This window comes from Ylistrum balloti, unplaced genomic scaffold (genome assembly GCF_031769215.1).
Source record: "Ylistrum balloti isolate Yb309-2 unplaced genomic scaffold, AGI_CSIRO_Ybal_v1 Utg369606, whole genome shotgun sequence".
Taxonomy (NCBI): Eukaryota; Metazoa; Mollusca; class Bivalvia; order Pectinida; family Pectinidae; genus Ylistrum; species Ylistrum balloti.
In genome coordinates, this window is record NW_026781884.1 from 783,166 (window position 1) to 855,254 (window position 72,089).

The 72,089-nt window shown below is 34.5% G+C and overlaps 4 protein-coding genes across 5 annotated transcripts in view; 2 read left to right on the plus strand and 2 right to left on the minus strand.

Moving 5' to 3' along the window:
* The window catches only part of LOC132546636 (uncharacterized), an 18,508-nt gene extending 16,263 nt beyond the window's left edge, over positions 1-2,245 (plus strand). For both annotated transcript variants that reach the window (XM_060210368.1, XM_060210361.1), the window contains exon 3: positions 1,872-2,245. In XM_060210368.1, the coding sequence (XP_060066351.1) occupies positions 1,872-2,023 (152 nt within the window). In that variant the 3' untranslated portion in view covers positions 2,024-2,245. The remainder of the gene's footprint in view (positions 1-1,871) is intronic.
* An 8,275-nt stretch (positions 2,246-10,520) lies between these two features.
* Positions 10,521-15,306, minus strand: LOC132546487 (uncharacterized). Its single transcript, XM_060210208.1, has 3 exons — positions 15,090-15,306; positions 11,212-11,358; positions 10,521-10,675 (listed from the first exon to the last, which is right to left on the minus strand). The coding sequence occupies exons 1-3, from the start codon at positions 15,304-15,306 to the stop codon at positions 10,521-10,523; spliced, it is 519 nt and encodes a 172-aa protein (XP_060066191.1).
* Positions 15,307-35,145: 19,839 nt separating this feature from the next.
* On the plus strand, positions 35,146-54,738 carry LOC132546652 (uncharacterized). The gene is made up of 4 exons (XM_060210377.1): positions 35,146-35,343; positions 52,172-52,834; positions 53,497-53,709; positions 53,913-54,738. The coding sequence occupies exons 1-4, from the start codon at positions 35,266-35,268 to the stop codon at positions 54,531-54,533; spliced, it is 1,575 nt and encodes a 524-aa protein (XP_060066360.1). The 5' UTR covers positions 35,146-35,265; the 3' UTR covers positions 54,534-54,738.
* Positions 54,739-60,575: 5,837 nt separating this feature from the next.
* Positions 60,576-68,690, minus strand: LOC132546550 (uncharacterized). The gene is made up of 6 exons (XM_060210271.1): positions 68,532-68,690; positions 66,847-66,909; positions 64,823-64,928; positions 63,741-63,774; positions 62,106-62,176; positions 60,576-60,967 (listed from the first exon to the last, which is right to left on the minus strand). The coding sequence occupies exons 1-6, from the start codon at positions 68,688-68,690 to the stop codon at positions 60,576-60,578; spliced, it is 825 nt and encodes a 274-aa protein (XP_060066254.1).
* Between the last annotated feature and the right edge of the window lie 3,399 nt (positions 68,691-72,089).

Here is a 72,089-nt window from a genome sequence, read left to right on the forward strand (position 1 = left end):
GCGTGTCAATACTAGATTGAAATGTAACAATCACGGGGATTAAACAACACAACTCCATGATATATTAGTGCATGGATCCTGGTTTTATTTAGCGTGTCAAACGAACCCAGGTGTGGATTTAAAACACATAATTGTCAACATATTGGCGTGACCAGTAAGCAGCGTTCAAACCAGGAACAATTTAATATTATAATTTTATTCTCAAGGACATCAACGTTTCTAGATAAACCTGTGATAACCAACAAATCAGGATGTGACAGCGAGTCCTTAAGTCCTACTTTGTGTACATTAAGTAGTTTGATAAAACAAGATCTCAGCGAAAAATTAGTTTGTTTCAGTGATAAATTCATACTTCTGTTACTTCATCATTAAACAAGCTAATCAATTATATTTTGTCTATGAAATTCATTTGTTTATTTGTTTTTTTCATTTTCAAAGCGACAGTGAATAGCAGTAGCTTTCTACATATCGTACAAGATGCTCTAGGGCGCACTATATATAGAAACTGCTATCCATTGCCGCTATGAAAATGAAAAAAAAATCCATTAAATCCCTCAATGAGTAAAGATTTGATCTAAAATTTCAATGTGAGAGTCATTTTTTAAAATGTCATTGAAGTCAAATGCAAAGACTTCGGTATAAATTAAGTACAATTTTCGCAATTTTCAATGAATTCATATTTTATTTAATTTCTTTTTTATGTGTTGAATCTTAAAACTGTTTTATTCTTTTACGTAACCAAGCAATTTAGTTATGATGTTTAAATATTTACGTTCGTCACGATAAATTTTAATTGGGTATGAAATGTCTTGATTGTGTTATAACACATTCCATCCTCATAGCAAGCTGTAGTGCATGTTCTCGAATGTAAACTTCATCGTTTATTCATATTTCGGCCGTTCATCAACAAATTATCTAACATTCAACAAAAATAAATAAATAAAAAAAATAATCGTTTTTGCAATAAAAAAACTTCACGAATTATTTCGTACCTTATCAATGAATATGAATCCAACGAAAGTGTGTTAAGCTGACTATACCTTGATGTCATGGGTCATATAATATTGCCCGAAGGCTTTGTTTCATAATGTCAACGCCAGCATATTTATATAGTAATGAGTCTAAAAACCACACAGCAAGGTTTTGGCTTATATATCATAATAAAACAGGTTTGTACAAATGACATACAAGTAAAAGGTATTTCTCAATAAAAAAAAAAAAAAAAAATAGCCAAATAACACAGGAAACTGTATCATTGAGCTGTTTCGTCATTTATATCAAAAAGTCGAAAATCAAACTTGGCGGACAAAATCAAACTTGGCTGTAAAGCACTTACCATCTATTGATTAAATCAAACTTGGCGGACATGTATCCTCATATCTGTAGATGGAGGAAGCTTTCTTCTCCAGTATCTGTAAAGCACTTACCATCTATTGAGAAAATCAAACTTGGCGGAAATATATCCTCATGGAAAAACAATATAGGTAACTTATAACTAAGAAAAGTTTTATTTTAGTAAGTTGAGGTCTCAACTCAAAAATTTTGTTGCGTCATTTTCAATTCAATAAGCAAAGTCATTGTCCATATTTATGACGTCACAATCACTTTCTGACTGGGGCATCAAATAAAAAACGCCTAATGGTATATAAACCTAGTAACATATGCCAGAATTTTTTAAAAGGACAAAGTCACTGGTGAATTATTTGATACTTAAAGAATGATTAAAAAATTGTATCCGTTTTATCTGTTGCGAGTGATTTTAATGTTTGCTATGCTGGGCCAATATGCAAAACATCAACATGCTTTGATTAACATATTGTATGCTTTACCATCTTGTCTCCTAAATTAGTATCCTGTTCTGTCTTTTCCAGCCGGATGTATTTTCCTCGCCGTGGTCATTTTTGGTTCTAAGATCACTACTGGATTATCGTGGTCATTTGGTTTATCGATCGTGGGAATGATATTTCACGGCGTCGCAGGAGTACTGATGGGTGTCAACAGGTTCCAGAACAAACCCCAATAAAGAACAGAAGGACGTTTAATCTGCTTATATATAATTTTATATAACATTGCAGTTTCAGCTTTAAAAAACATAAAAAACTAAAAAAGCAAAATATTGTCGCTGTCTACTTGTCCGTCTGAATTTGCATTTCAAAATATATATATCCTAATACCGTTTCTACCATTTGGAGAGCTACGTTCTGAAATTTCCACAAATTCATTGTGATTGGATGTTATTTATAAATTAAGTGAGTACTTGTTTGTCAACATGGCAAACATTCCTTCATATATAGCAACATCCTAAAAAATTATGCAAATTATTTTATGGTACGTGTCTTACAGAGATACTAATTCGGTGATAGTAGCAAAGGGTTAATATGAAAATTTACCTTTCCTGTTGGAAAATAGGTTAAATACTAGTATTTCTGCTTCAATGACACAAGGAACAGACATACCTAACAGGATTTTGAGTTCGAGGATGATTTCAGAATGTTTGTTTTCCCTGTAATGTGTTTATGATACATATATTATCATAAACAATTGTGTAGTCGATATATAGACATCAGTATAGTTACGGTTAGGTGTTGTCACCATTCACTTTGCATGTTTGTATACAAAATATTACTACAGAGTAAGGGCTAAAGTAGAATTTTCGTTCTTGTTTTCGCTTATTCTGAATAATCGCTTCCTAACCTTAACCATTATATTTTAACATATTTTATACATAAGCTTTACAATCGTTTTTGACATCCCATGATATGTAAGTGTGTATCTGTCTGTTACTTCCGTGTTTGGTAGTTAGTAGTCATTGAAGTGTTTGATAAAGTGATGTCGCGATCTGACACCAGAAAATTCCTGAGCACAGAGTGCTCCCTCCTTCGGGAGTCCCCCAAATAAACAAATAAATTGTTTAAGAATTGTCTTTGGTATTGTATCCCAGTAAAATTTAGTTACTACCTATCTTACATTACCTACCAGAGGTTCGAAAACTTGCTACACAGCTTCTAATGAGATATCAACTGAGAAAACAACTTTGGAGATAAACATTTAAGAATCGCTGTTTATATTTCTTAATACAAACTACTAGACTAGTAACATTGTCAAAGAAATATATCCACATGTCAATATAAGATTCATGCAAACTCCAATTCGATGAAACTATGGGAAAATATGAACAAGATAAATACTTAAAAGGGGTCTCCTGCAAAAGTACAACGATAATAAAATGTTCAAGAAGGGTAAGCGTCTTCTGCTTCATCGGCAACCACCGCCATGTATGTAAATCATGGTCAATACAAGTAAGTGATGTCACGTATCAAAAATGTTAAGAACAATGGTTCTACCAAAAAAAGTCACGAGCACCAAACACTTCATATCGCAAAAAAGGAAATGGAATATATCCCAGTGATATCACTATGACCATATAACTTCCCCATAATCTTAATTAAGCGGCATCGCTCGAAACCCTGTACTCCGAAATTGTCAGTTCTCGACAGCATTTACGACCATGTTATTGAATGGATATAGTTTTTCAATATGACCACAATAGCATCATTGAAAAAAAAATCCATGAAAAAGTCCATGAAATAGATATAGAAGTATTATACAGCTTACCTTCGGTCAAAATTATATCGTATTTGATAGTGACTCTGTTGTCTCTTCAAGAGTCTTCAAGGTTCAGGGCACATTTTTCTACCGTAATGGCAGCTAAGTTATTCATCTTTTCTTTTCCTTTCCTTTTTAAGCGAAGGAGAATTGAAAAAAAATAGGGGAACCATATGGCGTCTCATAAGAAGATTTCATTGATGTACAAACTGAGGTAGAAAGGATCAATTTTATGCTTGGAATATATCTATAATACAAACATATTTGTCAGCTTTTTCTGAAAATGGTGTCAATTGCTAGAAGTATTGGCAGTGAGAACAAATTTTACCCGATTATCACTTCATGAATTACTTGTTCATTCTGTGTACATTGGATCGTGTGATATTTTGATTGTATGTCTGTGTTTTCCCCTATTTTTCGTTATGTAAATTGTATATTTGCATGAAAGCAAGAAAAGCTGTTTTAGAATTGTTTTTCTCAAAAGTTAAAAACATTTATAATAGGCAATTAATGTTTTTGCAAATGATTTTAGCTTTACATTGTAGAACACGGATTTAACAGTAGATTTCCTCCCTCAATATTAACGAAAAAGGCATCTTTAGCATTTCTACTTCATACACCAGGTCATTCATGTTTTAGTAATGTTTGTACTGAAGAAATGAAGAAATAAACTAAAATAAAAAAGTAGAATTGTTCACTGTCTTTTTCGTTTTGTTTTTTTCCCCACCAAGCTGAATGATAATAGTGATGATTTGAATTTCCCTATTGTTAATTTTCCATTTCTGAATAGCAACATCCCTGCATCACCAATCTACGGTGTTAATATGTCACAGCTGATTCGATATTCAAGATCTTGTTCCCTTTGTCACGTTTTCGAGAAGTCTTCACCTGGCGAACCAACCCATACCAAAATGCTTCGAAATATACAGGTTGATGAAAATGATGGGAAAGATTAACGGTCGTCATAGTGACCTCAATGAGAAAAAAAATCTATTTCTTTGTGCAATATCAAGTTGAACGTGTTGTCTTCGTGTAATAGTACAGCAAACTGGTATATGGTACCAAAAACAAGACACCCAGCCGGGTCAAATCAAAGTAACGGGAAAACCAGACACCATGGCAATGCCAAGAATTAGGCAAGGAGATGTAACTACAATTCTACAGTATTTATGTATTGGTCAGGGGACAGAACCCAAAACCTGCCTCACGGTGTGGAATATGTTATGTATCGGTCAGGGGACATAACCCAAAACCTGCCTCACAGTATGGAATATGTTATGTATTGGTCAGGGGACACAACCCAAAACCTGCATCACAGTGTGGAATATGTTATGTATCGGTCAGGAGACATAACCCAAATTCTGCCTCACAGTATGGAATATGTTATGTATTGGTCAGGGGACAGAACCCAAAACCTGCCACAAAGTCTGGAATATGTTATGAATCAATTTAGCAACCATGGGTAGAGTTGAATGATGCACAAATGTATATTCCCTTCCACAATTCGTATGAAAAGCCGTCCCCGTCTTTTATGATAATTTTATGATACTGTGAATTAATCGATACTTTTCCTTTTCTTTAATTTCCGATTTCTCTCTTTTGTTTTGAATTTTATATTTTAGGCAATTATTTGCCTCATCAAAGGATGTATATTCTGTATTGTTTGTTACGATTCTTCTTTAATTTGTTTATTATTGTTATAATTGTTGATATCGTACAATGTCAGTGCATTGTTTGTGATATCAGATTAGGTTTAAACTTACCGGTCTAATATATTAGATTGTCGCGCTGATATGGAACGCTATATGGTCTTTACCATGTTTTATTCTGTGAAGCATATATATTTCATTACTAGAAGCTCGGTTCAATACAATGTGAATTAAGTAAAGCACAATATCGGTAAAAAATGTAATATATATTCTCACATGCCGTTTCTATGTATATATAGTAAATCATTATTTTATGCCGATAAATGATTTATGTTAGCCCTAGAGTTTCAAATTAGCGCGCCTTTTCTTACCCGTCGAGCTGCACGGGGCGTACGTGCGCAGGTGCGACAGGTGAGAATAATACAGGTAAATAAGCACGCTTAGCGGGTGGTAAGACGTGGCTCACTACGACGCCTAAAATACAGATTGGGGTGAGTATTTTTAATGTGATTCATCCAAATATCACCTTATAACCTTATCACTAGTATTTGGATAGGTTTTTGTCTGTTTGAATGAGATTTTGAGTTTGAAAGGGTCGTTAAATGCCACCGCTATTGTTATGGGTGACCGGGTACTACTGGCGCTCGTGCAGTTCTTTGTTTATTAAAAGCGTGTATGTTAACGAATTTCACTAGAGTTGTATATGTATTTAATGTGTGGTTGGTAATAATAAGTAATATTAAAATAGTTTATTATACAATAAGGGTAAATTACAATTCCTATATTGTTGTAGCTTGTTGGGCCAACACCGTAGCGATAGCTGACACTGAAAACCCACTCGTTGTGTGTATGGAAGCCCTGAGGCGGGGTCAAGTATTGGTCAGTACCAAATACCCAGCGTATATGTGCCTTGAACTTCACCCTTAGTAATATGGAAGGGTTGGATATACTGTATGGTATATGATGTATCCATTTGTCTCGTGATATGAATCGACGACGTCAATTATTTGTATAGAGATGTATGGCGTCAGCGTCCTGGGAACATCATCGCCGACGTGGGAACACAGTTCCACATGATGTCTTCTCTGGGGTCGATTGTGATGATCTGTTGATACCTGTTACTTGGCTTTGGATGTGTGGCCTATGTTCTTACGACCAGGTGTACTCAAGGATTCTGGGAATATTGCTTGGCTGTGACAGTTACTTATATCTGGAACAATTGGTTGACGTCGGACGACAGCGACGTTGTGGAGTACTCTACGGTGGCCTGACAGTGACTTTTAGGTTACTTAGTGTTGTTGTAGTTTGGTAGTCATTTATGAGTATGTAATTATGTATGCATGAGAGTGAAATGCGTATGTGGTGATATGACTAACAATGTGAGGATCATGTTTGTAAATAAATGTCCGGAAATATTATTGTAGGAAAACTGTAAATAAATCTTGTGAATATTGTAGTCTGTCTTCTCGTGTGAATGTCAACAATCCCGCTCAGAGTTACGTTACATATATAACAACAGCAATAACTATTCTTTATGCTTCCCGTGTTACGCGGCAACAACTTCTCTCTGGTAATCCAATCCAATTTTAATTAAATATTCATGAAAACAATCGACAAAAAGACATCAAGTTCTTCAATCTGTCTTATTACATTTCTAGACTTAATCCAAGATGAAAATGCTACTCAGATTTTCTCATTATCTTTTAAATTGCTTCATCTTTTCTGCAAAATGGCGAGAAAATAGCTCGTCCGATTCATCAGTGACATCAATCTGCATTTCCTGCTCTGATGGCCAACTCTGCCTGACATACTGATTGCCTCCATCGTAAACAAAGCAGTGATCGTCAGCTCTAGTTTGCATCTTCGCAACAGCAGCGAGGAGTTCCGAAAATTGTGATATAGATTTCTGACTACCGGTCTGATATGGAACATGCGAGCTTTAACAGTATGACTGGTGGCGAAAATATTAGATTAAGTGTTACATGTACATATATGAAAAATATGTATTTTTATGACTGGGGTATCTTGCATCCTCTATTTAATTCTGCATCCCAAGCCTATGGTATTTACGTGGCACTGGTGATTCGATATTCAATGGCCTGTTTCCATTATCACGATTTTCGTACGAGAAGTTATCTACCAACGGACAACCTCGTAACACAGGGATTCAAAAATGCATGTTGATGAAAATGATGGAAAAGTTTTACGGATGTCATCAAAGTGATTTCATTAAGAAATATTCTATTTGTATGTATAACACGAAAGTGGATTTGTTTAATGCCCCTTAGTTTGCCTGTTGGTTCCGTTGTTATATACCTTGTTCTCATTTGAAAACGTGACATTACTTGCATAGATTCATCAATGTGTACGTGGCAGGTGTTGTCGATGAAGCAGAATGCGCCCACTCTTTTTATATTGCCTAACGCTGTATTTCAAAATGTCATCGCTTGCATATCTGTTTTTTTCATTAAACTAAAAACTAAATAGATTGGTTTTGGTTGTAATATCATCTCATATCGTATAGAAATTTTAAAAGCGACATTCAAATAATAGTAGTTTTCAATGAAAAATTCATTAATACGATAAAGACAATACAGTCAACGGTATAATATTATCTTTCCTCATTCAATGTCGTCATTGATGTCAGGACATAAATCTACGAGGCGAAAATAAAAATTATCCATAACTTATGTCAAAAGATAAACGGCGAAAAAATTCCTTTGCTCCATTTTCTGTGAAACTGACGTAAATGTAAATGTAACGCATATTTTTATTGATCTGTAGTTTTGTTAGAAATTCTGGCCTTCCGGAACACCTGGTCTTTTATTCTTTGTACTTTTTATAAAGGTCGCTTCAAAATATGTTTTTTTCTGTTTTAGCCTCGTTTCTTCGCTTTTGAGGTTGAATTAGCAGGTTGTCATGTTTGATAATAATCTGTTGTAACTTAGTGTGATGATGATGTCGATTTATTACCACTAAAAGTTAATAGTGTTATCTACCTAGAAAGTCTTAAAGCCCCAATATACGTAACATTCACCAAAAGTTTAGTGTAGAATCACACATAATTATTGAGATATTCTCTAAGATGTAGTTAAAATTAAGTTATTCAAACAATAGTTACCATGACTTTGTGCATAAAGTATTGATATATGAGCAGTTGAAACTCGCTCTTTGTAAACACACCCCCATTTTAAACACGCCGCCATCGAAATTACGATTTTTTGCCGAACCACGTCGGAAAGTTCATGACCTGATCTCGCGAGAGTTGAGGTTTCTACTTATTGAGGAAGCACATGCAAATATGTCTACGGTAAGTTTTTGTTTACAAACATTGTTTGCGAAGACTTGCGGTATTCCTGTGATAAACATTCAGTTTTTGGGAAATTATTAGAAGGAATAATTAGTTTAGAAACGATACGACGCACAATTATAACGTAAGAATTCAGAATTGGCCTGATGTATGATTGGAAAAAAAGGAAGCGACTGGTGAACGTCTGTACTGTGTCTGCCATGTTTACACACGCAGAATATGCGCATGCGCAATGTCATCGCTACGAGCGGTAATGTATCAATTATTGTGGGTCCCACATTGTTTATTTTCCGATTTTTTCCATTTTTATTTAAATTGAAAACAGTCAGTTTTATTTTCTTTAATTAAAGGAAAGTATTTGTTTTGTTACATATATTACGGGGAAAATAAGATAAAGTTTGTTTTTTATAGTGATTTTTACGTATATTGGGGCTTTAAATAGAAATCATTTAAAAGAATTGCAAAATCTCGCACCATGTAATAACACAGTTTAATACAGATAGCATTAGATATAGTATACACAAAGAATGAACTTTATCCATATCATTCCTAGACCACAAAAATATAATCACTTCGTTTCTTTTTCTTTTTATTCTATGACAGTAACCATATGTGTCGAACTGGAGAAACTTTAACGGAGAGGCAGGACAACAATGTGTCAAATGCAGATCTCTAATGATATCGTCAAATATCGTTCCGTGGGTGATTAAAGCAATCTCATAAATAAACACGTGTTGCAGTTAATATCACAATGCTCTAATCTCCCTTTATTTGTCTACATCATTTTTTGCGAATTTGTATTCCTTACGTTTCCTCTGAGTTCCTGTACTTTGGCACAATGTATTACAACTAGCATATTATGTTTTCATAAATGTCTATGACTGTCCGAAAGGAACCTAATTTGACGTCAGCGTTGATGACGTCACATTGTACATATCTAATTCTTATTAATAGTAATTACACAGTGGCGTTTTTAATGATACTCCACAATACAAATTGAAAGAAAAATGTTCTATTCACGAATAATCAAAATTATTACAATAATTGGAATTACATACATCAAATTCAATATCATATTTCGTAGAAAAAGATAAATCCCCTTTTAGCAGTTTGGAATGCGTCATTGTGTCTCTTTCTATCCGTTGCAGATTGTTTTTGAGTTATATTGCTTGTTACCAAGTGTGCATTCTACAGAAATTAAGCTTGTGTTCAGCATATGTAACCATTGAAAAAGGACATAAAAGATTTCAGCGAGTTCCATGATGAATTTAAGAATCTTGCTCAATGAATGTTCACTTTTTAAAAGACGCCATGGAAAATGTGCGTATCACATAGACAATTTTCAAGATTTGTGTATAAATATGAAGCCAAGATTAAAATGGAATAATAAAATGAAGATCCGCTCAACAACAACAAATCAGGACAAGGCACCCTTATTGCCAAACATGTATAATTGATTACTTTCAGTTCGTTGCAGCAAGAGTGTGACTCTACATGTTCACTATGTAACAACAAAGAAAATATCGATGTGCTAAAACAGAAAATGAATTCAGTTTCCATATCAATGGAACAAGAGCAAAACTGAATGGTTTGATGATTTACAGAGGCACAAATATATCAACGAGAGGCCAGAGATCATCGATAAAAACACCAGGATTGAACAGTCATACGTCGACAGTAGTCAGTAAGGACATCATACATTTTGTAAACTTTTACAACAGTTCATGACATGTCGGCACCTTTTTGAAATGACACGTCTGCGACGTCACACTGTTTAGAGAAAAGAAAGACACGTAACACTCATCTGAAGCTTTGACGTCATAACATATGTAAATACATCTCCATTGTAAGTTGCATTCTGAAAAAAATCTACCTGATGACAAATTGAAAAAGATTATAACGTCGACACTCTAAAGGTAAAGTAAATCAGCAAACATGGTACGGCAGTGACGTCATCACGGTAAACAGCAGTTGATTATGCACAGGATGCCTGCAGTTAGTGCTAGGGCAGCGGCAGCAACGTCTAATCCAAAAGACCAGGACATCAAGGAGTTAACTACGGAACTGAAACTGATCCCGTACACAATCAGCCCCGCTATAATGGAACAGCCTGTTGAGATAAGACAGAATAAGATTTTTATGTTTCTCAGAAGTCATGCCTGCAACATACCCAAACTTAATTCTTTGCTTCATTGTTATATGGCCAATACACGTATATTATTGCTAAAGACGAAAGTTGTTGTTCTAATCTATACAGGAGATTATGGGAGATTACATGTGTAGATACTTCGGTAAGATAAGTAACGGAACTCGGTTATTAAATGAATTAACATGTCCAATTCTAAAAATAAAATATATATTATCCAAAATTTGTACAAATGTGTTAATAAAAGACATTAAAGCTTACACCAACAGTAAACAGGGCAAGATATGAAAAGAAGTACAAGGAGAATAAGATAAGATGTCCCAGAAGGATTTAAGAATTCAAGTAGGTCATGTTGACAAATAAAAGCAAGTTTAACCACAATGGCACAACCAGCTATACTAGCACAGAATACAATACACTTTAAATCGTAAAGGAGTATTTCCCAATATGATCATCGCGACGACCATATAACTACATCTTGAAACTGGCGAACATCTTACCTGCCAAGATACTGGTGATGGCGGCGATCACTCCGATGGCTTTGAAGGTACAACAACAGTAGAGGAAAAGAAGGACCATAGAGACAATAATGAGAAGGAAACCAAACATTTGGAGGGACAAGTTGACCAGGAAGTCGTCATATTGATCTATCAAATGGAAATAACACAAAATAATACAGATACGTAAATAAAGTCGGAAATCAATAGATCAAACGACGACGAAATCGGTTTAAAAGAACTATAACGACAAGGGAGAGGAAAGGGCGGAGAAGATATGTGTTCTTTGAAGGGCAGCCGCCTTCATCTTTATCATTACATATTTACATTTACCGTTGAGTATGTGAACATATGGAACATTATCGAGAAAATTACAAATAAGGTTTTAAAATAAAATATCGCAAGCAATTTAGCATAACATTCGGTGTTAAGAACAGTAATCCGAATATATTTGATATAACTGAAATGTGCCTTTAATTCGCTTTCAATGCTGGTAGTATATCTCTCCTGTTTGTAACATGTTTTTATCTGTCTTTCTAAATCAAATAGAATAAAAGGAGAAAAGTGAATATTTTCGGGCACGGACGAACTACAAGCGTCAAACGGCGTTCAACGTTTTTATTAAAATCGTATATGAAGCTACATATTAAGACTACTTGTTGACTAATTTTACAGTAGAGAGATTCAGACTAATTTGAGTCATTTTAAGGAAGACACACATTAGTCTCTGTTGATATGTGACATACTAAGATTGATTTTTTTTTTACTTTTTGACACTTGTTTATGGTGTTATTTATTAAAACTTAATCTTATTGTAGTGTCATGACATAGGGGTTATTGAACTAATCATAGGATATAATCAAAGTACTGAAAGTACTGAGAGGCTAAACGTTTTGAAAAGTGTTCACAAATAACCGCTAAGCTATATTACTTTCCCCATACTCCTACACTTTGGAATGCAAAAATTACTAAAATAAGAGTACCAGAGGCCATTTTTCCTTAATTTTAAGCGATTTTATATCTTCTTTAAATCTTATCTCAAATTTGACGACAATAATGTGAACAAATCAAAATAGGTCAAAACAATAACAAAATACACACAACCATATATTTATCGCCAACAAGCCAAAAGATAAATAGCTCTATGATGAAGTTGACTAAAAAGAAATTTTGAAATACCCAAGATGTTGCAATTACTATCCTATCAATATGAGGATTTAGACAAATCGGAAGGACTTTATGCCTACTTCTTTATTTTGAATGTATTGCAAAATTATAGTCCTTACTTATTATAATTATATTTGTAGTTGAGGAAAGTAAATAAGGTGTACACAGCATTTCAGATAGATTAAATTGTAAGTGTTTACATTAAATGTATTTACATGCCTATCTTCCTTGAAGTATCATGGTTAGACTTTTCTTCCAGTAATTATGTCTATAAAGACATAGTTCTTTGCGATTAAACCAGACTTCCATATATATATATAATTTACAATATTTTCACTATAGCTACTACTATTTCTGATCTCCAATGCATTAGATAATGTCACCATGACACGCTAAATGAATAAATATGTTATGGAAATATTTCGTTCTAGTTAATTGATAATTATAAACATGAATATTTTGGGGTTTTTTTATACGCGCTTTGTTTGAAGGAATATTTTTATTTCAAGGAACTTTGATACACATTAACAAACCTTGAGAAATCACCACAAACAACCTTCATCAAATAAAACTAAAAGAAAATAAATATAAGTTATAACAGTCAACATCATGATCAGTACAGTATTGAAAATATGTTATTCATAAATCATGAGCACCAAATGTAACTTGCCTACGAAGCTCTAACTTTTTGTCTTCAAAAACTTGAAAAAGTGTCATGGCGGTGGGTGTGAAAAACCTGAAAAAGTGTCATATCGGCGGGTGTGCGCGTGGGACGAACAGTCCAATTCGGTGACGTCTAATGAGGTAAAGTGATGTTATATATTAAGACGATCTTGCCACAGCGACAAGGATTAAAACAAAATTGATGTTCTTTTTGTAAGTTTTGTTTGTTTATCAGTGTTGTTAGTTGATAATTCAAACTAAGCCCCCAGGCTAGCTTCTTATCAACTCGCACGTACAGTGTTCTGTACGCTTACGTCATGTCGAGAATTCCGTAAAATATGTTGTTAAAAATTTATCAATAGTTCAACCACACTGTGCTTCTTTTTGAAATATATAGTAATCGTATTGTTATTAAAAAATAAACTAATTTTGGATGCTTTTAGAATAGCGATTTGAAAGATCGCGGCATTATTTACGCAAAAAATTGCCACTAGAGGGTTTTAACTCTTTCCGATATTTCAGCCAATGAAAAGGCCAGGATCGGTAAATTTTGTCTGAAAGGCCGTCGCAATAGGGTATGGTACTGAGTACGTTTAGCCTAAAAAGAAAATGATTTGAACCTATTAGCAAAATAGTTTCGTATATATCGATCCTGATTGGTGCCTTTACATACAAACTGTAAATATAACGATATATCTATATAATGTACATTTGTACGAGTAAATTTTAGTTGAAGTTGATAAAGCATAGTATATATAGAATTGTACTATATACAATTCCCAGGTAATATTTTAGCATTACCCTTTTCACTGTTTAACTGTATTGATGTGTACATGTGAAAAAGCATTTCTCCGTACATTTTAACAAATTGAATCAGATTTGGATCATAATATTGACATGTTGCTATGGCGGAAAGTCATGATTTTCGGTGAAGCATTTATTTGATTCAACACCTTAATTGAGTGACCGAAGCGTGCTACATTTTTGGGATTTTATTTATCACCTCTCTCGTTGGATTAATTGAAATGAGTTATAGATGACACGTTTAGAAAATTGGCATTCTCTTCTACATAAATGCAACCTTATAAAATCATATATTAATATTAAGATTAATATTAAGATGAATTTAGAATGAATCCAACTAGATGTCTCTATCATGAACTTACTTCAATTGCTTTCCTAGTATTGGAATCAAATAATTTATATATACATGTATAAATATATTATTAAAATATACATGTAATACATATATTACTTTACACCTTTGTTACTATGATTTCTCAACCTTTCTGTGTAATTGTTCTATAAAGTGTGATATCCATATCTGTGCTACGTATGCTTTGAAACGAACGTAAGATACCTCAAGTGGTCTATACAAAGAGTAATGTAAAATATTTTCTTTGTTATTTTTGGTTACTAATTTACTTGCAACTTTTTTATATAAAGAGCTTTCGTAAGTCATTTTCGTTATGCTATTTGTGGTTATGACTTTGAATCAAAAATGTTTAATACGGAACCAATACTTGATTGACATGAAGAAGAAATTTAAATTTTGAATAAAAGGAAACATTTATAAACGTAAAAATATTTTATAGCACAAAGGGTGGTACACATTTGTTTTTGGCAAATGTTGCAGTTATGGTGGTATAAAAATATACTTATTTGCTTGTCTTTTGTACGTATATGTCATGTACCCTAACGTATATGTATCGATACATAAACATTAATTTGAATTTGTTTGCCTAGTTTATCGCCCCGGCAACAGCTGGGGATCTGTTTATAGAGGCTGTTGGCTACCTCAGTCAACATACGGAAAGCCCGTTGCATAGCATCTGTAGCAATCAAAGTTTCTTGTTCGGGGAAACAGTGCCTCGCACCCTAACCTGATGATTTGTACGCCAACGTTCTTACAGATTAAACTCTCGCGGACTCCGATTAATGATTAGTGATCAACAAAGCGTCATTAAAGAGAAATAGTATAGAAATACTTTTTTATTGATATCACAAGATGACAGATTTCGTACATAAAACTACAAGTATCTCCGACATACCTGTGCCCTGATAAGCGCTGAGAATGTTGTCGATAGTGAAACACTCGCTCAGGCTGTTTTGACAGGTAGTCAACAAACCGGAGTAGGTGATGACGCCGTTGCTTTCCTGTTCCTGCCAGAATGGTGTGAAGATGGCCACGCACGCGCACACGAAACTGAGAATGATGACAATTAGTGCTACGCATGCTAATTTAGAGGAATCCCCAATGCAACCCATCCTTGTGATTGGCGCTGTCCAATCCTTTTCTATCAAGTTCCAGAATTATCACCAACTGTTGCTTTTGACGTTTTGGAAGCTCACGTTAGAACGTAAACAATTAGCTAATAAAAATTTCCTCAATAAATGCCCACAACATCTGCATGAGTGGCTGATAAATTTGTAGTCGCTTAAACTTATGAAAACTCACAATTGTCTATTTGTAGATGAAATGCACTATTGATACATGATATGCAAAATATTATGAAATTCGACATTGCACTTTTCTACGTTTATAGTAGAAACGTTCCGTTTGTATAAAACGATAGCCGAAGCAGATGTTGTAAAGAATTCTACCGAAGTGAATTGACATTTAACTACCGTGGACTTATACACGGATATACTGATATGTATATATACATATAAAACACCACGCTTCAGCTGAAAGACGCGTATATACACAGATTTTTCTCGCTTATAGGTAAAATACATGTATACCTGGATTAAGCTTTGAATACATACATTTAAATGAAACCTACTAAATATACCTGCATCTGTCGTGACAGATACAGCAATATGGCTGGCGTATGTTTTGTACTTTAAAAGGTACATTCATTAATACAGGATGAGATTTTATAACAGATCGTGAGTTTTATGAGATATTAATTCATTTACCCTCTGGTGAATTTATATGACATGGATGAACACATTCTACCTAAATCTGACGTTATAAAAATCTATAAATAAAAACACATATGACGAAGTTTATTTTTACATTGTAATTAAATAGTTAATCACTAAGCATTGAACAAATTCAATGATATATCATTACATGAAATCATTAAAAATATTTAAATGGATATAGCCTGTAGATTTCTTTCAAAGTTTTTTATGTTAGGTAAGAAATGAGATACGAAAATACGTATAATGGAGTTTAAATTATATTTGCTGGGAAAAAAATCGAATAATACTTAAAAAAAATCTAATTCAATATCTGTTTACAAATATACATGAAGTTGTATGACATCGGATATTCTGAAAATAGTTTACAAGGTCAACAATGTTTCCTTCCAGCTGTCGAGATAATACCGAGAATCGTAATGTTTGTTAATCTGAACGCATTGGTCTGTTCTTACAGCTTAGTAATTTAGGGTTGTTGAGTGAGTATATCAGGTTGTTCAAAGACGTTTTAGGAACAATTAATCGTCACTTGCAAGATATTTGCTACCTCAGCAAGTTCCAGTGAGGAAATGTGAAAATCATGCCTTTTGGTACGCACATCCTTTTATGGATACATGCTAGAACGCTTCGAAAGTTTAAACCTCTAGTTAATTTTCAATGAAAAGAGCGTTTCAATGTGATCTTTTGTCTAGGTTACCATCGTTTGCTACTTATTTTCCACAGAAACAACAACGATACCACGTATTTACACCACTAAACCAATATTTTGCTAGTTATGTTTCTGAATTTTCAGTTTTGGATGTTAATTAGCGGCATTGTTCTTAAGGTCAAATCATAACGCCCATCATATCATGACGTAAACAAAACACATGGGGGTATAGAACAGGTAAAATTGAACTTCGTAATAGTAATTTTTATTGTGGTAGAATCAGGTCGCACAAACTCACGGCATATGGTATTTCTTTTACTCTCGGTAGTTATTTTTCAAAATATACCAGTGCACTCGTTAAAAGTTAAGCTTTAATAAAATTTAAGAAACCAACTTACTGGATTGACAGAAAAACCGTATAACACTCAATGTGTAACCACAGTGTATATATCCTCCAGCTATCTGTCCGGGGTTTGATTTCATAAACTGTCCTTGAAGTATATGGTTGTTAACAGGCCTATCACTTAGGATTTTCTCTGATACGCCGGTTTCCTACCACATCCCTGGTGTGAGTCAATACAGGCCAACAAGAGTGATAAAAATAAGCTTAAAATATTCCAAAAATATTTCACCAGTGTTGTCAAAAAGTAAGTTTATGAATTAATGTGCACTGGGTCGAATAGTTCTACTCTTTTGTTCAATATTAATCAATATTAGTAATATATACACGATTACAAAAAAGTTTTATATTGTTTTGGAGAAACAATACACTTTTTCACATAACACAACAAATACAACGAAGTATTGAACCACTGTGGGTCAGCTTAATAATCAGGGCTAGGTGTTCATTTGTTTTTTCTTATTCAATTTTCTCTCCGATTGGTAATCCAATTATGTATTTGTGAGTTAAAGGGTCAAAGAATGTAATACAAATCAAAATTGTTATTCCTTGCAGTATTGTAAGAAAGTGGTGAAAGCTAAATGTGCGTAATCGTTTGTCTCCGAAAATCAAAAGGCTCTCCGTTTGATGTAATCCGTAAATGGTTCTCCACCGAGGATACTACGGATGGCGGCCATTGATATGATCAGTCTACAAAATAAATAAATGAAAGTTATCACATTGTATCAAAAGACAACTGATTAAACAAATCACGTGACAGAATATCATGTACATAGCACTTCACCAATAGTCGCGTAGTAATCGTATTGATAACATTTCATTGAGGATGCACTCAAATGACTATTTCCTTTTATTAGATTGTTGAACATCTTGGATCCTATCTGGTAGGTTTCTGATTGTCTGAACGATAATAAAAAGAAAGGACCTAACCTCTTGATCATGAAACGATCCTAAGTCTAAAATTATCTTCAGATTTTACATAACCAATCACAGATAACGTTATGAAAAGTGACGTCGTATGCGATTGGCTACGCCAAAACATTTCTTTAAGATGTTTCATGATTCCGGGGCTTGAACATACAATTAAAGGCTTAATGGTTCATTTCTTAGAGCGCTCTTACGAAATACGTGTTTATTTAAACAAACAAAAAAGAACAATAATATCTAGTCACATTCACGGTCACAGCAGTCAAATTTGATTTCTTAAATTATCCTAAAGCATTTTCTAATATTTTGTTATGCAATGAACATATCATAATCATGAAATGTTGCGGCCTTAAAGATTGTACGAGTGATTAACACCTCAATCTGACAGTTACCTACGTCTGTGCAATTCAATTGCATTGTGATAATGATACGATTTCGCAATTGCAGCACTTTTAGTTAATATATGTACCCGTGCTTCATGACAGTATATTTAGATTTCAGGAAGGTGACGAATCCTTTTACACTCCAGCCAGGACCAAATTCCTTCTTGTTTTTGCTTTGTTTCTGCCTTTCCAACGCAAATTGTAACCTGTAAATTTCGTTCTTGCTGAATTCTTTCAATAGTTCACCTTCCGGATCTGTCAGTAAATGAAAAAGCCAAATAAATACATTAAAATGTTCAACTTCAATATTCCTAAATATCAATTGAATTTCGCACAAACTACGATTATATATATTACAAGTTTATAATAATATTTAAATTAAGATACATCTGGATTGCTGAACCGAAATTCTATACCTGATCATCCTATCAGCAAACTCATATTATATAATTTGATAAAATCCCGGTAATGAGACAGGATATGTAGGATGAAGAACGAAGAATATACCTGCATGTCAAAAGAATTAACAAGGAGCAACTAACAAAGTTTTGCATCGAAACATCCTCTCATTTTAAACTTCCAATCTTAAAAGTCTAAACATATGGAGGTTAGCAAATATTTTATCTTTATTTGTGATTAAAATTTCAAGAAAGCTGAAGAACTGAAACCGACAAACCTTCACCATTCCTCTTCGCTTCCAAAGCTGCTTTATATTTATGCATCCTAGTCTCATTCTTTGACACGGTCTGTTTAGAAATCGTGAAATAGGAAGGGGATGGAGAAATTGTATGTACGACGTATCTCTCTCTTGGCAACAGCTGCAATAACAAATGACATTCTTTATAGCTGGTAATTATTCGCGGGAAAATTTGAATCAGCAATGTTCAATGTTAATAAAGATGGTGCATGATTTAAACGACATTTTTCTGTGGGATGGGGTGGGGTGGGAGTGGGGGGTGGGGGTGGGGGGTGAATACGACGAAGACATATATACATGTACGGAGCGCATCACTGCCGTGCGACATGGCAATGGGTTCTTGCTTGAGTTAAACGTTACCATAACGAATCAAAATACATATCGAGATAAATGCAATCAACTTTCATCTTTTCAAATCCATCTCACTTTTCAACAGACAAGTTAACAGTGTACATGGAATTATCGAAAAATAGGCCACTATGCAGCTCAGAGCAGACCAGGCTTTTGGATTCGATGTAATGTTATTGTGGAGTAAATATAAATCATAAATTAAGTTCTCAACACATGACATTGTTACCTTGACATTTTTTCCAGCAGTCAGGGTGATATTTTCTGCATCTGCAACGTCCTCGAGTATCACGGTGCCTTTCAATACTTCCAATGTGATGTTTAATGTGTCATTATGTATTGGAAATGACACTTGAAAACCTGGAAAAAATAATTATTTCTTAATGTTTCGTTAAACCTGCATTGTAATCAAGCAATTTGTCTACGTTTCCTGTTACACCTATGCAGTGTAAACATTAAAACACAACCACTTATAGGCATATTTGATTAAATCAAACATTTTAATATTCTCTCTTGGTACCAAAATATATCTTATATTTCGTTCTCAATTGTTTTCACTGTTGATTCTTTTTTCAATTTTCTACTTTTTCAGGCGGTTGTCGTAGTGTTTCCTTTTTACAAAAACGCCTCATCGTATCATTATAATACTTTTGCAACTTTTATATTAAAAACTTTCTTTATTCTTGGGTCTGGTTCTATTCAAAATTCTAGTTCCCCTGTACAAGTTTTTTAACAGATCGTTATTCTGTTACAATAAGTTGTAACAAATATTTACAAAAGGTGAATTGAGTAGATGCGTAATTATATTTAGACAAGGTATCGTTTCTAAAGCACCAATATACGGCAACATCACATACACATTAGTTTAAAAAAATTCTCCATCTTATGAGTAATAATCCTGATGTTCTCTTCAAATTAAAAACTATTCCCTGTATTATTGTTTATTTTGCGGTGTTTACAAAAGATTAAATCGGAATTTTAAATCGAGTATTTTTCGAAGACGTAATGATTATTTTCTCAATCATTTGTATGTATATATCATCATCACATTTACTTAAGCAAAAAACAATTGATCATATTACTTGGAATATTAGAAAAATCAAATTTACCCGGAAAATCGGCTCTGTTGTATTTTATCGCCGAGTTGGTTTTTTCATTCATTATGCGTTTTTTCATTTCTCTCATTTCCCAAAATCCTTCTGAAGCTGGCAAAAACCAGTCCGGTTTTGAAAATATGCTCCATCTCGCCGTCCGCATATCCCTGTTTGGATCAACAGTTCTAACGAGAAAACGAGATAGATATCAATTGTTATATTGAACAAATTTTGTGCAAAACAATGTTGACTTTCAGTCCGAAGATTTGAACAAAAGACACAAGTTATAGCACCTGTATGTACAAATTAAATAAGGTGTAGCAAAACTATTATTTGGACTGTAACAGATGTTTCTTTCGGCCTTTTAACGCTTGTAAGAGCTACTAGTTGTCTAATGTTTTGAGACTTAGTTCACTATATGATGTACGTATCTTTTTGTAAGCTTCAATATTGCCAGCTATATTTAGAAACTGAAAAAATGAGTTATCGAACCTACCTAAAACGAAAGAATAATAAAGAAATATGTATCAATTCCAAATCTTTTGGTTTTTTTTGTAAATCCGTATATTGCCAGTAGACTTAAGGGGTGCCTGAATAATATTATAGAAGATATTTGGCAAGAAATATATATGCATCAAATACTGCTTGCAAACATATTTTTATCGCTACATATCTCACAAAAACAGAAGCAGTCGCGGTTCAGCCACTCAAAATTTCACATGTTTTAAACCTCAGATAAAACTTTTATCTATCTTGAAAGTAACATAATGATTCATACATCACATAAATAACACAAAAGTTCACACATTCCATTTAATTATCTTTAAAAATTCAAAAAGCACGTAAATAGATCCATAACCCAAATACAATAAAGCTAGGGTCAGATATGTACTAAAGAAAGAATTACGCGGAAATACCTGGCAAAGTATATGTATAACATAAGCAACATAAAGGACTACACACAACTGCGCATACCTCGCACATATTTACACTAGTCGCACAAAAATTAACAGGTTACACTTATTCATCTTATCAGATACACAAATGTTCACATAGATGATACAAAGGTTCATGCGTTACGCTGGTAACACAAAGGTTTACACTCTGCGCTTAAATATATGAAAAATAATAACACAAAGTTTCCGTGTCTCTTTCGTACCTTTGAAAAAATCGGTGATTTATAGAAACCCACAAATCGTAGTTGATTGCAAAATTCTCTTGTCCTTGGTTTTCCAGTTTTTTTGATAGACAGTCTGTAAATTGTGTTAACATGAATGGTGTGTAGGCCCATCTGTTTCCCACAGTTACCTTTGACATCTGGAAATATGATAAAAAGTGGCAATAATAAAGCCTTTCAAAAATAATTGTGTAATAACGTTTTCCATTGTCAAATAGAAATATTCACACGTAGTGCAAATGTGTATTCTAGGGTAAGTTTTGTGACCTTGTGTTATTAGCAGTTTGCAACTGAAGGTTATGACATGTTTACAGGCCCAGTATGCCTTGCATATCAATATTATGATTCAAAGCCATATTTTCGTCTCTTTTTTATTTCTTTTTTCTTTTTCACCACAAACTTTCATATCATCTACCAGATATTGTTTTTACTTTGATCCTTCCACGAAAAATGGCAACAACAGAATCCATTTTACCCTTTCCGTTATATCGATTTTTTCGCCTGTTTGAAGGTCCTTTATATAGATGTATGTCTCGGTTGCATACTTCTGTATCATCATATTCCAGCTGTAACCGTACAGATCTCCAGTCCAGTTCGTCAGGCCCTAAAAATACGGATGTAAAAACGATCAGCTACTATAATAGTTAACGATAAGATTTTTTCTATTCCAAGATAAGTGTATCAAGTTTTCTTGAGTCTAAATTTAAATGTATATTTCAATTCCTCCTCAGAGTGCAACGTTCATTTCTCGAGGAAAGATTCTCGACATGTGAAAAAACGAGGCTTGCAAGTGCGTGACTACCTAAAAGTATCGACTGAGTTAAAAAATGCCCTTGTCCTCTTTCAAACAAAATGTATTTCAATCATATATCAAAAATAATACTTGTTTAGCTTAGAGATATTTTGGTAAAACCTGAACAAGGAAATGCATGCAAATAAAAACGATTAAACCAATGATATCCGTGGGATAACATTATGTTTTATCGTATTTTATAAGATCAGGTATTTGAAACAAATATGAGTTATACCATCAAACGGAAGTTTTTTTTTATCGACTTGGATTTGCTAAGAAGGTATGGCACTTGTGTCCATTGAATTAGAAATGGGATTCCCACACCAGGAAAGATGTTGATAAAAAACATTTATAGTAAGAGAATATTGTAATGTTCCATTCGCAAGAAGAAGAAATAAAGTAAACAAAACTCAAGTATCGAAGTTTATTGTATTGTTTGATCGGGATGAGATTTTTTTGCCAAAGACATGATCCCTAAGCTTTGAATATTCCATTTCTCAGCTTCACGAGAAAAACAAATCGCCACGGCTGGAGAGCATTGATTCTCGCACCCAAGATCACCTCAGGTTGCGTAAACTAACATTTGGTTAAATAAGACGTCGAATTCCTATATATCCTGTTTATGTATTATGTATCATAATATATAAATTCACATACTGTAAATCACTTTATTTTAGCGATTGTTAAATTTCCCGAAAGATGAGGAAATGTCTTATTCGCGAATACATGATTTTGCGGTTACCACACTACAAAAGTAATTTATTTAACGACAACATCAGCAAAAGTATATTCGCGAATAAACGCGAAATATAATCCCTCGCGAAAACGAAGTGATTTACAGTAGAAGCATATTTTTTATGAGATGTAAACGTCGATTACATTATAATTTGCATGTTGATATTAATTATTAGTATGGATGCTTCACTTGCCTTGAAAATCATAGATGAAGCGAAAGGCAGGAAAAGTTGTTCAGCTATATACAATAGAACAAATAATGAACACACGACATGGTAGGTCTTCGGGTGTGATGAACTTTTTGATTGCTTCAAATCAGCGTATTTTAGTCCGTTTACTTCCTTATTTTTTGTTCCATTTTCCTGAGAAAAAACACGGAAATGCTTAAAATGTTTAAAAGGAATGTAAAATATCTTTTCTAAAAATATATTTCTTTAACTTCATAGATTCTACTTGAATAAGCAAGCAAACTAGCAAACATAAATACTTTACAATCTTTTTGTTTGAATTATTTTTGCTGTTGAATTATTTTTGTGCACTCTTACATGTCCAAGAAAGTTTCTAAAAGCAGATTTGTCAAATGTTATTTAAATACGAATTAAAAGGACGCAGTACACAGTTTCTCGGTGTTTTCATGGGCAGCATTACTGTTCGTTAGATTACCTTGTATAAAGCAGCACGGTGTCGCCATTGGCGATAATTTTGTTCGTTAGATTACTAGTAAAGTCAAGCTGAAATGTTTATATTTCATAGTTTCATCATGATATCTTTGCGTTGTGTTGGATCACTATTTGGACAGTCTCAAATCTGTGTACACACCAAAATCTAGCTTTACGGGAAGTGAAATTTCCTTAATGTCAACACTTATTCATGTTGTGAAGCCGTTCCTAGTTGGAATTTGCTGAAACGCGAGTACTTCTTTTTCATTTCTCTACTGCAACTACAGTTGTTATATACACGAAAGAGTTACCGTTCATAATTAATCAGCTATAAATGTGTATCTCAAAAATGTCCGATAAAGTCAGGAAAACTCGAATTAACCTGCTACTTAAGAGTAATACAATGTTCATACCCGACGTGTAGCCCCATTTGTCTGTCCATCATTGTCAATATAGAGACAATGAGAATTGCGTTTGAGGTATGTAGGTCTCGGGGTTCTCCAAAATAAGATTCGGTCGAACATCTTTCGAGGCCAGTCAGGGTAACAAAATACAGAAAGGGTAGCACTCCCCATATATGGAAACATTCCTGAAGTACACAAGTTAATTCACATTATTCAACGACGGAAAACGCTCGAACATCAAATATTGTTGTTATGACATGTAATAACTCCAAGCAGAGCTAAAATTGATTGATTGGTCAGATTGTTTGTATTGTGAGGTCATAGCGTCATGACGTCAAATGTACTGAAACGTCACATAGGATGAAAAACTGAGTGAGAACGTTATATCTGTCTACTGAAACACTGTTTTCCCGATCGCTTGCGATAAACGCAATCTTAAATTCTGTCAAAAATTGATATGAACATCCCTGCAATCCAAACGTATTTTTTAGTTAAATGAATATTTGTTTTGATTGCATTGAGTATCTAAAATTATGTTTATCTACTTTCGAAGTAATTAAAAGAATTAGCAAACTCAGTATTCAATGCTAATACAAAGTAAGTGATCGGTTTTGGTGCCATGCCCCTGGGTATAAACACGCAGTGTGATGACATTATAAAGCATACCGCCTTTATAGGACTTTAGCAGTTTGGTGGAAATGAGATCACAAACAAACAATCTTTCTGTGTTTCCATTTATCTGACAATTTGCGTGCGCGTTAACCAGTGAGAATGTGGAATAATCTCAAACCGGAAAAGTTATAAATCAGCAAAACCCAAACTGACCCATAAAGCAATTAAAATTACTATATTTGGTCATTCATTACTGTACTTACCAATAGAGAAGAGTTGGGAATTCATTGCATGAAATGACAACGCCATCAATAAACCAAATTTTCTAGATTTGTCAAAGAAAAGTATAAAACCTAATGTCAGATCGAGAAGGAACCCAACTCCATGTACAATATATAGGTCTATCGTTTCGTTGGTTAGAAAAGGTCTGAAAACAAAAATGTTTTAATATTAGATCTATTGGTGTTATATATTGAATTGTAATGTCTTCACGTTTCAAATGATATAAGACATATATTGATATCAAATGTCGAGTTGGCTAGTTCAATGTCTGGAAACGGACATTCATAAGACCGACTTGAGATGTGATGCGTGACTTGGTTTATTTATTTTCATGATACGATAATTACTCAAAAGTTGACAAACCTAAATATATCAAATACCCAGTGTTTTGCAAGCCCCGTTTGCGAGTGGCCGTACAACCATTCTGGATCCATCTTTTTAAGCCCAGCATAAAAGTAAAGCAGGAATACCTGTTAAAGTAAAAATATACACAGTTTTGTAGAACAAAATCTTGTGCGAAAACAACAAAATATCCTCATGTCAACAGAATCTAAATTCAAGCTAAAAATAATTTAAATTAGAGCAAAGCAACTTCTTAACAAAGTAGAGCTTCAAAAGTTGTAACATTGTAAGGATAATGTCTTCTACTATAGTAATTCCACGTTCTCAAAATGAGAACAAGGTAAGTTGATTAACATGAAATTTAACCTATAACGATTCGTTACCCAACTTTTAAAGATAGCAATTTGTTTATTTTACGTTAAATGGCTCTATTTTGAAACACATAAATATGACATCTAACTTCAGTGCCATTCAATACAACTCTCAAAGAATCATTAGAAAGGGTAATCACGTTTGAGTGACGAAATGATTTATAAATGAAAATGACCTACTCATGATTTGGGTGATGTATTTTCCACCATATAGATAGTCATTACAGGTGAAAGGTGACACCTGGTTATCTTAAGCATATTGATGTTTATAACAAACTATCAACAATTCAAGAACCATCAAAAGGAAGCGTTTAATTGGTAGCTTTCATAGCAACATGTGAATGTGCAATTATGTGAAATCTGGTGCCCGAAAGGTGGCCGTCATTGTGACTGTGTAATCAATCGTCAGCTTATTTTAGTCTTTACGTTTTTAGACAAAAAGGTTATGCCCGACTATATGGAAGGCAGAGAGTTGTATCCATGTTTGTCTTAGTAATAAATCCAAATGTATTCATAAATGGTTAAAGATATGTCAAAGCAAGGGCGACAAATGTTTCATTCATAGCAAAAGATACAATAAGTAATAAACGCTATACCATGAGGTCACTATAATCTTGACATTTACTATAAAACTTAAGTTACAGGGGTTGATGTAACCGTTTTATGATGGTAGGCTTCCCAAATGTTTTCTTCGCTGTGAAATCACTAGTTACATTTAAAGAGAGATGATTTTTCCCCCCTAACGATACAATAACAACCCCTCAAATTTTGAAATGTTGTCGAATATCATCTGAATACGATTTTTCAGTAAAGCTCGATTGCCAACTTAAGATTAAGTTTTGTTTTAACACTAAGAATCTCTTCATCACCTTGACTTTCGGGTTCGACTTCTTCGTCATGCGTAAAAATATATGGTCTTACCTGGGTTTTACCCGTAACTCCAACCGTGAGATCCTCTGCTTGCTACAATACGGACCAACAAATGTTTATTAGAGATTGAAATAAGTATAATTAAAGTTGATATACAAACTTCAATTACCTGAAATCTAAATAGAGTGTAGTTCCACAATGGCACACCTTGGTTGTGAAGCCTTGGCCAGATAAGGCTGTCGACAGAACTGAAAAATATGATATAGTTCAAATGAAAGCATCCAGAAAATACCCATATCATAATGATGAAATATAACAACTGCACACAAGCTAAAGCATGACAGGGATTTCCTGTTCAGTAGAATTGAATTATTCATTGAGATCAGAAATATATTCAATTCATATCAACTTGATAAGACGATTTTATTTCTATATAGAATATATGTGTTGCACACGTTGTACAGTATAACGCCCCTCTTGTTCTAAGCTATGTTTTTGGTAATCATTTTAAAGACACAAATAAAAACCTCCATTTACTTTACAATCTAGATACAATAAATTAAATGCAGCCTGCAGGTTACTGCAAACCTCGCAAACTAAAAAGTTCACCGGCAGAGTCTACGACTTGTAATTTAGAAGGATTCACTCTGACCGATTTTGTCTTTAAGATTTAGCACTTTGGACTTCCAGGCAATTACCTACGAGTCCTAAAAATAGCTTTATGAAGCATGATGATTAAATACTTTGCATATATTACACCACGTTTAAATTGGTCATTTGTACGTCTTTTAAACTCGGCTTTCTTCGCATATTTTGCTAACGTTTGTTTCTACTTACAAATATCGGTTTCCATCTGTGATCAGTAACAGAAAGCCCAAAAGTCCGAACAGGTAACTATGATTGTTCCATCTTTGCATGTCAAGTAAATGGATATACCAATAGACAGCATTAAACACCACCAGACACCATCGATACATAAAACCAATGGCTATTCCGAAAGAACCTGAAACATGTCAAAGAATGGACGTATATGATAAAAGGAATGACCACATACAATGGTGAGAGAGGACTAACGGAATCTGTTTCCCCCTTCCGAGTGAGAAAGGGTGATCCCAACCCAAGGGGGAAGGTTCTTTGCAAACTTCGAGTATGTCAATATAACAGTTTTCAACGGATAACGCTCAATTTCGCTCTGTACATCCCTGAAACTTGTCCCGACAAAATTGAAGGTCCCATGCGCGACACCTTGTTGACAAGACGTGAAGATTAATTTGATATTTTGATGTACATGAAACGAATCTCAATATCGCGTAACGGTCTGTTGTAATGGCTTTAAAGTTAGGCGTCACTCCTTTGTAATCTTTGTAAAGTAGCCTGTAATTGGTCAAATTTTTTCTCCTGGAATCCATCAAATTAGTTCAGATGTGCCTTCAATTTTGCCATGACATGCCCTTAGGGTGCAGAGAACGAAAGTGATAGTAACCCGAAGTGAATGGAGGGTGTGACCTCAATACGAGAAGTGAATGTGCGTTCGCAAAGATATAACAGGCACTCTTAATCTCGCAAGTGAATGTTGAATCATGACAAGAAGATGTCGATTACTTGCAGTGGATATTTCTGTATATTCAACTATCTTTTTTTATTTATTCGTCTTTTATATATATTCGGTCATCCATCCATCCATTCATTCGTCCATTTCATCTGTAACCATAGCCCTGTTGTTTTGTAGGATTAAAAAGGGGTAGATTTTAGAACACCAGATAGACAGAGGAGAAGTTCCTCCTGTACCTTTATTACAACGTTAACCTACTTTAAAAGTTGGTGTTTTCTTTTTTCTTTTTTTTTTCGATGGTAAAAATGAAATTTTTTAAATTGATAATAAAACTTATAGAAGAAACCAATGTAAGATTCATGGCTTCCGTGAAAAATGAATAAATGCTTAAGTGTTAACACCAAGAAACTTTCCGCCTGATTTTTTTTTTCTGATTAGAAAAGCTGAACATTACTGAAACATAAATAAGAGAAGGGGTTGTGTTTTCTTAAAATGTGTCCTTACTGATGAGCATGATGAAATAGATTAGGTACATCCAGTCCAACGGTAAAGGCTTCAGGAAATACAAGACCGGAAATATACATCGGTCAGAATCATACTTCCGGAGAGAGGTTCGTCCCAAACCCTGCTTCTCGAGAGTTTCAATCATTAGTAACACGCCTATATGAAAGAGGAATTTGATTTTGTTATTTTTGAGTTATCTCCCTTCAATGGGAACAATTAACTATACAGGATTGAATGACAACACTTTACAGATAAAAAACACATACAAACATTGATGTACATAATACAATATCCAATCATACAGAATGTGAATATCATTTACCATCTATTTGTTTAAATCTACATTATTTGTTGACAAACAAGGTGTATGCTAACACGTGGTTTAATCAAATATGTTTCCATAAAATTAGTCTATGGATTTCCACCCTTGAGTTATACTGGTGATTTTATATCAGTACAGCACTAGTGGACATATGAAGATAATGATTTTAAAAATGTGACCAGATATGTAAATATTTTTATATATGTCCTCAAAACGCACATCTCAGATATGCATGATTTTATTTGTCGTTCATAATGTGTTTTGAATTATGACGATGGACTAGGACAGACGGGGGTTATCTTTTTTTGCTTATCTCATCCTAAGACATGTGTAATAATATACTCTTCTGTATTGCTTCGTAATTTAATATATTCCCAACATTTTGGGATATCAAATATAATATAAATCTGAATATTTTGTAAATGTATTAAGCGACCTTTTCTATATTAGGCTTACATAACTTAGCCACATAAAAGTATAGCGAATTCATTTTTCTACAATAGCTTATGTAACTTTTTATCCATACCGGTCTTGGTATCAATATTTCTTCAATAGCTGATACATAAATAAGTTTATAAAACATATACAAATGAATAGAAAAATGTTCGATACTCAAATCTGATGACAAACCGTATAAAAATCGTAGTACACCAAGTGCTGCAGGATCGGTCGGTCGGCTCATTAGTCGTACAAACAATCTCCAGCAGGTTAGTTCTCTGAAGGCAAACCCAAACAATGCCCGTTGTCTGTCACCGCTTTCTGTTGTTGCAGTAGAGTTAACGGTTCCATTGCGTTCGTGTTCACTTTGGTGAAAATTCTTCCTTTGTGTTTCTTTTCGCTGACGAATTATGTTTTGCATACTAAACACTTATGCATCAACTGATACTATTGAAAGAATATTTTGAGATGCGATATGATATCGGGTTTAGGTTAAGATGATTTACAATTGGTTCAACATTCAATGAAATCGCTTTGGTGGTTTAAGCTAGGGCTGTACACGTGGCACCAGCCAATCCTTTGACCCGTTATGTACTCGATATGTAATTCATGTCTTCTGCGGTGAAAATACCGTTCAATCAAATATGACTTTCTGTTGGTACGTTCTTAATCACGGTTAGAAAGTGGCTGGCGATAAACGACCGACACATCCCTCTTAACTAGGCGTAAAAGATCACAATCTTAGTTCATCTTAGTGATGTTATTTACACATATCCTACAACTTGCGCTACCATTGTCGGAATACACTTGCCACCTACATTTTAGCTGTATTCAGCAGTGTGAGAAAACTGTTTATTTTAGCACGTGCATTAATTCGGCAGAAATTATTCATGACTAACTGAAATAGTACATTTAAAAATTTAAACAAGTGGTAGTTGAAGTAAGCGATTCAATTTGTTGTAATGAACAATGGTATTTACCATTTTTTTAATTACTGTGATATCTGTTAAGTTCGTAACTATATGATTTTGTTGACGTATATCATCAGACAAATTGTAAAAATCGACCCCCCCCTCCCCATTCCCACCGACAAGCGATTCCCTCACGCGTACCGCCTGCACGTGTTGTAATGGGAGGTCACGTGTAGGCGTCGTAAGTATAAAATTATTCAAAATACAATTTTAACTTTCTGATTTCTATTTTTGATCAAGTAAGGGATGATGAATTTGTCTTGATGTCTACTAGGGGGCTATGTATTATGTTTTTCTTAATATGACCTCGAGTGTTAAAATAAAAAAAATGGATTAACTCACCTTTAATGATATCAAAATTTAAGGTTACAATGTAACTATTTGTACATTAGAAATATTCGCGTGTATTGTTGATGCTTCGGTGACAATTTACAGGAATTTCTTGGGACGTTTTTGAAGAAAACTGTACAAAATCATCGGCTCATGTTCTTATGGAAACCTTAAACCTCAATTTACCATTTAAACACACTCATCACGTTTGATTTGCGGAAATTCTTTATACATCTGGCTATAACTTGTGCGCAATGCTGTTGCTGATGATAATGACAATAAAATATGTTTGAATCGAAAGATTGAGATACAAACATTCGCGCGACCCTGATTGCGTCATTACAAGTTTACGTTGCAGAATGAAATATTTGCGTAAATTAAAAAATCAAGAGAAAAAAACCTTTATGAAATAATAAAATTGTTATCCCAGAAAAAGAATGTATTGAACAGCATACATACTTGTGTAGTAATTACCAAATACTCCGCATGAAATCTATTTGCCGATGCGCTATTTTTAGACGGTTTGGCCGAGTATTTGCCACGGGAGAGATATTTTGATGCTATCCATAGTTTTCAAAGTCATTACCTTGAGTTCTTGAAAGGTACAGAATTGTTTTTTCAGCTTTTAATAAGTCACCTAATAAATTAAATGGATTAAATGGATAGATATTCATTTCACACCTGATGAAAAACATTGTAACACTTAAATTTCTGTTAGAAATTGTGTACTTTTTGTTAAGTATGCTATTTTAAAGTTTGCATAATCATTTTATTAAGAACGTCTAAAAATTGAAATAAAATAGTGTCACGTCGTATGTATAATATGTTGTTTGTGTACGTGTTTTCGTTGTTCCTGTCGGGCCACCGTATCTTGTCGTGTGACCAGGTGAGTTGAAATTCATGGCAGTCGCGTGAATTCCTAAGCCGTTGTTTACGGGTTATTTACCCGATTCTATTTGCATTAGCGGCTGTGTAGGATAAAAAGGCACAGATTACAGACTGTGCTCCATGTGACGGTCACAACCTCAGCTTTAGAAGTACCTCAGAATGGGTCACTTACTAGTAAGTGACGGCACCAGGACCTTTTGACAGTAAGGTCAGCCAACTTACTAGAACGCCAGGACAGACCTTGGTGACATCGCAAGCTATGTTCATCTCGTTCACTATTAAGTGACATTTCGTTCACAGTTAAGTGACGGCACCAGGACCTTTGTACAGTTAGGTCAGCCAACTATCTGGAACACTAGGACAGGTTGCAAGCGTTGCAACGAGAGAGTCGGCGCTGTTTGGTTCTGGACAGATATGGATACTTTGACCATGGGAAGCACACCAGCGTGTGTAGGTCGACATGAGTGACATACTCTATTGTTTGGCACATGCAGTGCCGGTTTGTTTCTGATTACTCAGCCTTCTGGAACTGCGTGTTCCTAGACGAGTTTTCCTCTGTGGAAACCAGTGTTTGTAGACGTTTCCTCTGTGGGACCATTGACTGTGATCGTCTGCGTATTGGAACTTTGCATGGCTGTGAGATACTAATGTAGTGTATTTCAGTATTTGTGTGAAACCGGGTAAATGAGTGTGTGTGTTTTGTTGGTGTTGTAAATAAATTAATTGAATATTTGCATTGTTTTCTTTTCCCTGATAACTACTTGACGCTCGTCCTACGTTACAAATAGAAGCGACCAAACACTTATTCATTTCATTATCGTTCGGAGAGTGTAGACAATATCTTAGCGCATACAATTTTAAATGCAGATTAACTCAAGTTCATTTATTCCGCTCCTTCACGCGTATAGTGTGAAACAAGGGCTCATTTTTACAAAGTAAGAATTGAAACATGGCTGGCAAATTAAGTTTTGGTTAATTACATAATTATACTTAAGAAATCACGGCGGGGTTAAAACGAGGCTCCAAAAGGTCACTGAAGAATTCGGATATCTCCGATCAAAACATCAATGGGTGGTAGACACAACAGCGAGTGTCGACGCGTTAGTTTGAGGCAGATAATCTATATCAATTTCTCTCAGTGTTATAATTTTGTGAAGAGTCTAATTTTAAGTATTACAATGTTGGCATGAAATCAAACGCACTGGAAAAAAAAGAAATCTAACCATTTAGTCCTTTTAACTGTAGGTCTAGTACAAGGCTGTGTATTGAGATCTACTATTTTTTTTATCTTTAAGTAAATGTAATGAATTACTAAGGACTGCTCAAAATATAATCGTGTGATTACAATTTTTTTCTGGACAAAAATGTCTGAACGTTTCGAAAGTTTGGTGGGGACAAACCAATCTCTTTTCCTGGTGTACAAATCGTACACTCGCAACACTCATTTTTATTTGCTTTGCTGACTTAGAGACATTGACGTCATCGCAAAAGGTCATAAAGTGCAAAGTTCCAAACCATAGAGACTGAAACAGAAATTATAAGAATGTGAAAATAAGGAGAATAATTGTAAATGCTCGTTGAAGATGTTGTCATGTGTAAATAGTTCATTCAAACCTCCTTTTTGCAATTTTCTGCGACTGGGAGTGTCGGTCCACCCTAAGAAACCCAAAAAACAAAATGAATTATTTATAATCCACAACATAATTATGTGTCGGCGTTCCGTCAAGAAGTTCGTTACCTGAAATTGTTTGAGCTTGGTTTTTTCAGTGAGCCCCCCCCCTTCCCCCCTCCCCCAAACTCTCTATCACTCTATCAACACAATCCTACCATCATTGTATTATAGTGCTGTGTGTTTTGTGCCGTCACATGTGATAGTAAACATATATATAGCTTGAAACACGACCAACGCAAATGTAGAGACAAAAGTTTGGTGTCAAAATACAATTAAATAATAATGCGGCTCGGGCAGGTCTAATTGTATAAATTTTAGATACACACACACACACACACACACATATATATATATATATATATATATATGTATAAACACACACACACACACATATATTTTTATAGAGAGATACTATAGATAACAAGAACCTGGTACAGTACTACACACACACACACACATATATATATATATATATATATAAACACACACACACACACACACACACACACACACACACACACACACACACACACACACACACACACACACAACACACACACACACACACACACACACACACACACACACACACACACACACACACACACACACACACACACACACACACACACATATATATATATATATATATGTATAAATTTTAAACACACACACACACACACACACATATATGTATAAATTTTAAACACACACACACACAAACACACACCCCCACACACATATATATATGTAAGAGTAAACCGGTAATTGCTTAATGTTAATTGTAACGATGGTTTGTATACACATAGATAGAGAGCTACACACGAACATCATTACTTTAATGATAAATCCAACCATGTACATATTATGTAAGTAATGATATATTTCTAGGTATTAATACAATGAAATGTAAAAACAGATATAGATAGGAAACGTAGGGTTAGTTGATAGTGACAATGAGTTGTATAGGAACGCCGTGACATATATTTGATAATAAAATTAATAAACGCAAGTCTATTTTGTTATTCTTCAGAGGTTGATAACAATTTTTTATGTCGAGGATATCGATTTTTGTAAATATAAGTTATTATTGTAAAATTATCATGTTTTACTTATAACAATGGATAATCTAGTTTTATATACACAGTAAATGACATAATAAAAAATTCTGATATAGCATGGAGTAAGAAATGATTTTCCAATATGAATTTTCTTGATATGTTGTAAATTGTATCAATAATTACAAATATGTGGAAAAAAACCGTAAAACGAAATGATGAGTTTTACAATAAAGACATTGTTGTGTCATCGATGAAATTATGAAAGGAATAATAACATACTCTGCGTCAAAAACATGGACTTTGATTTATAAATCCTCTTCTAGACACACGTAAATGTAAATAACATACATGTGACTAATACATCTAATGCCTGGCCACCGAACCATAACCTATGACCGTGTGTGAAATACCTGTGTATCGAGGGCAAACACACACACACACTAACACCGCTCCGCAAACTTCATAAACTTCCGGGTTGTCCCCAAGTGCGTACACTTACCATGAGCTGGCTGGTCGCTCTAATAAGGGATTTTTCTAAAGTTTAACGGGAAATATGTCATCACAAAGTACTACGAAAGATAGTGTGTATTTAGGCCTTGGTCATGTGGTACTTGACGAGTCAGAGGCAGGACGAACATCTATGAACATCTCACACATGTCTGTCGTACACTACAATTCTCCTCACAGTACGGATTAATCTAGGAATGTATGACATTTCGAACATGTGATCACCTTACTGAGGAGGACTCTGAAAAAAAGTTTAAATGTAATTGCGTTTAATTATTGGTAAAGTGAATTTTGTTCGTGTTTTCGGAAAAATGGGAAGTAATTCATTGCTCGTCAAGGCAGCCTTCACAGCAGTGGTACATGTTTTGGGTCTTCTGACTTCATCACAGGTAAGCTTTTAATTAATCATAGGTGGCGTAATAGCAAGAACATGAATATGAATTAATGAGAAGATTTCTTGAAAATAATGTCAGGACCCATTGAAGTGGGACAAGCTTTGTTAGTTTGACGGAAAATTCGCTAAACTTTTATTGATTGTCGTCCACATTGGGCTATTGTAGCGACGGTCTTTGAAAACAGGGGAGGTAAGTTGAAAGTCAAATGATTATAAGTAGGAAGTGAAAGTTGGGTAAAGAGTGTAAAGTGGACGAAGTGTCTGAGAGGATGAGAGCCGTGAGATGATAATTGATTGGTTCAGATTAGATGAAAGTGAGACGAGACTGGAAAGGTTTAAGACAGATGGAAGTGAGATGATGATGGAATATGTAGGATAGTAGGGAGGAAGATGAGGATGGACTGTTTAACAATTAACGAGAATCAGATGAGGTAGAATGGTAGAGGGTAGATAAAGTGAGTCTAGGGTGTGTTTAGATACAATGGTTGAGGATGTGTGGAAGTGAGATGAGGTCATGAGGATGGAAAGTTTGAATAAATATGAAAGTGAGATGAGAATGGAATGGTTGAGGGTAGATGAGAGTGAGATGAGGATGGAATGGTTGAGGGTAGATGAGAGTGAGATGAGGATGGAATGGTTGAGGGTAGATGAGAGTGAGATGAGAATTGAATGGTTGAGGGTAGATGAGAGTGAGTTGATGAGGATGGAATGGTTGAGGGTAGATGAGAGTGAGTAGATGAGGATGGAATGGTTGAGGGTAGATGAGAGTGAGTTGATGAGGATGGAATGGTTGAGGGTAGATGAGAGTGAGATAATGATGGAATGATTGAGGGTAGATGAGAGTGAGTAGATGAGGATGGAATGGTTGAGAGTAGATGAGAGTGAGATGAGGATGGAATGGTAGAGGGTAGATGAGAGTGAGTAGATGAGGATGGAATGATTGAGGGTAGATGAGAGTGAGTAGATGAAGATGGAATGGTTGAGGGTAGATGAGAATGAGATGAGGATGGAATGGTAGAGGGTAGATGAGAGTGAGTTAATGAGAATGGAATGGTTGAGGGTAGATGAGAGTGAGTAGATGAGGATGGAATGGTTGAGGGTAGATGAGAGTGAGTAGATGAGAATGGAATGGTTGAGGGTAGATGAGAGTGAGATGAGGATGGAATGGTTGAGGGTAGATGAGAGTGAGATGAGGATGGAATGGTTGAGGGTAGATGAGAGTGAGATGAGGATGGAATGGTTGAGGGTAGATGAGAGTGAGATGAGGATGGAATGGTTGAGGGTAGATGAGAGTGAGATGAGGATGGAATGGTTGAGGGTAGATGAGAGTGAGTTGATGAGGATGGAATGGTTGAGGGTAGATGAGAGTGAGTAGATGAGGATGGAATGGTTGAGGGTAGATGAGAGTGAGTAGATGAGGATGGAATGGTTGAGGGTAGATGAGAGTGGGTTGATGAGGATGGAATGGTTGAGGGTAGATGAGAGTGAGATGAGGATGGAATGGTTGAGGGTAGATGAGAGTAAGTTGATGAGGATGGAATGGTTGAGGGTAGATGAGAGTGAGATGAGGATGGAATGGTTGAGGGTAGATGAAAGTGAGTTGATGGGAATGGAATGGTTGAGGGTAGATGAAAGTGAGATGAGGATGGAATGGCTGAGGGTAGATGAGAGTGAGTAGATGGGGATGGAATGGTTGAGGGTAGATGAGAGTGAGATGAGGATGGAATGGTTGAGGGTAGATGAGAGTGAGATGAGGATGGAATGGTTGAGGGTAGATGAGAGTGAGATGAGAATTGAATGGTTGAGGGTAGATGAGAGTGAGATGAGGATGGAATGGTTGAGGATAGATGAGAGTGAGATGATGGGAATGGAATGGTTGAGGGTAGATGAGAGTGAGTAGATGAGGATGGAATGGTTGAGGGTAGATGAAAGTGAGATGAGGATGGAATGATTGAGGATAGATGAGAGTGAGATGAGGATGGAATGGTTGAGGATAGATGAAAGTGAGATGAGGATGGAATGGCTGAGGGTAGATGAAAGTGAGATGAGGATGGAATGATTGAGGGTAGATGAGAGTGAGATGAGGATGGAATGGTTGAGGATAGATGAAAGTGAGATGAGGATGGAATGGCTGAGGGTAGATGAGAGTGAGATGAGGATGGAATAGTTGAGGATAGATGAGAGTGAGATGAGGATGGAATGGCTGAGGGTAGATGAGAGTGAGATGAGGATGGAATGGCTGAGGGTAGATGAGAGTGAGATGAGGATGGAATGGTTGAGGGTAGATGAGATGAGGATGGAATGGTTGAGGATAGATGAGAGTGAGATGAGGATGGAATGGCTGAGAAGAGATGAGAGTGAGATGAGGATGGAATGGTTGAGGGTAGATGAGATGAGGATGGAATGGTTGAGAAGAGATGAGATGAGGATGGAATGGTTGAGAAGAGATGAGATGAGGATGGAATGGCTGAGAAGAGATGAGATGAGGATGGAATGGTTGAGAAGAGATGAGAGATGAAAATGATAGAGTAATCTTTCAATTTTGACAGACGTCCACTCAGTTACGTTATATTGTTAAACATGTATCTTTTTTTGTTGCACTGAAAGAAATAATACACTTATTAGGCAGATTTACGACTAGTATAGTTTCATTATCATTTACAATATAGGAGCCCTGTTCACCGAAGATCAGTTACTTGAAATAACACGGTACCAGGTTATTGTGCAATTCGTACATAAGTTTACTTAATGTGTATTTAAAGTTTGTATACTTCTTTCTGATAGAGGTATAAGACCTTACTTCGCTAGGCTGAACCTGTTAGTATTAATTCTAAGCGGAAAGTGTCACTGTGGTGTATAAACCTGTGTGGAATTAAATCACTTTTCATTTTTGTCGATAGAACACAGGAAGAGAATGTAAATGGAAATTAACATTTAACTCATGTGCAAGTGCGACGTAGATAAAGTTAAAAATAGAACCGACACAATACTGAAGGCTGACAAGGAAGCTCGTCTGGTTTAACCCGTGATTGGATCGATAACGTTTTATTGTGTAGGTACCTACCAGGTATAATTGATGTATTCAGTAAAATTCACAGATATCATTTTTGACATTTTTCTTTTTCCGAAGCAGTATATTTATGAATTGTTCAATTATATACAATTGAATAACACAGACACATGTACACTGTTGCCTTGTATTGACTACATAATTGATATTTAACATGGTTTGTGTGTCCCTAATAATTCAGTCGGTAGAAGATCGACCTGATGTGAATATTCTAAGTGTGTGTGGTTCGATTCCCTACCCGTGGCAGCGAGTCGCTGAAAACGCTAAGACAAGTAACATCCTGTGCTATTATGGTTGTGTCCTATGACAAGACATGACCCGAATGAATTTGAATAATATGCGGTGTATCTCCCGCATGTTGTTCGATTAGGTGACGTTCAGCTTTTACAAGGATTTCTCGCCTCCAAACAATACAAGCTTTCTTCACAAAGCGATCATTCTAGCAAACAAAGAAAGCTATGTGTTGGAGATAATAACTACCAATTTTTGTTTAAGTTTATCGAATCGTGACCATTACTCTAATCGCTGTTCTGTGAGTACAATAATTTAAGACATATACATTTGTATTTTACTCACAACCATTGTATCGTGTTAGTGCTATTATTGGTAAATATATATATATTTATAAAGAAGAATGGTTTTCATGCAAAGAAATACAGAAGTAATATAAAGATTTAATTTTATTTAGACTAAAGGTATCAAAATAACGATCCAAAAATACATACAACATCTAACTGCTGCTGCCGAAATGTTGACGCAGGGAAACTCAGGGACTCGATCCATGTTCTTATATAAATACTTAGATTCTCTTTTGCTTATAAACAGACCATGGAGTTGGGAATTCATGCCAAGTGCCTGTGGAATAGAAAGTAGAACAAACTAACACCTATGTATTTCACTATACCACTCATAAAGGACGTGAATGATAACACGTTCGTCCTTTGTTTACTTACAACTGCGGATAAACATTTTATGTTGATTAAAAAAATAGAAGTAAGCATGACCGTACCGTATTGATCCGTCAATCTGATATGTAGAGATAACATGTTTATGTGTGTCTTGGATGAATTAAACCAATGGGTTTTGTTTTTGATTCGTCATTGTGAGGTACAGGTAGGGAACAACTTATTTGTGAGGGTACCGGAAGAGGGAAATTGATGTGTGTGAGAGTTCGGGAAGGAACAACTGGTTTGTAAGGGTTGGGTAGGGACATCTTGTTTGTGAGAGTTCAAAGAGGGCAGCTGGTTTTTGAGAGTTCGGGAAGGAACAGCTGGTTTGTGAGGATTCGGATAGGGACAGTTGGTTTGTGAGAGTTCAGAGAGGGTCAGCTGGTTTGTGAGAGTTCGGGAAGGAACAACTGGTTTGTGAGGGTTCGGTAGGGACATCTGGTTTGTGAGTGTACGGGTAAAGGAAGTCTGTGTTTGAGGTTATAGGGACGGCGATCATTGGTGAGACGATGCCCAGACTCGGGAGGAGTCGTGGAGACGGAAAACCTGTCAAACAACCAACCAACCTGCACAATCTGTTGTTCGAGGATTTTGCGATGAATTCGCGAATTCGCATAATTCGAACATTATGATATATGTAGATTATTTACATATAAATTTGTTGATCATGGTCTGACCGTTACAGCAAGTGTAGCTTAATGTCTGTACTGGGTATGGCCAAAGATATCAGAAAATATAACGCCTCTGTATATTTTTGTGTAGAACATTTGATAAAAAAAAAAAAAAAATAGGTCGGAAGCCTCGGTTTGACAGTTGCAGAGTTTTTATTTGTGTTTTCTGTTCGACATTTTGAACAATGCCTGTTATCATTCGAGGCGACTGACCCACATTTCCACCCCTTACCCCTTTCTGCTGGATTAGCAATTTACTGTTGTGTCTAATTCTTAAAAACATTTATGGGAGGACTAAAATCGATTCATCACTTATCGATTGCTACTGACGTCATAACGTGTCACGTGTCACCTCTCACCACACCTGTTAATTGACTTACCTGGAGCGTTAATGTCGACCATTTGACATTTTATGCAGGTGCAATTAGCATGTTGTGACACCTGAAGTGACTATACATATCTAAAGTCGGATGCACAGACGTTTGCTCCTGATGTCTTATTCAAAATCTCAATTTCCTTTTGTTGGTGAAATAAAACAGATAAAATGATAAAGAATTAAAAAATAGTAAAAATAGATTAAAAACAATAAACAAATAAGAAATTATTTTAAATGAAAATGAGAAATTTTAATGAAATGAGAAAAATAGACATGGTTAGAACTATAACCAAAATAATGAAATGCATTGATCAGCTGTTTCACTCACATGTAAAAAGAAGGAAAAGTTGATATTGTCATTATTAGAAATATAGAAGAGATGAAGACAGAACATAAGCTTTTAAGATAATAAAAAGAATTGGTAACTTTACGGTAGGACAGCGACTCTGTGTTGTCCTTTCTACTATAAAGTTTTACATTTCACCTTCCTATTTGAATACGTAACTAGATAATACCATTTGTGGGGAAATTGACGTCAGAGAGGTCAAGCTCGACCGTCCTACTGTAAGTGATGGTCAGTCATCCTTGTAGAATGTGGTTGCCCAGTCTGGTGACGCCGACCTAGATGATCTTATTACAATTGATGAATGACTTGTCATCAATGACTAGGACGGACCGGAGCACACGTTCTGTGTCAAGTACCCATGACTAGGGTACGGAACAATACATGTATAAATACCGCTCCCGCACGTGGAAAAAATGCTAATTTTGAAATATCTCCTGATTGACGGCAAAATTAGTGAAAAGGGCAGTTTTTGAACTTGTTAAATGTGCACACAAATCTATAGTGCACACTATATCAATGGTCCTTAAAAAAAACAAAAATGATTTTCATATTTATATTTCTTGTGTCATGACATAATTCTTATTAAAGGAATTAGCCCTTAATATATTTTGAAGTTATGTAAAGTATGCAAATACTGAAATTTATCATTAAAACATTCATTTCGATATAATATATGGTGTGACAATATTGTTTTTTTTTTAACATCCAGCGTGCTTTATCTATGTTGATGATCTGTAATCTTCTATGGCTCAACGAACGCGGCTTGAGACATGTTTTGAATTCTGCACTTCACTCTAGACCGGCTGAACACATTGAAAAATACAAGTGACTTATCGGTGTACTGTTTCTAAAACACACATGAACATAAATAGATTAATATAACGACATATAATATCAGAATGAAAGGAGCTTGTGAGGTACTCGGTATTTTGACAAGCAGGAACAAATGATTTAATGTTTTCGTTCGTTTACTTGTCCTGTTTTCTTCGAAGAGGTAGGATTCACCTTCTAGCATCAACAATTATAAATGTCTTCCTTTTTATTAAGGAGGTACAGTTATTTCACATTTCCTGGCATGGATTGTAGCCACGTGTTCTCGACAGCCTGTTAAAAGAAACGGAGTGCCGTGGTGTTTCAAGATCACAATAATTTCGGCGTTTCCTTCAAGTGTGAACATCCGGAATGTCCGTTTTCATTCATTAAAATAACTTTAGTCTATCCTATACGTGCTTATGTGGCGCGGTCAAGGTTCAAACTAAACATCTCGTTACTTACCACGTTGATACACAAATTCCTTCCCACCTACTCACCATATTTGACATGAAATTCATTAACATGTGATTATGTCTCAAATACTGATGTTTTCACAAAAGGAATGTTCAACGGTTTTACGTTGTAATATCTCATTTTTATCAGGAAATATGTAAATGAAAATTGAAGCCATGTTTGTTTTCAAATGCTGTGTATTTTTGAATCTGATAATTGATTTAAGTAATATATATGTGTGTATTGTCACCCATTCTTTAAATGTATCAGATAGCCTAAACTTTCGTTATTGATTGGTTTCATCATGTGTGCACCTTCCTGTTTTCATTTAAAAAATTATTAAGTTGGATTTCAAAGTTGATTACTTCTCTACTGGATTTAGAAATCATTTCCGTATCCTAGAAGGCGGAACTTTCTGCCAGACCGTTTACTTCATTACTCGACAGGTCTTATTCATATATTGCTGTTTGTATTGAAAAGTGTTATTCAGTTTGGTGTTTATAATACAGTCCTGTATAGGACATGGTTAAGAAAGACTGGAAAGAATTCAAGTCTTTTCTATGATAATATAGAAATATATAGTATCATAATGATCAATTATTGTAACACTAGAAAGTTGTCGCTTAGGACATGTACATACTATTAAACAAATAGCTATAGGTCAGGCTACAGCTACATGTATTTAGGATGAATGGTTATGTGAAAGGCGAGTGAAGAATGTGAGCCCTCCTGCGAGAGGATATTTCTGTATCTATTTGTTTATCACTGAATAAAAAGAATGTAAAAAAAAACTATTAACGGTTCGGTATGTAGATTTATATAAACTCAAACGATGTCACATTCATTATTCTGTATGTTCTAGATATACATTTCATAAACACATGTATGAAATGCATGTTTATTTATAACGGTGTACTTACCGCCTTTGAAACTTTAGATATGATACATCCGGGGTACTGGTTATATAATACCCGACCCACCCCAATTCGTCCAATTTCAGCTCCTGTTCATCGTGAAGACATTATTAAACGCCCAGTCTAATGAATCATAGTTCATGTGAATTAATGTATTTATAACTCTCGAAATTCTTTGCTCAATACGTATGTTCCAATTGTCACCTAAATTTTGACTGATTTATAACTGCCTACATCAAGCTTTAGAATGACCTTGAACGCTCACTCATCCTCACCGAGTCCGGTTTTCCCCGCTCCACGTAATGTGATTCACTTTGAGGTCATCTCGTTTGGTTGGTGGGTTTTACGTCTCCATGACAACGCCCGGCGTTGTCCCAATCGACGTACGTCGATTCTCGGGCGATTTAGGTCATCTCGGTCATACAAACTCATTTACCGTGTCGAGATTGATGAGTACATACTGTGTCCGATTTATTTACCACCGCAAACTTAACACACATCTGTTATCAACTATATCATTAAATAACAACTTACATTCAGGAGTAAGATAAGCCGGAGACACTTTTTTACCGCTTTGATGGTGAGACAGAGGGAGACTTAATTTTTGAGATATGATCCTTAAGTTTGCAAATGTTACGCTTCCGGGTTATTGCCACTTCGATACCCCCTCCGTAAAAAAACAACAAATAAAAAAATAAACCCAACCCGATGTGTCGAAATTTCATCTTCAAAGGGATGGATGATATGATTTTCCTGTTACATCTAATCCCTGCCTTTAATTGATGCTGTAACTTGACGACTTAAAGGATTGTTATGACAAGGGCGTCTTCCCCATCCTATCCTTTGAGAATATCTTACAGAATCTCCGACCCGAGTAAGAAAATATTTTAATATCCTTGAACAGATATATTAAAATTTTAATCGATTGAAGAATTTCTCGTCTTATCCTTCCAATTGGATACCTGTGCGGCAATCATTTTTTCATTTTAATTTATTCTCACCAACAATTCGATAACGTCACGTCCACAATGTCACGTAGGATAAGAGAACGAGAGTTTTTTTTCACTCCCTTTGATTGCGATACTCGGGAAAACATTAATGAATTGCCTATAACACTCCGCCTGCCAAGAAGTGAAATCGCCCTATCTGACCTTATTTTCTATAAATCTCCTATCAAACAACCCATTTATTATATAATCTAGATGTCCATTGTCGTTAGTTAAAAATATACACGTGAACGTGACGATCCTTTGAATATTTTAGATTGAAAATTACAGGTATTGATTTGTTGGTTTGTGATTGAACACACAGGAAGCACAAATTAATAACAGCTTTAAAATTGAATTAAATACAGTTTTACAAAGAATTCAGCTTTACGATGTGGCTGTGGCAACCTTCTCGGGCTCGTCAGTGATAATGCCAGCAACATACATCATTGAAACCTAGGAAGATACTGGAGAAATTTCAAATTAGTTGAAACCAGTTGAGGAGTTCACTGACCCCACAATTTATCTGTATTTTTACATGTGATCTTATTCCCCTTGTCCTTTTCCAGAAGTTTCCGAGTAAATCTTTCTTTTGTGTATTTTTTCCTGTTTCATTGGTAATTTGAGTTTGAATTAAGATTCCATTAACAAGTCATTATTTGTGTTGTTTTGTTTCGTCCAATTTCCTCAGTCGTCACTTAGGTTTAAGCAATCCAGTTGTATAAAACATCTCAACTTGAGATTTCCTCAAGTCGAGATTTTCCTCAGCTGATATCTCCTTGAAAATATCTTGTATGAAAATTCCTCAAGGAATTTCAGGACATCCTAGCCGATGCCTTCCTCATGTTCCTTGAGAAAATTTTATACAAGCCGTTTTTGAGGAGATATCAGCTGAGGAAAATCTCGACATGAGGAAATCTCAAGTTGAGATGTTTTATACAAGTGGGGCCAGACCCTTAATATTTACTGCCGAGTCTTAGAGAGACGTAACCGGTTTGTTCCATAATTTACCTATGCCGTGTCTTTTTCTAAATGCAATTGTAGTTCTTGTTTGGTATCGTTTGTTCCTTGTTACTTATGGTTCAAGTTTTGTGTCGTTGATTCAAATTGTAAACTATTTCATATAAATCATATACAACTATTTTCCACTGGGTATTGAATGGTGAATGCATTTTAAATAATCTATCTCGTCAGTCACGAAAAATTATCCTTGGTACAGTAAACATTAGACAATACTAAACATGCATGCAGATTTCGGACAGACCATGTTTCACATCGAGATTTGAGCGTCGGGTAAAATTTCGTCAAGTTTAACAAATTGCAATTGTATACTCCTAGCTCTACGATATACGGATGTTTAAAGCTACAATGTATTACTGGCTAACCTCTCATTTTACCGAGTATCAACAATGTATTGCTGACTAAGCTCACATTTTACCGAGTATCAACAATGTATTGCTGGCTAACCTCTCATTTTACCGAGTATCTACAATGTATTACTGGCTAAGCTCACATTTTACCGAGTATCTACAATGTATTGCTGACTAAGCTCACATTTTACCGAGTATCTACAATGTATTTCTGGCTAAGCTCACATTTTACCGAGTATCTACAATGTATTTCTGGCCAAGCTCACATTTTACCGAGTATCTACAATGTATTGCTGACTAAGCTCACATTTTACCGAGTATCTACAATGTATTTCTGGCTAAGCTCACATTTTACCGAGTATCTACAATGTATTTCTGGCTAAGCTCACATTTTACCGAGTATCTACAATGTATTGCTGACTAAGCTCACATTTTACCGAGTATCTACAATGTATTACTGGCTAACCTCACATTTTACCGAGTATCAACAATGTATTTCTGGCTAAGCTCACATTTTACCGAGTATCTACAATGTATTTCTGGCTAAGCTCACATTTTACCGAGTATCTACAATGTATTTCTGGCTAAGCTCACATTTTACCGAGTATCTACAATGTATTGCTGACTAAGCTCACATTTTACCGAGTATCTACAATGTATTACTGGCTAACCTCACATTTTACCGAGTATCAACAATGTATTTCTGGCTAACCTCTCATTTTACCGAGTATCTACAATGTATTACTGGCTAAGCTCACATTTTACCGAGTATCTACAATGTATTTCTGGCTAACCTCACATTTTACCGAGTATCAACAATGTATTTCTGGCTAAGCTCACATTTTACCGAGTATCTACAATGTATTGCTGACTAAGCTCACATTTTACCGAGTATCTACAATGTATTGCTGGCTAACCTCACATTTTACCGAGTATCAACAATGTATTTCTGGCTAAGCTCACATTTTACCGAGTATCTACAATGTATTTCTGGCTAAGCTCACATTTTACCGAGTATCTACAAATGTATCTACAATGTATTACTGGCTAAGCTCACATTTTACCGAGTATCAACAATGTATTTCTGGCTAAGCTCACATTTTACCGAGTATCTACAATGTATTTCTGGCTAAGCTCACATTTTACCGAGTATCTACAATGTATTGCTGACTAAGCTCACATTTTACCGAGTATCAACAATGTATTGCTGGCAATATCTACAATGTATTTCTGGCTAAGCTCACATTTTACCGAGTATCTACAATGTATTTCTGGCTAAGCTCACATTTTACCGAGTATCTACAATGTATTTCTGGCTAAGCTCACATTTTACCGAGTATCTACAATGTATTACTGGCTAACCTCTCATTTTACCGAGTATCTACAATGTATTTCTGGCTAAGCTCACATTTTACCGAGTATCTACAATGTATTACTGGCTAACCTCACATTTTACCGAGTATCTACAATGTATTTCTGGCTAACCTCACATTTTACCGAGTATCTACAATGTATTTCTGGCTAACCTCACATTTTACCGAGTATCTACAATGTATTTCTGGCTAACCTCACATTTTACCGAGTATCTACAATGTATTACTGGCTAACCTCTCATTTTACTGATTTTGGAATTCGAGATTGGATTAAGCTTCTGTTGACATCTAAGTTGTAGAAAAACGTTTCAGAAGAAATAAAATGCAAAATACATTGATAATTGACAAGCTGGTTTTCCCATAATATGCTTACTTATAAATCCTATTTAGATATTAAGCGTTTTATTAGGTATTTATGATAATGGTTTATGTAGTTGTTGCGTGAATACTGTGAGTAGATTGCACACCGTAAGCAAGAATAATTCACTAGAATGTAAATAATTACCCTTCAATTTATTGATCGATATTTCATATCCTTTAACAAAGAAAATGTCGGTCATTTATACCTATTACAGCACGACATGTCTGGGAGTGAAGGTGTGGGGCTTTTATGTCTGATTTCAGTGGGATAACACTATACAAGCGCATGTCAATTCCTCAATTATCCATTGTTAGCGTCTTTTTTTGACCCAGGCTCTTCTGAAAACATAACATAGTAAACAGATGATTTATAAGATTTAGAAAGACACTAAAACTGAACATGAAGACAATTTATAGTAAGCATGTGATTGAGATATGGTTGAATGCCACATTTGATAAAACTTCGCTATATACAGTAGAGCAAAAGAATTAATTTATCATACAGCTGTTTTGTCCTTCCAGGACTCGTCAGTGATTCTGAGGTCCTAATTTTTGAAGTCATTTGGAGGCGACTAAGGAAAGACCAAAGTGTTCGAAAGTAAAGTCAAAATCAAGATGGGATGTGCATTAGCCCCTTAATTCATACATTTCTCAACATTCATATATCTGATAATTTAAGAACAAGGGACAAGTACGTGCGTATATTCTCAACCGTGCCACTATTCGAATGAATTAACCTAACCGAGTTTTTGAAACAGCTACTGATAAGACGAATTACGTTTCTGAAAAAAATCTTGATAATAGATTCTGCCGTAGGTGACAATGTTGATTAGAGAACCTTTTTGATATGTAACTTGTCTGTGTACGTTAAAATCATCGCCATTTCTAAATTACCCACAATGCACTATAACAAGTATCATAACCTTGTTATCTAAGCACACGAGACGTTTTAACACAAACCAAGATACTTGTCTTGTTCACACAGAATATCTGTTAAGGTTTGCTGAGGGACACTGATCATATTTGATTGTCAAAATGTATGCTTACTAGATATTCTTATTGTTATCATGGTATGGATTAATTTGTAATGAAACATAACGTGTAAGTCAGGTTTATCGCCCTTAAAATCAACATCTCGGGAAAGCTGTATGATCTACATGTATATCAACGTACTTAAATATGGTATAAATATGGTAGAATTAAACATATGCATAGTGGCCTAGTTTTTCGATAATTCCATGTACACTGTTAACTTGTCTGTGGGATGGATTTGAAAAGATGAAAGTTGATTGCATTTATCTCGATATTTATTTTGATTCGTTATGGTAACGTTAAACTCGAGCAAGTACCAATTGCCATGTCGCACGGCAGTAACGCGCTTCGTACATATATATATGTCTTCGTTGTATTCAACGTTTAATTCGAGAAGTGTAACGATTAATCTGGAACCTTTTGCCAAAGAAAGGAGGTATAACGTAGCTTTTATGATATTCGTAGATTTATGCTATTAACTGCAAACTGAATGGTGAATTTGAGTTATGAATATGACTGTATTGACATGAAGTATATCCGCATATGATTGCTTTTTGTTTGTTTGTTTTTTATTTTTAGTTTATTACGTACCTACTACAGTATGCTTACCGGATATACGTCTATTTATATAAACGTACATATCACGAATTTCAAATGAATATCCGTAAGTAGAACGTGCGCTCCTTATCGCTTGTCTGTGTTCGGTATACTTTCTTGTGGGTCAAATTGTTGTTATCTGAAAAAGTTCCCGTCGGCGAAATAAGACCATCAGACAATCGTACCTGTCATTCTCCAATAAATTAAATGTCGTGTTTATCGACCCCTAAATCTACTCATAGATCTCATTTTGTTAATGATAGAAATTCAAACATTGGGACATTATTCCCCGTAGCGTGTTTCCATCGTACACAATAGACTTATTAGTCACCAGAACATCAAGTGCCTTATAATAAAATCGTCCTCACTTCCCGTCACTTCTGTTTAGTGAAACATTCATATATAAATTTAAAAAAAAATCCATCTCTCAGTAAATCAGAGTAATAATTTTCTGCTTTGCAGAATGCTTCAAAAACTCCCGTTTGAGCCCTTGTACAACAAAATATATACCAGTTTTCCTTGAGTCGTTATGTAAGAATTGTCGCGTGTACGTTGAAGGGAGGGGGTCCCTGAGGGTAATGATTCTGATACCAAGAATATACAAAAAACATGCAGGTATATAGCATATTTCGATACAAAACTGTAATTAAATATTATAGAGCCAAATAATCGATTTAATTTCATTATGCAGTTTCTTTTTGGTCCGAGGACTCGCCAGTAACCTGAAGACACTTTAAATTGATATGTACTTTAGAAAGTCCAGAGACGTTGTAAAACTAGTGATCATAGGTTTACGCACGAACCTACGGGAAGGCGTCAGCTGTTTGTTCCCGAGAAACATTTGACAGATTTTAAGTGATACTTATGTGCAGTGTACATGTTTAACTGTGTTAAAATGAAGTGAAAACTTAAGATGCGCATTGTATGTCTTGTCCACGAACTGTTTTTGTTCTGTGTTGGTTTGTGATCTGCAAGTTATTTATTTTTTATTTGCTTTTGAATATATACTTCAATACTTGAAATTGAATCTTGATTAAATGACGTCTATATCAAAATTATAGCTGTATGTGTATACAGCGGAATGATAGAAGATATAAACACACAGGGTCAGATGGAGTTGCGTGTTTTTACATTAGAACAGTTTGTATGGAGTGACACACCAGGCTATCTCGGAACACTTCCTGGTCTGTACACAGGTGTCCGGGTAAATATAGATAACAAACACACATAGCTAGATACTGAAACTGCACAACTGATTTTTTTTTAAATGTGCATTATCTTTACGCTTAATCCTTGCTAGTCAATCATTCTATCATATAATTTGATCCCCAGATTTGCATTTATCGTGGAAATACAGAAAGTATGGTATACAGAATGTATAGTTAACGATGCGGAACCGGTTTGACAAATGATATCAATGCACCTCTGTTAGGATCGCGTTGTTTATTTGTGAGCAACGTGATAGTTGGTAGAGACAGGTCTGCACTTGATTTGACGGAAACAAGGTTTTGTCTGAAATCGATAGTAGGAGTATTTAGTAAAAGTTGATAAAAAAAAAAAAAAAAAAATGAAAAACAGATTCCTGATAATTTACTCTTGATGACGTCACTATTACGTAAACATGGTTCTCGTGAAATTGATATCAAAGAAACAAGCCTGTTGAACTTCACAATCCCACTGAAACAGACCCTCTTATTATATATATATAATATACATATTTCATTTTTTGAAAGCAGTGCCTTTACTTTTTTAATTGTTCGTTATTTGAACAAACCTAAAGACACTTTAGAATTGATGAAAAATAATCTCCTTCAGGGATCACCTTATTTTGTATATCTAACATGTTTATGTCGACCGTGTCCTTTGTTTACTGTCACCTTCTCGTTTGGTTTATTTTTAAATGCTTATTATTTCCTCTTTCATTGTTTTACAAGCCTTGTCATTCTTCCTGGTCTTTTTTCTTACATCCTGATTTTATCTCATTTGTAGTTGATTATCAAATTTATTTTCCATATTTGAGTAAGAAAATAACGAAGAAAAAAAAAAGACAAATTTGCCGTGCATTGTCTTGTTCTAGCACACTCAAAAGGATTGCTGTGTATTTTAATCTTCTCGGTTGTACATGTCACCGAAGGCTATGTTGTAACGATACTGAGATAATGCACTGCTTAGTTGTGTCTTATCATTATGAACTCTTTCTAGAATCACTGTTTCAAACGTAAACGAAAGATAAAATGATCTCCTCCATATAGTTCGTATCTTTAACCCGCAATGGATTTCTTGCTGCATTTATTATCCAAATATTCATTTATAAAAGTAGATAATTTAATTCAAATTCAACGGGGATGTATGTCCCACGGTTATTAAGATATCATGATATATCATAACGAAGTCATTAGTAGATGTTATTAAAGGTGTCATAATTTATTTTAAATGATAAAGATCTCGAGAACAGTCGTTCAAGATACAAGAATTAATGTGGAATTTGGGATTTAAAAAAGAAAATAAAAAGAAATTTAAAAAAAAACCCAAAAAACCCATTTTGATCATTAAAGAGCAATTTATCCGCCCGTACGATTGGGCGTGTATGTGATTGGTCAGATTGAACCAGGAAGTGGGTTGGTAAGTTGGTTATCTTACCCATTGATCTGATATAGTTTACGCTTATCTAGCGACACTCTCGTGTTAGACTTACATTTCCCCTTTTTGTGAAGGGATGGTGGGTTTTTTGTTCTGTTAGTTTGTCTGTCTGTTTGTTTGTTTGTCTGTCTGTTTGTTTGTCTATTGTTTGTCTGTTTGTTTGTCTATTGCCAACTTAACCATGCCAATAACTATTGCACGTACGAGGTAGGGCTTTCATTTTTGGTTGTGTGTTCCTTGTGGCAGGGTCTTTCCGGTGGTCCAACAGTTTTGACAATATGACCTTGATCGTGACATTTGACCTACATTTGAAAAAAACATGCATTCAATTAGCACATGCCTTACAGAGCACACTTTTAATGTCCCTCTTAAGAATTTTGTTGCAATCGATATTTTTTAATAATCCTTTCAAATACCAAGCTTAAAAATGGAAATTGAACCGTTTTTGGGAATAGAGACGCTGCTTGTCCAGCGGATACAAGCCTGTTTTAGTCATTGTCTCCTAACTCAGATGTCACATGATCATTACGTCATTTACTCATTCCTTCCTGAATGTAATATTACCTAATATTGACCTTGTCGTTCACCATGCCTTAAAGATTTGTGGACCAGTGTTTTCCTTCACTTGAAAAAATGTACGGTGAGGTATAGAGAACACCAGGAAATTCTCACTTTTTTACCACATATAAAATAACAAAACCACTTGATTTTGATTTAATATCACTAGTCAAATAATTCTGATCATGTGACAGTTCCCTAAAGGTACAAGGCATATCGCATTAAATACGGTGAAGTTAAGTATCTACAATGATCAAATGCACCGAAGATATATAATATCAATATGACAACTATTAAATTGCAATTTTGCGTTGCAGATGATACTCGATGATCGGTTACCTTTCTGTGATCCGTCGGCTAATATCACGTCTGAATGTTGCCTACAGTACGACTACAACGCCACCTGCAACAACACTGGTCTGGAAGGGCAGCTAACTCTTAATTTAACGGAAATGCTCCCGACGTGTGGTTTTTCAAATGACACGACGTCATCTGAGGAAGTGTCACGTGATTATACGGTTGTGTGTGTAACAGCGTGTCCGTTGAAGTATTACAAAGATGGCGGACATTGTAAAAGATGTGATGGCATTTGTGAGAGCTGTACAGGTCCTGGGATCAGAGATAATTGTACATGCTCCTTGCGGCATAATGGCAACTGCGTACAGAAATGCGATGAAGGATTTTATATCGACGGTGACAGTTGCGTTAAATGTGATAACGCGTGCAAAACTTGCAATGCTTCCGGTCGTGGAATTGATACTTGCAATTGTAAGTTTGAACTTAATGGCACGTGTTTTGATTCCTGTCTTCCAAATATGACTCGGTGTGATGACGACGGAGACGACAACATCACAGTTATCATCGCTGCTGCTGTTGGAGGTGGAGTAGGGGTTATTATAATCGTCGTCATACTGATTGTAGTTGTCAAATGTTGTCGATGCCGCAAAAGGAAATCCAAATCACGTATGAGTACCATTATTGTGAGTATATGACCTGACATCTTATGGAAGATATGAACGAGTTTTCTTCGTAAAAAAAACTTGTTGCGATGTTTTATATTTTTTTATACTATCAGAGTGGTATGAAAGGTTATCGGTCTTTCTATACAAGTATATATATATATTAATGGTTGGAACCATACTACATGGAATAATAATGTATTTCAATAATGTATTTCTATGCTTGAACAAAGACAAGTAGTTGTTATATAATCCGTAAATATCCTTAGAGTAACTGCATTTCATAAAAAGTAGCTATCTCGAACAGAGTTTCTTTTTAAATGGTGGCAATTTTAGGCGTGACATTGGAACCATCAGATATGACAGAAATTTCAAATTGCTGGTTGTTACTATTCAACGATATCGCCGTTAATATATCTTTCTCGTACATGCCTGTTTTAACAGGAAAAGTTTCTATAAATGGGGATTCAAGCAATTGTCCGTCATAAACAAAGTATCACATTTGATGCACCGAGGTACTTTTCCTTGTCATTCGCCTTTGAAATATCGCGTTTTATTGGCAAAGATTATCGCTTTCTAACTTCGTCGAACGAGATTCAAAGATAGATTGTGAATAACTCGTCAGCAGTTTAGGTTATTTTTATTTGGATGCATTTCTCGAATGTCTTTTTTTATTTTATCAGGAAAACAGAGGTGCAGCTAAAGACGACGGCAACGAGGAGGGGGAGGAAGAAATGGGCATCAGACTTCCGAAGCAAGTAAAAGGGAGAAAACCAGGCAAATACGAGAACGTCACAGTACTAGGTGGCGCTGTATCGACTGAAGCTCAACAAACCCAAGACAAAATGACAAGATATGCAAAGGATCCGACTCTTCCACGAGGGAGAAATCTCGGGGTAACTCTTTATATTCTCCACTTATCACCAAATAATTTTGCAATTTATGTCTTTGCTTACGTAAAATCCTATTTATGTCATTGAGAGATAATCATGATAGTTATACGTATATCTTTTAGTATGCCTTACTTGTATCAGTCTTGTTGACATGATGAGTATAAGATGAGATGTAATGTAACTGAACTTTATGTTTTAATACATAGGATCAGCCAGAAAACCGTGATTCGGCTTTGTACTCTAACGCGGATGCTATTAAGCTCAACCGAAACTTATTAAAAGGCGAAAACAAGGAACAGAAGGGAGTATTCAAGAAGTTAAAAAAATCTCTGAAGAAAAAGAGTTCGAAAAAGAAGGAAGACACTTCTGAAAGTAAGTTCGATGTGACAAATCCTGGTTTCAGCGATGGAGCTTCTAGTGTAGGTGGAGAGCTTTATTGTGATATGTCTGGAAAAGTTCAGGACGATTCGGAATTGGACGACTATGTGGATCTTAACCCTAAAAAGGACGATGAACCACTGGATGATTATGAAAATGTTACAAAAAAAGTCAAGAAACCAGATGGTGTTGGACCACAAGAAAAAAATAAAAATTTCCGCACTACAGATGATGAACCCCAAGATGAATATGAAAATTTTGGAAATACCTCTAGAGGTACTGTTATAGATGATGAACCACAAGATGAATATGAAAATTTTGGAAGTACCTCTAGAGGTACTGTTATAGATGATGAACCCCAAGACGAATATGAAAATTTCAACAGTGCAAACGCACACATGGACGATTCGCCGTACATTAATGTTCAACATTTTCGTAAGGAAAAGTGAAATGCTGCATAACTGGAGAGCTCGATCCAAAGACAGGGTGCTATGTTTGTTCTTTCATACTGTAAACATGATATGCCATTTGGATTTGTGCTGTGCATTCGCCAGTCGCAGTGGTCATTTCTTTAAAGACATAAAGTGCTATTAATACAAGACAACACTCTAGTACTATTTTCACCAGTATTTCTGTATTGGTGCATAGTGTCAAAGCTAGTATTAAATGTACAATCATATATTGTACTTAACTTTATACTTTTTATACAAAACTGTTTTAAACCTACTAAAATGTTCTGTATATATTTTACGTACGTGTATTGTTATATATATACAAACATAAATGTAGTTTCAATGGATCCACTGAATCCTTGGAAACAAAAATTAGATATTTTTTTCAAGGAGGACAGGAAATGGACCATCAATAATTTGTTTTGGCGAAATATCATTTCCTCCTTAACAGTAGAACAAAACGTAATGTTAAGTCATTACTTGTTTTGTTCAAAAATACAAAACAAACTCGTAAACAAAACGAATAATATATATATATATATATATATATATCAGGGCCCTTGCACCCCATTTTGGGACTGGGGCCCGGGGCCCTTTGAATTGGGAAACATAATGGTGTTTTCCTTAGAATTGGGAAAATTTTGGGTCTAAATTAGGGAAAAAAAGATACTATTTTGCATTGGGAATGGGGCCGAATATCGGCCAGAAGGTTTAATTTTAAACAAACTAACCACCGATCCCGGAAATCAATACAGTTGTCTGGGATACATGATAAGAAGCTAGGTTTGAGAATGTGAATGGACAGCAAGATGATACAGTAATTATTGTTAGCGTGTGATTTAACCTGGCCGTCCATCAGTGTAATCAACAGCGCTAAGAGAACACAAAACAAGGTAAAATAAACTTATTTTAATTCCATAACAACATGCGAATAATACATAGCAAAGTATACCGAGGAATTGGAATTGGAAACAAGTTAAACAATTTATATAAATCCAAGATATCCAAATTGTTCCAGAAATCATGATACTGATATTTTTTATCATTAATTTTTTTTATATTAATAATGAGTCTAGTATCCCAAAATTTGTATCTGCTGTGTTCGCAATCATCATTATCAGCAGTTCATTCTGTACATCGGTAGATTCAGATTTTAAATCTGTCATATATTTTTACACATGCCTTGTAATATATCTGCTGCTATCATTCTGTATGAAAAATGGATGAGATATGGGAAATCGAAAGCAAAACCTTTTTCATACACCAGTTACATGATGATACCAAATATATGTCAACTGCCGTCCTAATATAGGTACAACACTAATACGGCTGCATTTGACTCTGCTGTATTGTGACGTCATAAATGCTTCTTACCGCAGTGTTTCGGCTGAACAAATGCCAATTAGATATTGCAAAAAATGTTGTTGATAATGTTTAATTGTACAACTGTGAATTAAGTATTTTTAGACGTAATTACTGTCGATATCAATGCAATCTTTGATGAATCCTACGATTATAGTGACATTCAGACATTATTATTGGTAGTGTTTTATATATGGCTAATATTGTTGTTTATAGTCAATTATACGACACAGGAAATGACGTTTGAAAAAGGATTTAAATGCTTGGAATTATTTAAATATTATTACCCCCAAAATTGATAATACGGTCTAGAGTTTTTAATGTCTGAGAATACTCTTGAACTTTATTGCGTTTTCTAGATGAGATGTATTTGTAGTTTGGAATTGTTGGCAGAAATCTATTAACGATAATGAAATTTGTTTTGGCTTTAAAGATTTTTTAATACGTAAGTGAGATCGGACATACGATAAAAATCTTGTAAAAATGATTGGTTGTATACACGTATGATCACCATAAAAAACAATGATGATATAAATTAATATTCGTCAGTTTATCATTAAATGCTATCATGTAATTATTTAACCTGATTTTGACCTAATTAGGTCATAACTAATTACAGTTGTAGATTCCAAGTGGATCAGAACCTCTATCGTAGCTGTTGTAAGATGTAGCAGACATACATAATCATTATATACTTAACAGTATTACATTCAGTGTATGATAAATCTACGAAATGTACATGAAATGTATACCATATATTATACATTTAAGATAAATGTATTACATTGACTGTAAATAAATCCTTCTGAAATGTTAGCCAAACATCTCCGCCATTTCCATCCAGATATGTTGCTTGTATGTTATTATGTAACAACTTAATCGTTTACGAAATATATTTCAAAGTTTTTTCCCTGTGTTTTCTTTACACCTTTTAATTCAAATCACAAATGATACAAATATGTTTTGGCATAATTTATTCTAAAATAGTTTCCTGGAAATTATTTTTTTTCTTTGAAAAATTATCATATATTTCTTAATGATGTCTTTATCAATATTCAACAAAGCCACAAATGCTATGGGCGCGTTGTAATCTTGATGGAATTGTCGATCGATGAAAACAGAATGGTTATGTAAAAACTTTATAAAAGTATTTACATGCATTGTTATTATTTTCATATACTAGTAGATATAGTTTAAAATATTTTTATAAAAGCATTACTACAGTAACAATTATTGTATAAAATATCTTCATCTAATTTTTATCAACTTCAGCTGATCAAAATAGGAAAGGATACATATTAATGTATTTATATATATATATATAATGTGTTCCCGTTCTTAGATTTTATTTCATCTTTTGCCATGCCATTTATGAACCTCACTTCGTGATAAAAATCTTATTGGAATAACAAATGGACTTTCTATTTCTAACCACAACTTGTCTAGTGATTTAGAGGTAACAATCTGACAGTACCATATATTTTACAATTTGGGCCCTAATCATCACTTACAAGTCCGAAAAGGACGAAATATCTGTATGGTGCAGTCCACTTCATCAATCTGGTTGAACTGCAATTTATATTGAAGTGCTATTCACTCGTGTATCTTCTGTACAATCTTCTACATCTGTGTAAGATATCCAATATCTGCTTCATCCTTCACTTCCGTTTTCTTCACGTGCAATAAAACCTTTCTCCTCGTGTTGGTCTAGAACCGTTCCAGATTGAATATGTATTATACGTATTCGTAATAAGGTATGTTATCATTGTAACTGACATCATATGTACTGTCATACCAATAGTGGCATAGTTCAGAATATACACATGAAGTTGTTCTTTTGAAATTATCACATGCATATTAATTAAGAAATTGATTGAAATATGTGCCTCTACATCTACATTTTGACATTTGACAGTCACCTACTAAACTTCAAAATTTAGACCCTTACCATCCCTGAACCCTAGAGCGGCGAAACAGCTATATGATATATACATCATTATATACTTGGCTTTATTTTAAGTAATTCAAACCTTGTGCTATTTCCTGCAGTTTCTTTTGTACAATCATTGTACATTGATCATATTGTATAAATCCAAACACATAGACAATGCTTAATGCTCAATGGTCCCGTTTTGCACAGTATTTACTTACAATGTCTTACGATACTAATAATGCTTTGAAGTCGGCATACGTTTCATGGTATGTGTTTTTTAAGTCATGTACATCGCTATATTAAATAAGAACATACATCGATTAAACATAACACTTCAGATAAGCTCTGTAAATATTTCTCAGAATTGAAAAATGTTGGCACAAATATGAATTATTTATGTTATGTAAAAAGACTTCCGTAAATTTTGTACTGAACAGCCATATATCACTGACGGGTTCTAGAAAGACAAAACGTGTGTATACTGAATTTCATTCATTAATTGGTTCTACTGTAACTGTTAACTGGTATTGAGATGTGTCATTCACTTGTGTGTCTTGTACAATCCCGAAGTGACTTCAAACCTTTGTAAAATCACCATTATTATTCATAAAATGCTATTTTTCCACTACTGGTTCAAGTTACACTTCCTGGCAATCCGAATACTTTTAACCCTATGACATTTCTTAAGCCGGCCTCTGAAGGTTTACCCACAATGCACCAGGATCACTAAGACTTGTAGTATGTATGTTGTTGAGGTAATGGCGTGACATTTTGATATGCAGGCTATTTATATCGCTGAAGTCTTGGAGAGTGATTATAAAACATATAATTTCACTGGTAAAGACGTGTTCTTAATTCATTGGATTATTGGATTAAAGTCATGCACATATTTATAGTTTATTAAACTATACCTATCGTCTTATAAAGTCTGTCATCTTTTTCATGAAAATATCAAGACACGTATAACATATGTCCATATTACCATAATACGAAATCTATATAAGAAGAAAAAGATAGAAACTTGTGACAATTTTGGAGGTTTTAATTTTCAAAGTTCCTGACTAAGCAAACTAGAATTTCGTCATTCTGAAAAGTAATTATGTCCTTTCATTAAAACATAAAGAAAAAAAGATAACAAAGCATATACATATAAATATATAGATGAATATATATATATATAGCACATTTTTCATAAAATAGGTATTGAAAGTAATAATGTTTATTCTATATTATTTTTTTATCTACAATAATCATTTAATATTTGCCAAACATAATGTATACATTTTGTTCAAATTGCATCCATCAGCTTTGCTGAGAGTTTAATTGCAGCTCGCATGCCCGCCTATCTGTTATCAATTAGTATCAAATTGTTTTTGTATTTACATATATGTGTATTGTTGTTAGCGCTGTTGTTGTTTATGTAAGTATGACATAACTATTTCTAGATCAGAAAGTAGGTGACGAACGAAGCTATGCATAATTGAAAATATCAATAGAATTAAAAAGAATTATGATGTAAATATAAGCGCTTGTTTGTTTTTTATTTAGTTTATTTATTACAGTTGCGTGGCTAAGATTATACACATGTATTTGACGCTCTTCTTAAATTCACATTCCCTTGTATATTTTTACTTTTTTTTTCAGTTACTTTGGATTTTTTTCACTCGCCTCCTAGGCTTTAAAATTTAGGCCCTAAGCATCACTGACGAGTCCTAGAAGGACGAAACAGCTGTATGATGTAGCATCACTGACGAGTCCTAGAAGGACGAAACAGCTGTATGATGTAGCATCACTGACGAGTCCTAGAAGGACGAAACAGCTGTATGATGTAGCATCACTGACGAGTCCTAGAAGGACGAAACAGCTGTATGATGTAGCATCACTGACGAGTCCTAGAAGGACGAAACAGCTGTATGATGAGTATAAACTGTGTTTGTCAATACCTTTTGGTAATGAAAAAAAAAACAATCATCATCCAAAGTCAAGTTGAATAAAGCTAGGGCAAAATATGAACAAAAGAAAGAAGAAAGATTCACACGGAGACTCCTGGAGAATAAGACGGTTAGAGTGAGCATATTCTGCTTCGTCGACAACTTTCGCCAGGTGAATCTTGGTCTATCGGAGGAAGCAATGTCAAAATGTCAAGTAGATTATACCAAAGAAAAAACAAGAGATTGTGTTTCTATTGTACATATTTAATTTGGCATGGAAACAACTTCAAATAAATACTTAAACCGCACATCATATATGTCCCACCGACGTGTGAAAAAGGACAAGGCAATGCTTACAGGACATGGCAATGCTTACAGGACATAGTCTGCAAGAAGGTAATTATGTAAAATATCATATGACCGACCGTGCAATTGAAAACACGAAAGGACGTCTAAATTCATTTTCCCTATCTGTAAAGCAGTCCTTGAGAAAACAAGATGAGATAGGGAAAAAATTAATACAACAAAGGACTAGTTCTGTTAGCGCACTGTTAGTAGCTCATGCAAAGTTGTTGTACAAAACAAATCCTGATATGAAGGTTTCTGGTGTTGAAATTATCAATTAATTTTTTATTTATGCAAATGCCCTAAAATTTCCTTTATAAAAAAAAAACATTCCTGGATGTAATGTTTATCCCATCGTGAGAAAGTACTTTCCAGAATGTCGAAATACGTCCGGAGAGATGAAACTTCCAGGACAAACCGACTCACACAATTCTGATTGTCACTCACTTCACTTAACAAATATATAGTCTACTCTGATTTTGTATGTTTTTGAAATTTTGACCATTCGTCATTCTGTTTTTCTGTATCAACGTTATCAGCAGCTTCAACTTCTTCGTCCTCTTTTCCTTCCATATCGGCATCTTCATCGTCCTCATTTTCGTATTCATCTTCGTCTTCGTATTCTTCTTGTTCTTCTTCATCTTCTTCACATTGTGCACGAAGCTTCTGTCTCTTCCGTTCCCGCCGCGCAGCATCTTTGCGCTGTTTCCGGCCAGCACGCACTTGTTGAAAAAGTAAGTAAAATGTTCCCACGGCAAAGCCAATCGTACATGATAGCTGTACCATGTCTATATACCATTGTGACCATGTTTTGGGTACAATCTCTAGAAGCTCCATTTCAAACGTCGCGTACGCATTTTCTACAAGGATAAAAATGTAGTTGAGTTAACACATGGGTCACAATGTTTCATGAACTTAGTGTACAGCTTTTACACTGCGTGTATTCTGGTGGGTTATCTGACGTACAGACCAAATGGAACTAGGTCAAAGCTTTGCTTTACGTTTAACTCTTGAGTAAGACTTTAACAGAAACGATTTACTGCTAATGTCACTTTGGAATGACTTTCGGACCGGCTGATAACAACTATGTGTAACTACTTGGTATTACTTTCGGATCGGCTGATAACAACTATGTGTAACTACTTGGTATTACTTTCGGACCGGCTGATAACAAATATATGTACATACCTGGTATGACTTTCGGACAGGCTGATAGCAAATATATGTACATACCTGGTATGACTTTCGGACCGGCTGGTAACAAATATATGTACATACCTGGTATGACTTTCGGACCTCCTGATAACAAATATATGTACATACCTGGTATGACTTTCGGACCGGCTGATAACAAATCTATTTACATACCTGGTATGACTTTCGGACCGGCTGATAACAAATATATGTACATACCTGGTATGACTTTCGGACCGGCTGATAACAAATATATGTACAAACCTGGTATGATTTTAGGAGCGCCTGATAACAAATATATGTACATACCTGGTATGACTTTCGGACCGGCTGATAACAAATATATGTACGTACCAGGTATGATTTTAGGAGCGCCTGATAACAAATATATGTACATACCTGGTATGACTTTCGGACCGGCTGATAACAAATATATGTACATACCTGGTATGACTTTCGGACCGGCTGATAACAAATATATGTACAAACCTGGTATGATTTTAGAAGCGCCTGATAGCAAATATATGTACATACCTGGTATGACTTTCGGACCGGCTGATAACAAATATATGTACGTACCAGGTATGATTTTAGGAGCGCCTGATAACAAATATATGTACATACCTGGTATGACTTTCGGACCGGCTGGTAACAAATATATGTACGTACCAGGTATGACTTTTGGACCGGCTGATAACAAATATATGTACATACCTGGTATGACTTTCGGATCGGCTGATAACAATTATATGTACGTTCCTGGTATGACTTTCGGACCGCCTGATAACAAATATATGTACATACCTGGTATGACATCCGGGATTCCCTTTTCTCCCCAGGCCAAGTGAGGTGGTATCCTAAGTCTTCTCTTTTCTCTGTTTGGAAGGAATAAACTTGCTCATATACTGTATACAATTTATTAAAATGAAAAAATTAATTTTCTTGATCTAATCTGAGTGTATGTCACAAGCTTACTAAAGCAAGTATATCCCTGTAATGTATATACATATAGTACTTCACAAGCACCACTGTCAGGAGATAATTTAGACTTATCTTTTACCATTACTGAAGGTTCATTTCAGATAATTTTTGTATCCGATTTCGTTTAAGTTTCATTTCATTGTCAATACTTTAACATGGTGAAGTATACTGATGTAAGACTTCATTTTCACTCTAGCGCGTCAATACAAAGAGGACAATAAGAATTGACAACTTTATGAAAAAGAAACACAGAAAACAAAATGAAATTGGGACATCAATTACCTATGTAAATCGGAGACATTTCGGACAAGTATTCATATGGCATTTGTAGTTTACCTGGATGTTTTTAAGCTTCAACCCAAATTTCATCAAAATGCTTTATATACTTCACATTCAAGCAGTATAAGATTTATTTTAAACTCTAACCTCTACTTTCCATATTGGGTCCCACCTCTCTCTCCCCGCCCCCTTTCGTGTATAGATATTTAAAACAAGTTTTGGTCAAAATATTTTCATTGCAACAGAGAATTAATTTTAAAGAATTGTATCTATTTGACTCACTGGGCCTCACCCCTCAAGAGAGTTAGACTCATCGTTTACGCAAATATGAATCCCAATCATCCCAGAATGCTTCACATAAAGCTTTAAACAACTCTATAATTTCTACAAAAAACAAATAGAATTTTAAGAATTGGCCTGTTGTTATTACGATCTTGAAAATACATCTGCTGCTTCAGTATTGGGTGGCATGATGGTATGGAATTCATTCAAACCACGGAGTTAAGCAAGCAATCTTTTTTTATTGAAAAGGACGATTTTTTTATATGACGAAACGACGATATTTGCAATGAATAAATATTTATCCTGCAACTGACGCGGCCATTTTCGGAATACACTAGCAGTGCTTGAAAACAGTTGTATTTCAGCACGTGCGTTAATTTGACAAAATCACTTTCTGGATTTACATAAAAATTACTTTTGAAATATATTTCCGCACAGAACAATTATTTTGGCGTACGTCATCAGACAAAATCCCATGTAACAAAAATTGAACCAAAAACTGTGTAGTTTTGATAGTCTGAATTTTCAACAGTAATGCAGAAAAAATAGATTACATACAAAATTTCTAAAAATAAAGGCTTCAGTTTGGCTCTGCACAGAGAAAAATGGCGATCTACTATTGTCTTTCTTCAGAATCGCCAAAATACAGCTGATACTTTAAGACACTGACCATGCATTCTCTGTTTCTTACACTACCAGTATGTCTGTAGTTATAACTACAACTGAGCTCATTTTTAGATTATATATAGCATTAATACATTGACTGATACTTGGCAACAAGTGAACAGACTGGCGGCAGGTTAACGAATCGACCTTCACTTTTGGAGTTGATATTGCGTTTGGGCAAAATTTTACCCACTCTACAGTACAGTCAGACATATAAACTTCCATACTTACCCAATACAAATGTCGGTGATGCCAACTTCAATACCTGCAGAACAAAATAAACTTATTGAAAATGTTATACTTTATTGAACCATAAGTACTACGGCGAACTGTATTCCGGTCAAGGTATTCATTGTCAGGTACCTCAGGTAAAAAACTCCGCGGAATGATTATACGGTCAAGTTGGAACGGTCTTGTAATTATCGTCTTTGACGTAACTGACGGAGGCTTGTACATATACTTCAAGATGAATATCATTAATTTGATATAGGTATAATATATTTGTTACAGATGTAGTTTTCATATAGTTTCGAGGTTAATTTCGTCATCTGGTACATCCGGACTTCAATCGAAAAAGAGAAATTTGCTGACGGTATGTCGTGGTTTTAAAGTGAAATATTACTTTGTTTTATCTACCACTGACCTGGCATATACTGATTAAATTAGAAAATAATGAACATCATTTATCAGCTTAGTACTCCTAAGGTATACATACTAGGTGAGCTTTTTCTTTACCTCCCCAAGAACCTAGCTTCCATTGTCTAGACTGTAATTACACTGCTTATTGTAACCAAACGCATAGTGAAGTCAAAAAATTGCTCTTATTTTTCAATTTTGTGAACTTCTCGATTAATCATATATCGCAGAAGTCAGTCTATGATTAGTCACTGACTGCCCTGATATCAACATCGTACTAGCCTTTCACTCGGACGTTCTGGGTTCGATTTCCCAGTCGGACGTGAGAATGTATGAGGTTACTTGTCAATGTGAATTTTTCCCTGTACACTCCAGCTCCGCCACCCCACTGCATCATGGCATATCCTTTCTCTATGTATGTCGCTTAATACATGTACATTTTCTTTGTATATACATCGTAAATTATCAATTACTTTGCCTTGCACCCTACAGTTTGTTATTACGAATTCATGAATACATGTAATTCCAAATACATCTCAAAATAGCTTAAATATTTGACAAATATTATCTATAAGAATGAAATGATAATGTTTTAACAATTAAAACGTTTTTAATTATATCACTGTATATTATCTTGCTGAATTTATCCCCGTGATATCACAAATATAACTACTTACCTTGGAGAACCATCCTTTTACCGACGACAAAAGTCATTTTCTGACCAGGCCTCTCTTCCGTGTCCTGTGATGTCTCGAATTTTGTCTCGTTGTCATTTATCCATATCTGGAATACGAATTGATTTATCTTAATATATTATATAAATAAGACGTAAGATTTATCTTAATATGTCATATAAATAAGACGTCAGATTTATCTTAATATATTATATACACAAGACGTCAGATTTATCTTAATATATTATATACAAAAGACGTCAGATTTATCTTAATATATTATATACAAAAGACGTCAGATATATCTTAATATATTATATACAAAAGACGTCAGATTTATCTTAATATATCATATACAAAAGATGTCAGATTTATCTTAATATATTATATAAATAAAATATATTATATATTCAAAAGACGTCAGATTTATCTTAATATATTATATAAGATTATCTTAATATATTCAAAAGACGTCAGATTTATCTTAATATATTATATAAATAAGACGTAATATATTATATATCTTAATATGTCAAATAAATAAGACGTCAGATTTATCTTAATATATTATATACACAATAGATTTATCTTAATATATTATATACAAAAGACGTCAGATTTATCTTAATATATTATATACAAAAGACGTCAGATTTATCTTAATATATTATATAAATAAAAATATATTATATACAAAAGACGTCAGATTTATCTTAATATATTATATAAATAAGACGTAAGATTTATCTTAATATATACAATCTAAGATTTATATATAATATATACAAAAGACGTCAGATATATCTTAATATATTATATAAATAAGACGTAAGATTTATCTTAATATATACAAAAGACGTCAGATTTAATATATATATAAATAAAATATATAATATATACAAAAGACGTCAGATTTATCATAATATAATATATTATATATCTTAATATATCATATACAAAGACGTCAGATTTATCTTAATATATTATATACAAAAGACGTCAGATTTATCATGATATATTATATCTTATATATATATATTATATAAATAAGACGTAAGATTTATCTTAATATATACAAAAGACGTCAGATTTATCTTAATATATTATATAAATAAGACGTAAGATTTATCTTAATATATACAAAAGACGTCAGATTTATCATGATATATTATATGTATTAATATATATACTTAATATATTATATAAATTATATCTAATATATATATTATATATATTATATATATATAATATATTCAAAAGACGTAGATTTATCTTAATATATAAATAAGACGTCAGATTTATCTTAATATATTATATAAATAAGACGTCATATTTATCTTAATATATACAAAAGACGTCAGATTTATCTTAATATATCATATACAAAAGACGTCAGATTTATCTTAATATATTATATAAATAAGATTTAAGATTTATCTTAATACATACAAAAGACGTCATTCATCTTATTGTATTATATACCTTATATCTAAAATATATTATATCCATATTATATATCTAGAATCTAGTAAGTAATATAGACGGTATGGTCCAATATTGGTACTGGACCCTAACAAACAACTGTTCGTTGGATGCGTATTACTGGGATAGCTATATGATCAATGAAGTAAAATGACGTCATATTGATTCAAAACACATATGACGTCAAATGAAAAGATATATGTATGGCATCAAAATATCGAATTATCAAAACATTAGTGAGAGTTATTTTCTCGAATTCTTTAATTTATTATTTAGAAATGGCGATTTATAATCTGATAATCTCGAGATATCATCTCAGGAAGTCGAGTTGTTTCAAATATTTTCATGGAATTTCTCAAGATTTCGAGGTATTTATCACTCAAAACTCACGAAAACTTATTTGTGAAAGAGAACTTATTTGTGAAAGAGAATCATCATCATCATCATCATCATCATCATCATCATCATCATCATCATCATCATCATCATCATCATCAAATTGATGTATAATATTATTAAAGAATGAAATGACCAAAGCTTCTTACGTCAAAGTCGAACACGACTGTATCTCCTTTTTTGGCTTTTACTTTACACACGTCGGGCATATGCTGTAGAAGAGAACAAATATAATATTCAGTTTTTTTTATAACAAACATACATACATTAATAATCATACAGGTATTTTACTGTAATTCAGATTACATTCATTCCTAGATACATTAAAAAAGTAAAACCATCATCATCATCATCATCATCATCATCATCACCACCATCATCATCATCATCATCATCATCATCATCATCATCATCATCATCATCATCATCATCACCACCATCATCATCATCATCATCATCATCATCTTGTAAATCAAATTTTTATTCCTGTGAAGTTGTAAATTATGTTGATAAATTATTTGCAATGTGTCTAATATGTTAAATACCACGAATCGACTTTTGATCAATCACCATCACTGAAAGAATCATTGTATATCAAAGAGATATAAATTTATAATGATGAAAAATTATCAAACTGTCACGATATTTGTGACATCAGGTACGGAGAGTGATCAGAGATAAGACCCGGAAGTGTGATTGGCACGTGTGCCCCGAGCAATAAATCGTGTACATGTACATTCGTGTGGGTCTCAGAGGTCACTACATCATATCAAACGTATGTAGAATATTTGTAATATTACAAAATACATTAAACGATTTACAGTTTATAGAGATAAATTTTAATATTGTTTATTCCGCATTAATGATCAAATCGATTCTTGTACGAATCTACGGATGGCTATAATGCCATTGATAGATTGAACACTTATATTCGTAATGTAAGCGAAATCTTAGTGTATCATTTCACCATTTGGAACAAGGAAGTGAAATTCTAGTCTCACCATGGGAAGGTTGTGCTTTTGAAAAGTTGTGGTTCTAAGTATCATTGGTAAATCTATCTATCTATGATGAAATATATACTAAAGAGATGGGAGAAATTACTACATATAATGGACTACAGAGATCAAACGCGTTTAAGGTCGACTTAAGATTTTTCTGGACGCACAATGACCAGAAACGTCGTTAGAAAAAAAAGAAAGAAACAGAAATTTTCTGGGAGAGTAATAATTGGCATCTTATGTGTATTTAAGACTTTGTTATAAGTACTGAATGGCATGGTCCTGTACATTTTACACGTGTCTCGAAGTAGCTATCACAGACATATCTGTTACAATGGTGTCAAATTAAGTTATACCATTACAGGTATTCACACAATTTCATTCACATAAAACAGAAATATACCTTAAGGATGTATGCTACATTTCTCTTCTGCAAATGATTTTTACATTAATACAAGATATGTATAGAAAACATAGTCATGAAGGCAGTTTAGACGTTATCATTGGTAAACTGTTTGATGACTCAACGACCCCCATGGGAGGTATCTTCAATTTCAAAGCATTTCTTCATTGTCTTCAGGAACAATAAAACTAATACCATAAAATGACTTACAAATCAGTCTCTCCGAACTTGAGCGATCACTACGTTTCCTTTCCTGTTGACATTCAGAGAAATATTTCATCTGCACATGTAATGTTCACGTGAAATACCGTTCTCCCTAACGCGGTACATTTCCCCTTTGTCAAACTATCTTTAATTCATTATCAACCCATTCCCTTAAAACAAAAACAAAAAACAAAAACAAAAAACAAAAACACGAGTCCACTACACTCACCATGGTTTCAATTTTCAGTTCAGACTGTATAAGAATCTTTCCTGTGCCTGCCGGTTTATCCAATATTGTAGATTCCTGGAACATTCTCTGGAATTGTCCGTGTGCCGATCGTCCTAGAATGGACACCATCATTAATATTAACACTCTGCGCAAATACATGGTCTCTGGCCAAGATTCCAGACCGAACTGACTACTAACTTAAACGTCCCTTTTTAGGCTATTTGTAAAATGTCGTTATAAAGATATCCATCCGGGTACCTTATCAATAACAGTGACTGAGACCGTCCGTCACAAAGTCATTCAACTGGAACGATATGTCGGTTTCTTAGAATTCATACCGTAGCTCAAGGAAGATCTCGTACCGGCAAGTGACGTTGACAATCCCCTACGGTCCTTTACACTTAGATTAATAGTTTACCTGTAATCTACTACCTGAATTCATATTGAATTCAGCGGCCAAATAAATCTTGTTTTTACAGTATTATTCATTCATCCATTTTTTTAACATTTATTTTTGTTTGTTTGTTTGTTTGTAATTACTTTTTAATTTCCACAATTTTTGAAGAGGAAGTAGGGAGGGCTGGGGAGTCAGGATTTTAAGCCCAATAACAACTGAGTACATCAAAGCGGTTTGTTCTATTCTCAGCAAACTTTCAAAAGTTATGTTAGAAAAAAAAATCGAATTACCTCATGGTAAGAACTTCCTTTTCGAAAAAAATGGTTTCGGTTCTATAAAACAGAAAGACACACCACTTTCCCCACATTTTCAACATTTTCAACGTTTTTAGTTTCCGCTTCCGGTTGAGATGGCCGCAGGAATTTTTCTTGTCATCATATTTTTTGGTTTTTACTCAAGAATATGGCCAAATGTCACCACCAGGCTAAATGAAAACAACATTACATACAAGATTGAAAACCTTGGCTTTTATGCATGTAACTCACTGGAGCAGGTAAATACAAATGACTTTGTAAACCACACAATTTTCCAGCGGCATTATGTCCACAACGTCACCAGTTTTGACGAATGTCATTCGTCAGTGTACTGCACATATAGGCCCAATAAAAACAGATTCCTACTGACTTTTTGCATACTTCTTTGCGGCGAAGTGGCCTCAAATCCTGGCCCCATAAAATATCCATGTGGAAAATGTGAAAAGTCCGTCAGGAAAAACCAAAAAGCCATTGCCTGTGATATTTGTGATTTATGGTTTCACGTTAAGTGTACTGACTTATCCAAATCTTCCTACGATTACCTGTCAAATTCTGAGTGTGAATGGAGCTGTGTTACCTGCTCTCTGCCAATCCTTTCGGACTCCTTCTTTGATGATAGCATCACTATACAAACTGATGAGCGAGTCTCTCCAGATTATAGCACTAATTTAGATCAGAGTGACCTCCCTTCTTCCACTGCTGAATCTGATCACCATCAAGAAGATACATTTCAGTGTTTCAAAAATAAAGGTCTACATTTTATCCATCTCAATGCTAGATCTCTTTATTGTAAAACTCATGAACTCCGTAACATTGCTAGCAAAACTAATGCTGCTGTCTTATCTGTCACCGAGTCCTGGCTTGATGGTTCCATTACCGACTCTGAAATACACATAGACGGATACGCTGTTCTACGTAAAGACAGAAACCGTTCAGGCGGCGGCGTATGCACCTACGTCAGAGAGGATTTATCCTTCACCCCATTGGACGTGACAAATGAGAATGACGAGTTCCTTTTTATAAACATTCTCCTACCAAAAACTAAACCTATCACTGTGGGTACATGTTACAGACCACCTAACCAAAATAACTTTTGTGATAACTTCGAAGACACTTTACACAATCTAAACTTGGAAGGAGAAATTATTATTCTGGGTGATTTTAACATCTGTTTAAAAAATAAAAACAACCCATTATATTCTACGTATTGTAGTCTTTTGAAATTTTTGAACTTTGAACAAATTGTCTCAAACCCAACTAGGGTCACTGATACTTCATCATCACTTATAGATCATATTTTGTGTAACTCCAAGGAAAAGATAAGTCAGTCTGGTGTTTTACATATAGGTTTTAGGGACCATTTTCCTGTCTTTTGCACTCGCAAAATTACAAAAAGTGTTTATAATAAACATAACAATATCACTATCCGGTCAACTAAGAACTATTGCAAAGACTCATTTATTAGTAAATTGGCCGAGGCTAATTGGGAAAAATGTTTTCTTGCCCCTAACATAAACCAAGCCTGGGAAATTTTTAAAAACCTTTTTACGGAGGCTTTAGACCATGTCGCTCCTAAAAAGGAAGTTCGACTAAAACAGCGAACTGAACCATGGATTACGGCCGATATTTTAGACCTCATTTCTGAAAGGGACAAAAAACTAAATTTATTTAAAAAGTCTAATAATCCAGAATTTTACGGTCAATTTTGTCAGTTAAGAAATCGTATACAAAAAAGCCAAAAACAACTAATTCGAAAGCAAAATTGAAGAAAACAAAGGAAATTCAAAAAATCTTTGGAAACAATTTAGGGGCTTGGGCTATGAAAGAGGCAGGAAATCAAATTCTAAAACAGTTTTACATATTGATGGTGAAAACTGCCATGATGTTGTTACAATAGCCAACCATTTCAACAAATTTTTCACAACTATTGCTTCAAAACTTGTAGATAAATTACCTTTATGTAAAGGAATTTATCATTATTCTACCAAATTATTTCATGATTTTTACTCTAAAAGGAATCCAAAGGGGGTAAAATTTCATCTTCGCCATGTTTCAGAAGATTTTGTTTATATTTTGTTTATGTAACCCAAATGTATGTAAAAGTACAGGCCTCGACCAAATTCCTGCTAGATTTCTGAGGGACGCTGCACCAATGATCAAAATTCCAGTCACATTTTTAATTAACATTTCAATATCTGTAGGCGTAGTTCCGGACGATCTAAAAACTGCGAAACTCATTCTTTTATTCAAAAAGAAAGGTAGACTGCAGGCGGAAAATTACCGTCCTGTCAGCATTTTAAGCATCGTGTCTAAAATTTTGGAAAAAGCCGTTTACAACCAATTAGAAAGTTTTCTTGCTAAAAATAATTTATTGTATGAACTCCAATCTGGCTTTAGGAAGTCATACTCTACTGATTCTTGTTTAATTTATTTAATTGATCAAATCAAATCTCAAACAGCCAAAGGTATTTATACAGGCATGGTCCTACTTGATTTACAAAAAGCGTTCGACACGGTGAACCATTCGATCCTATGTGAGAAATTGAAAATCATTGGTGTCGAGTCCTGCAACTGGTTTAAATCATACTTAGAAAATCGATCCCAATTAGTGAGTTTAAATGGAGTGACCTCCGCAATAGACAACATCCATTGTGGGGTCCCCCAGGGTAGCTTACTGGGCCATCTTTTATTTCTGATTTATGTAAATGACATGCGGATAGACATTTCCTGTAAACTACTTCTGTATGCTGATGACAATGCAATTATTTTTTCACATCACTGTCCCAAAACAATCTCTTCAAAATTATCCTTAGTTTTGGAATCATGTCATGATTGGCTCGTTGACAA

Coding starts and splice junctions, on each gene's coding strand:
- LOC132546487 (XM_060210208.1), bottom strand. CDS start 15,306: ATGGGTTGCATTGGGGATTCCTCTAAATTAGCATGCGTAGCACTAATT. Junction 11,359..15,089: donor CAGCGCTTATCAGGGCACAG/GTATGTCGGAGA, acceptor TCCATTTGATAG/ATCAATATGACGACTTCCTG. Junction 10,676..11,211: donor CATCACCAGTATCTTGGCAG/GTAAGATGTTCG, acceptor TTATCTCAACAG/GCTGTTCCATTATAGCGGGG.
- LOC132546652 (XM_060210377.1), top strand. CDS start 35,266: ATGGGAAGTAATTCATTGCTCGTCAAGGCAGCCTTCACAGCAGTGGTA. Junction 35,344..52,171: donor GTCTTCTGACTTCATCACAG/GTAAGCTTTTAA, acceptor TTTGCGTTGCAG/ATGATACTCGATGATCGGTT. Junction 52,835..53,496: donor CACGTATGAGTACCATTATT/GTGAGTATATGA, acceptor TTATTTTATCAG/GAAAACAGAGGTGCAGCTAA.
- LOC132546550 (XM_060210271.1), bottom strand. CDS start 68,690: ATGTATTTGCGCAGAGTGTTAATATTAATGATGGTGTCCATTCTAGGA. Junction 62,177..63,740: donor ATCACCGACATTTGTATTGG/GTAAGTATGGAA, acceptor CCTTCCAAACAG/AGAAAAGAGAAGACTTAGGA. Junction 60,968..62,105: donor AATCCCGGATGTCATACCAG/GTATGTACATAT, acceptor TTATCCTTGTAG/AAAATGCGTACGCGACGTTT.